Source organism: Toxorhynchites rutilus, chromosome 2 (genome assembly GCF_029784135.1).
Source record: "Toxorhynchites rutilus septentrionalis strain SRP chromosome 2, ASM2978413v1, whole genome shotgun sequence".
Lineage (NCBI taxonomy): Eukaryota > Metazoa > Arthropoda > Insecta > Diptera > Culicidae > Toxorhynchites > Toxorhynchites rutilus.
This window is the reverse complement of record NC_073745.1, coordinates 148,121,786-148,193,874: the sequence shown is the minus strand read 5'-3', so window position 1 is coordinate 148,193,874 and position 72,089 is coordinate 148,121,786. Positions and strand designations below refer to the sequence as shown.

Here is a 72,089-nt window from a genome sequence, read left to right as displayed (position 1 = left end):
TGCTTTCAAAACAGGCTATTGAAATCACCAATCGGTATATAAGCGAGCGCCGCTCGGAAATCCTCTCAGTTCTAATTGAACAGCGATTGGAGCATGTTGTCGCTGTTGTGGTGAAGCTCTTCGTTTATCATGAAAGCGCTGATGAATGGTGTCACCAAGAGCCTGTTTGTGCACCTTAGGCTAGACATGAATCCATCAGGAGGAGAGTGATGCCACAAACGGTTCCCCGGGAAGATCTCGAAGCAGCCGCTACACACACACACATACACGCGCGGAATTCTTTCCGTTTGGATGCCATTCAGCATCGAGAAAGATCCGGAAAATAATCTGCCAGTTCCTCTGGGAATTTAACATTACATTCATGTGAAAGAGTTTATTTTAATGTTTTCTATCCATGTAACACTGTGACCAAATACATTTGGTTTTGTGATTTTTCAATCAATCGCAATTAACAGGATAGCTTCTGAAGATTATTTTTCCCCATCAGTAGGATATTTCCGTATCCAATATTGTATGCGCCCGCAATCGATTCTTGCTCTGTCGCCGAAAGTTCCGAGCTCAGAGAGTTCATTCCCCTCTAGTTTGCCTTCCAAATTGCCATCGTAAACCACACCTTCTCTCGATTCAATCACACACAAAAAGCATACTTAAGCGATATTCTGGTGGTGAGACACATTCATTTTTCGTGAGGACATCGACAAGACAACATCGTTGCCTAACGTGCTGGAGGAGGTGGACGGCGAAGGATCGACACATACACGCGCAGAATTCTTTCCGTTTGGATGCCATTCAGCATCGAGAAAGTTCCGGAAAGATCTAATCATTGCTGGGAAATAATCAGCCAGTTCCTCTGGGAATTTAAAAATATATTCATGTGAAAGAGTTTATTTGAATGTTTTCTATCTATGTAACACTGTGACCAAATATGTTTCAAGCAAGTGCTATTAACAGATGGTTATCGAATTAGCATTAACCACTGGTGGGCTTCCAGTATCGAGGAAAATGTGGAAATATCTAATGGTTGCTGGAAAATAATCTGCCAGTTCTCCTTGGAATTGAAAATTACATTCAAGCGAAAGAGTTTATTTTAATGTTTTCTATCCATAAAATATCCATATAATACATTTGGGTTTGTGATTTGTCAATCAAGTACAGTAAGCAGGTTAGCTTCTGAAGATTATTCTTCAGAACAAGGTTTTTCGTATCCTATATTGGATGCATAAAACCTTGTGCCTCCAACGTAACGCTCTCGTTTTCGAAGTCTCCTAAATATTCATTCATTCATTCAGAATGGATTTGGATTCAACTTCAAACAAATGATCTCTAAATCAACGATAGTCCTACGTCACCCTTGCGGTTATACCATAGATATAACCCACTTCCTGTTTTTTCCTCACCGCTTCGAACCACCATTATTCTACAACGTAACGACGTAACGCTATCAACGAGGGATCATTTCTCGATATTCCCGATTCGCTCTTCTTAACGCCTTTGTTTTTATTTGGCTGTATTGTAGTCTCTCATACTTCTCTCCGCTACAACGGATGGTCTAAGCTTGCTTTGATATCTCAGAGTATGTCAGTAGAATAATCAAAGCTTCAGGACAGATGATGCGCTTGGCAATAATTATTATGAAGTAGTTTCCATTTTATAATATCTTCGTAATGGTATTGATGTTTGTGCTTACAGGAGATGATATAGTTGATTTATCCTCACTCTCGCGGGTTTACCGTTTTGTCTCATATTCCGAACAGTCAAAGTCAAATTCCGAACACTTCATTTTTAAATGTAAATTTGCTGAACTTTTGTGTTATGAATGGTTGAATAATGAAAGCACAGTATATTGGGTATGGGCTTCATTTTGACATCATTTGCAGGTATCGATGCAGCCTATAATTTGTAATGTTAGACATTTGGAACCAATCGGAACCAATGATGAAACAAAAAACAAGCATCGTTCATTTTTCAGTTTTTGTAGCTGTTTCAACTATTTTGTTTGTTGTTTTTATGTTAAGTGCTAGATAATGTATGAACCTACAATAAATGAGTGAAAAAAAATTCATGCAGAAATCTTCATTAAATTTAATATTGAAGTAGCGTTCGGAATCTGAATCAAGTTTCTACGCATGATTCAAATTTCGAACACTTCATTTTCAAATGTAAATTTACCTAACTTTAATGTTATAAATAATTGAATAATCAAAACCCTAAAATTCTTTGGGTTATGGCCTTCATTTTAATATCATTTACAGGTATCGATACATCCTATAATTTGTAACTTTAAGCATTTGCAGAGGGTGACAGTCAGGACCAGTGATGTAACGTTTGCGTTAGCAATTTTTTTTTTTTAAAAACAAGCATAGTTATTTACCAGTTTTTGTAGTTTTTTCAACTATTTTGTGTGTTATTTACAAGTCAGATGCTGGAAATTGTATGAAACTACAATAAACGGGTCAAATAAAAGGATATTTAGGATAAAGGATAAAGGATAATTAGTTTCGGAATTTAATCAAGGTTCTACGCATGATTCAAACTGCGAACACTTCATTTTTGGATGTGAATTTGCTGAAATTTAGTGTTATAAATGGTTTAATATTCAAGATCCTGACATTCTTTGGGTTATAGACTTCTTTTTGACATCATTTACAGGTTTCGATATCGATATAGCGCCCTTGGTCCCGAAACTATGTAAACTATAAGAAACAAATACAATCAATAATTACAAAAGCAAAATCAATTTTTTTTGCGTGCATGACATTTTTCCTAAAAGACTGGGTGATTGACTTTAATTTAATATATCGATCATATGTATCGGTCCGGCAGTTTAAAGGTTGTGAGTTTTTCAAGGATCCCATTTTTGCTGTTCGGAATTTGAGACAAAACTTTTCGGAATATGAGTCAGTGACAAAATGATGTTCGGAATTTGAGACAAAAGTGATTAAACATGTTTTTGGGTTTGTCTCCATGAATATGCATTTGTGAATCAGTTCTATTGTGGTCAAATGAAGGAGAAGGCTCTGTTGTATCAAAAAACCAGGTTAATTTCGCGAACTAGTGCCATTTTGAGTAATGGGACACTGTTTGGTGGCTATCAGGGCTTGGATGTTCGGAGTGTGAGACAAAACGGTATCATCTATCGAAAAAATCTAAATATGAATATTTAACTAAACACTTCTTTTCACACAGCCAGTGACATTCATCAGAAGTTCGTAGTGAATTTGTGTCATTTTACTATTGAGTGTCGCATTGTTTTATAAACCTATTAATTAAATTTTATTTTCAATCAAATATGTTTAATAATCCTCTTACATCTCTTATATATTAGTAATTTTGTTAAACCCTGCAGTAATTTTATATTTTATATTTTCTTTAACGATAGAGATTTAATAAAAATATGACAGACAAATTCTTTTTCAGCTACTAATGTGACAACGATTGGCTTGCTTCATTTATATCATGTCTTGTCGTCGTCGTCGTTCATGCCTATCATACTGGTTGAGGTGCGATAGTGTCAACATATGAACTGTCAGTAGGGCTCAAATACAATTTATGTACATTTTGTGAACCTGTCTCTAGCACATCAGACCGAGCATATAGTTGTTATGGCGAAGAGTTGTAGAGGAAACTAATAGTTGAAGTTGAAACTGATGCTCTCCTTAATCAATAATTCACATCAATCACAATCTCTCAAAATAATTCTTTCCATACAGCTACAAATGACGATCGGAAGGCCGGAATCCATTTATATCATTCTACAATTTAGTTTTATATAATTTTATTAACCAATTCTTCCAACAGATACCACTTGCATCAAGTAATAGTGATAGTAATAGTAATAGTAATAGTAATAGTAATAGTAATAGTAATAGTAATAGTAATAGTAATAGTAATAGTAATAGTAATAGTAATAGTAATAGTAATAGTAATAGTAATAGTAATAGTAATAGTAATAGTAATAGTAATAGTAATAGTAATAGTAATAGTAATAGTAATAGTAATAGTAATAGTAATAGTAATAGTAATAGTAATAGTAATAGTAATAGTAATAGTAATAGTAATAGTAATAGTAATAGTAATAGTAATAGTAATAGTGATAGTAATAGTAGTAGTAATAGTAATAGTAATAGTAATAGTAATAGTAATAGTAATAGTAATAGTAATAGTAATAGTAATAGTAATAGTAATAGTAATAGTAATAGTAATAGTAATAGTAATAGTAATAGTAATAGTAATAGTAATAGTAATAGTAATAGTAATAGTAATAGTAATAGTAATAGTAATAGTAATAGTAATAGTAATAGTAATAGTAATAGTAATAGTAATAGTAATAGTAATAGTAATAGTAATAGTAATAGTAATAGTAATAGTAATAGTAATAGTAATAGTAATAGTAATAGTAATAGTAATAGTAATAGTAATAGTAATAGTAATAGTAATAGTAATAGTAATAGTAATAGTAATAGTAATAGTAATAGTAATAGTAATATTAAAGTAAAATAATTATTAAATACCGCTAGATTATCAGTAATAACAAGCTTTGCCAGTAACACCGGCTGAGTGTATCCTATGGCTTACCTTCCCTACTAACACATCCCTGAATTCCCGTGACATTTATGAGAGGTCGTAGAGTTCTCTGCATCTCTCTTAAGTAAATGTTGAACTAACATTCCTTCCCTTTTCCTTAGCAGTTGCAAGGACGTGGCCAGGACAATTCTTAACTGTTGGAGAAAACATGTCTTCATCTAAGAGATATTACTAATCATCAGCAAAGGATGGAGGCTAGTTTTTAACATAACAGTTCTGAATTCGTACCACCTACGATATTGTGCAACTTGCTCAATGCTAATGCTAATGCTAATGCTAATGCTAAAGATTTTCCAACCACTTGCCAATAACATGTTTCTCCGTTATATGGAATAAATGTTTGATACAGAAAATATAATAGGATAAAGACAGCCCTAAATCGGACAATTCCTTTCTCGAGTTTTGCTCTTATCAACACATTCGGCGATCCATTTTTATTTATATAGATAGAAGACAATATCGGAGTGCGTTTTATCACATTAAAATACATTTCCATTCTCGAACGAAGATCAATTTCGTTAGCGCAAACATCAAATGGACTAACAACGCTTGTCAATATATAATTGTAGAACATACGCGAATTGAATTTTTCGACTTTTTCCATATTCCTTCAGAATTTTCCGAAAATTTTCAATTGTCATATTTGGATGGAATATGTTTGGTTGAATTATGTGTATTACAGTAGAACCTCGATTATCCGCGAGCGGTTGATTCGCGGTGCGGATTATGATGCATTTTATGATGGACGACTATCTAACTGAGCTATTTGGAAGTTCTTAGGACACCTCATAAACTATTATATCCACATTCTAACAACAGCTCCGCAATCTCAACTTCGAAAACAGTGCACTGGCACTAATTTTTTTCGGATTTGATGACAGGATTGTCAGAAGAAGCTCTTCAGGATACATTTTTGATCAAACTCAACGATGATATATTCGAGAACATCATCCCGATTATGTATGATTGAAAAACCGCAATAACTGATAGGCATGAAACTTAAGAAGAAAATTTAATTTGTTGTCAAACCACAAATAAACATATAAGACTACCATTTGTTCTGTGTTCTTTTATTATTTTCCTATTCGTTCATGATTCATAGCATTGCCATTTTGGAACAATTATTAATAGAATTGATAATAAAAGAAAAGTAACGTTCGAAACGCACTAGTGTGAAAAGTCAAAATATATTTGGTTCTTTGTTTACTCGTCTGACAAGTATCAGATAGAACACCATGGAAACCGCTCTGTTGAAACCTGCTTTGTAGGTTTGTGGGATATATAACACAGTGGAGAACCGTAATATTTGTTTGAATTCGTGCAACTGAATCGAAATTAGTATATTCTATACAAAAAGTCTTTTCTTACAGTAGTGCCTTTATCACAATATAAGTGTTTCTGAATGACCATCGTAGTTTTCTTGCAGTTCTCCAACAAATTCGCCCGTTTTCTGAAATAGCAAGCCTGGTAAATAGACTACAATCTAATTTATTGGATGATTCAATGAGTGGCCACAAGTAAATAAATTGAACCTACAGCAACTAGTACTTAAATACTCGTTTGAAAAGTCCGTGCTCTGTCAGAGAGTATATCAGAGAGATTGCATTACTGGTGCGTATCGGGTTATATTTAGAGATGCTACTCTCTTGGGAGTCGGAATGAACCGTGAACCGTTTAGTAGGAGACATATTTTCAATACTTCCAATATATAATACTTAACTGTACTACAAATAGTTATTATTCCAAAATTTGATGTGCCTTCAAATAACATCTCAGAAAAAACCCATACCTAGTATTATACAGAACTACTACAAGGTAAAATATTTCATAGAATGATTATTTTATGTCTTGTCTAGGAGAATCATTGTTGTTTTAGAACATCAAAAACGTCGGAATTCCAACATTTTCGAAATGATCTCTTATTTACGCTGAGTGGGGGTGAGAATGAGTCAAGCATAAAACTGAACACAATAACCAAGCAATGTTCATGCGAAAATGCATCAATACACTCACAATTAGTACCAACTCTCCAAATTCAACGCTCATTACACCACCCTAGAGGTGGCTTTTTTCGAACCTATGAAAAGTAATTGGAGGTAAACTCTTCGCACGTATAAGGAGCGTATTATTAGCGACAACTTTGCAAAAGCCACATTTTCCAGGATTGCTGAAGCCGCTAATTGAAAGCTTTGAAGACAATCAAGCAACTGGATTTCAGGATTCAAGAAATTTTGCATTTATCCGATTACTGTGAAACCGCCACTAAAGATCATCTCACACGTTCCAAGTTCACCAGCAAGAATTGAGAACTGAGGAATCGAGGAATTCCTCAATGCAAAACGAGAGATATTTAATGAGGGCTTCAAACGAAAACGACGAATGATTTTTGATATTTCCCTAGGAATCAGCATCAAGGCGTAAGACATCGTCGACGGCAGAATTAATAAAAATTTTCAAATATAATCATTTGCATCGCACTAGAGGCAGTGACACTATTTACGTAACTCAAATAATTATTCAACAGACTCACATGTTGTCAAATTATCTTGAACTTACTAAAAAAATTGACTTCTAAACATAATTCTTAAAAGAAAACAATATTTATTACTTTGACTCATTGTCACCCCTTCTAAGGATCAACTTTCATTCAATCGCAGTTTAGAGAAAAATTAATACTTTTCAACATTTTTCTAAACAACACTCGTATGTTCATTATTAGAGAATATATCTACGTAATCAGAATTGCGTTCCACTCTATTTTACGATAGTTATTCAATAACAAAAATCGAAAACATCCTTTTTTGACTCATCCTCACTCCCATTAACGGTACTTATTTTGTTATAAAATGTGCTTTCAGAAGATTCTTAAAAACATTACACTATCTTTTCAAATTTAGCCGTAAACAACAAGTTGAAAGTTATTCTTCTTTTTGAGTTTTCTCGACTGAAACTCCAAACAGACTACTCTTAACAATATATTTATGCAGATCATTTTAAAGCTCTAATCATACTCTTTCCAGTGAAATGATTGATTCTAAAAATGAACGAAAAAACAAACAATCATCAAATAAGCACGTAATTTACAAATAAAAAACATTTTCATTTTTTTTGAGGATTTATACACTATAATGCATAGATTATAGATATACAGGGTTTTCCAACTTTAAATTCCGAAAGTAAATTGAAATAAAACACACTTAGAATTCTAATTTCGACGAAACTTTTATTTCAAATTAAAGTTTGGTTTATACCATTATGTGTGAAATACAACATCATTCAAACACCTTGATCCGGAACAGGTAATTTTCGATAACTTTTCGGCACATATGGGGCAGTATCTCGGTCATAACTTCACGAATGTTGTCTTTCAAATGTTCAAGAGTTTGCGGAGATTTGGCATAGACACGGTCTTTCGCATAACCCCACAAAAAAAAAAGTCTAGCGGGTTCAAATCGCATGATCTGGACGGCCAATTGGCATCACCAAAACGCGAAATTATGCGTCCCTCAAATTTCGTTCGCCATATGGCCATGTTCGGTCGTGTTGTGTGGCACGTGGCGCCGTCCTGCTGAAACCACATGTCATCCGTATCCATATCTTCAATTTGTGGCAAAAAAATCGGTTAACATGCGGCCATAGCGCTCACCATTCACAATTACCGTCTCGCCGTCCTCATATTCAAATAAATACGGCCCGATGACTCCACCAGACCATAATGCGCACCAAACAGTGACTTTTGGCGGATGCAATGACCTCTCAACAATCACGTGTGAATTTTCTGAGCACCATACACGGAAATTTTGGGTGTTCACATAGCCACCGAGCTCGAAATGTGCGAAAATTCAGCATTTTGCTGCTGTTGTTCGTTCACCCAATCGACGTATGCCCGACGCATTCCATGGTCACCACGCTCTAATTGTTGTACCAGTTGGACTTTATATGGATGTAGGTATAAAAATTTCCATAACATTAATAATATTTCTAGGATTTTTTCATTAGAACTTGTTTCATCAGTACTTATTTTGATCGTTAATGAATGTACATTTAGCAGAGAATGTGCTCCTTGTATGATCCTTTCTTCTAAATTCAGCAGTAAAAGATTTTCAAGGTTGAGAAAATGAGAAAAAAGAAAAAAAAATATATGAGAAAAAAGGTTAGTTCGGCTGAAAAGTTCATGAGGTTGACGTCTAGATGGCCTCTCTTTCAAAAATCTACATGACTATCACAAAGCACCATCTTTCAATGGATACGTGTCAAAATTGACCAGCAATCGGTCGATTGGTTCGTGAGTTACAGCATTGAGAGTGAAGCAACTTTTGTTGTTATGAAAAAAATGGAAAAATCACAAATCAATGAAAACGCGATCCCAGTCGATCGTCGACTCACCGATCCGCCGTCGGAAGCGGCGGTCTCTCGCACACAAACTTGTGTTCCACTGATAACCCGGTTAGTTTGAAACATAGGATACGATCCTTGCGAGGTCCGACCAAGCTTTAGCGAGCGTCGGACAGCATACGTTTGTCTGGTTAATTTTGGCTCTGAAATATATCATTCATTGCAATTCAAAACTATTGCACCACGATCTGAAGAAATTTCCATAATTATAGTAATGCTTTCAAATCCGGTCACTTTGCATAATCATTTAATAGTTACTAATCAATCGCATTAACTTAACAAGCAAAAAAATTTAAGGTTGTGGTATGATATTGAATGTATTGCAAAGTGTCCGGATACAAAAGCATTACTATATAGGTGTTTTGGTACAATATAATTGACAGATCCATTCTTATATGTTGGACGAATGTCTCTCTCGTCAAACGCTATCATATTTATACATGAAAGCAATGCTTGTCCTAGATCGAACAATTATGAACACTGCATCACTGTTTGTAATATTATATGGAAAGAACGATATCATTTCGTTATCAAAATTATCAGTTGCTTGGACCAAATAATTTGCAGTGCTCACAATGAGAAGATTATAAATGGAGCAATTCCATGCCAAATCAGCCGAAAAACAACCAATTTTAACGCAACCATCCAATTTCTTTTAAACATCGTACATAAGGTGGAGACTACCTGAAATCAGATGACCAATTTTAATTACGACCGACTTTTTAAAAGGGCTTTTCCAGAATCATTGACCATTGATCATAAAATCATAGCTCGAAATTCTGATGTCTGATTAAAAACTGATGCATGGAAAAATTGTTGGAAAATCGACGCACTGTTTAGTAAGAATAATATTCTAAATAGATCGTTTAATTACTTTTATTCAAAAATTTAATTAATTATTTAAAATGTTTATAGCTCAAAACATGGCCCCTTTGATATTTTACAAAATATTTTTATTTAAGAACTTTTTCAATTTAACAAAGTTTAACTTATATTGGTGCCATGTCCGACTCACCAAAATGGAGAATTTTCAAAAGTTTTGTGAAATTTCAATACTTTGCAAAATCTTAACTATTTAGGAAAAGTAATGAAAAAGTCACAAGAGGGTTTTGTCCGAGACACGACCGCTTTGTTGACGTAGGATTCCGTTAGGCTATTTGTTGATTTTGGATATGTTTGAAGAATTACATCGTTTGATAATGATTTGATGGCCCTGAAAAGGGCCGTTTTGTTTGGTTTCTGGGTATCGTGTTATTGATTATTGGTTTTTGGGTATTGTGTTCACTTCACCAGTGTTTACCGAGTGGTGATGATAGAAAGATACTAAACAGTCGTTGGAATGAGATATGATGGAAACCGTCCTCTGTGACCCTAGACGAGATACCTCCTGCGTTATGTATGGATGAAATAAAGAAAAAAAACTCACCAATGTAATATAAGATAATTACCAATACCGAACACAATTATCAATTTTTCTCATCAGTAAAAACATGTTACTTTAAAATAGAGAAAACATATTTGAAATGGAAAAGGTGATTTTCTTTTATAATTTTTAGTTTCTGAGTGTTTATTCAACTCAATACGAATTTTAATTGGACCAACAACATCTAATACAATATGTAGAACGTATTGAAAATTACTTTTCCTCATATTTCTTCACTTTTCAATTCTTCTCGCCGTATAAACTTTCGTTTGGTGAAAATGAACACAACAACACAGACAGCTTAAACCTAACGACCCGTTCTAGAGCGGGAACACATCTTGGTTTTTATTTATGGAAATTGAAATAAATCGATTTATATATCGAGTCATTTTTAACACAACTGCCACCATATACAATTTTACATTTACACTTGTGCTAAATTTTTCACAACACATGATCGGTCCTTGATATGAAATATCACGAAGCAACCAACATTAAAGTTGATTGGTTTTTATGTCTCTGTTAGGGAACACATTTCGGTGGGAGCAAAAGCTCCCCCTACTTTTATGTATTTGCAATGCCGATTTCCCCATGGCAGCTTGATTTTGATGTCTTTGTTAGGGAACCGCCGCATTGCGTCAATTTTGGCCAATCAGAAGTGGGTGTTTCCGTTAGGATATGGGTTGAGATTTTTTAATTGTTCGATAGTTGTTTTCACGACATATATTATTTTCTTCAATATAAGAAATTGTTATGGATTGCCGAAATCGATTGACGCAAAAATTTCATCAATCCATCATGAAATGACTGAGTAATAAGCGTTTGAAATTGGACAATTTTCACGATGTGCTCGATTTTCGATTTTCAATTTGTACCCCAATATGTTCCCGAAAGACGTAATCCTACGTCAAAAAATGAAATCAACATGCGATTTTACATCAAAAACTATGTATAACATTTTATCCTAGGATAAACCGTTCTCGAGATATAACAGCTATGTTATACGACATGGAAAGAACGAAAAATTCGAATGTGTTTTCCTCGCCCATTTCATTTACCAAGCCTTTTCATAGAATTGTCGCGTCATCCCGGCCCATTTGCTCGAGGAAGACAATTTCTACTCAGACGGCTGCGATCCCGTCACGACTCTTCCAATGCGTGAGGAAGTTTTTTGTGCTGCGCGTTATAGAAGTTATGCTGGGCGAGGATGAAGAAATCGTTAACCCATTAACCCGTTCGGTACCCCATTCTGTTCCAAAATGCACACAATTATGTACACAATTAATGTACACATTAAAGCCATTACTACCCTTTTCTTCTGTTAATTCAATCATGCAGAAGAAGACAAAGAGTCATCATGATCACTTTCAAACACAAGTCTAAATGTTTAAGACCTACATAAATATAAGTCTGAGTCAAATCAATCTATGGCTACAAAAATATATTATAGATAAAAAAAGCATTATCTCCTTCGTTACCACGTTGTCCGGAACATTGTTTGTAATAACTTTGAAGCCCTGTAGGATCGCGACTACTCAAGCTTCGATTATATACAATTTTGGGCTCGATTATATACAGTTTGATTTTTTTATAATTTTTCAAATAGGACTTATTTCACGAAAAAATATTACCTTTCAACGTTAAGGTGAAAATTAAGTGATTTTCATATGTACAGTGAGAATTGTGATTTTTGAAGATTTTTGCTTAAATTTTCACCGGGAAATGTTTATATCCATATGGTAGTGAAATTGAGAAAGATAGAAGTTAAGTGTCGAAGAACAAATTGTAGAGTGGTTAGAAAGCTTTAATTTAATTGATAGAAACAATCAAGTTCAACATGAATTTTTAGAATGAAATTAATAATAACACATTAAAAACAACTAACTTTGAATTTTTTCACTTCTAAAATGTTATTGAAATTCATCAATTTAAATGTTTCACAACTATATCCTGTACTAAACTTTCTTATCTGTCATTGACATTGTTGAAATTCGCACATGCGCATTAGAGTGCCAATGAAAATGGCCATATCGAATTTTTCAAAGCGAACTTGGTTAAAAATGGTGATTCCCACGAAAAACTACCCTATGCAAAATATCAGCTCGATCGGACTTCATTTACTAGTGTCGCACAGCGGTCAAAGTTTATGTTTTTGAAAACCGTTATATACAGGATTCGATTATTTACAGTGAAAATAAATCCGAAACTGTATATAACCGAGTCCGCCCTGTACCTACAAGAATATAAACTTTATTATCATATGTAGTATTCAGTACTTAACGCATACAGTTCAGCATCACACAAATCAAAATGCAGACAATAACACTGTATAATAAAAACAATAACAATTGATAGAATAGAATAGCAACGAATGGAAACGGACCCACTATAAAACATAGCCCCATTGTTTATAGCGAATATTCCAGAATAGCCGAGTAGAGATACAACAATAGAATTTACTGTAGCGTGTACCATATAAATAGGGCACGAAATGTTCAATACATGTTAGAGGCGAATGAACTGCAAAGTTTAAAGCCTCTTAAAAACAAAGAATCGAATCGAATCAGTACATTGCTCAGTCGCAAATTAGCCATTGTAGTGAAATGTTCATTCGCAAATAAACTATCGAAGTGGAACAGCGAAATAGTGAAAATACCTTGTGTTATGAAATTAAAGTGAAGTGCGAAAGCAAGGAACGTTTTTCCTTTTGATTCGAAGTGGCCGTAAAATTATAGCAGTTTGGTCGGTCGAAGTACCAAACGTCGGGATGTAATCGATTCCAGTTTCGAGTCCGCCAGTTCGTCAATTTTATCCCGTAACAATCTTATTCTTAGACGGCATTCATGTTCCTATTTAAAATCGATTTCTATGTGATATATCAGAATACATACTTTTTGTTTGTTTGAATTTTAGTATGAGAGTGTAATTTGTTTACTAAATTAGTAATTTGAAGATTAATAAGAAGATTATTCATCATATGTTCTCAGATTTTCTCAGTGAACTAATGATTCTAAAAACAATCGCGTATTATCAAAAATGACATTTTTACTGTTTTTTGACGTAGGATTACGTCTTTCGGGAACATATTGGGGCACAAATTGAAAATCGAAAATCGAGCACATCGTGAAAATTGTCCAATTTCAAACGCTTATTGCTCAGTCATACCGTGACGGATTGATGAGTTTTTTGCGTCAATCAATTTCGGCACTCCATAACAATATTTTACATTGAATAAAATAATATATGTCATGAAATTAACTATCGAATAATTGGAAAATCTCAACCCGTATCCTAACGGAAATACCCACTTCTGATTGGTCAAAATTGACGAAACATGCGACGGCTCATGTACTTAAAATTATTGGTCACTTATTTCCTGATGGATTTACGAGATATTTGCTTCAATCGATCTGAGTACTCCATAACAATTCATCACAATTGATAAAATAAGATATCATATGAAACCAACTAGTAAACAATCAAAAAATCTCCAAACGGAAATACCTCGTTCTGATTGGTCGAAATTGAAGATACGGAGAAATCGGCACATCAAAGTAGAGGGAACTTTTGTTCCCACCAAAGCTGCCTGGGGGAAATCGGCATTGCAAATACATGAAAGTATTGTTCCCACCGACATGTATTCCCTAACAGAGATTACAAATCCAAGGTGTCTGGGAAAATCAGCATGTAAATACCCTCGTGCTCGATAGTTTAACTAACGACGCGCACAAATGGATAGTGCTCATTGTAACTATCGTGGGCATTGCTGATTGCATACGTGCTGGCGAATGATGCGATGAATGAGAGTTTTTTTTTCGTTCCAATAAGAATCTTTCGATGAATTAATTGAAGAATGATATTTCAACTTTTATGTTGGTTGCTTCGTGAAATTTCATGTCAATGACCGATATCAATGTCCGATTGAAATTGGCATTTAGGCATGTAGTACCGTGTTCTGTTGGGTTTAAATCGAAAATGGAAGTGGGTTGAGTAAACACTCAGAAAGTAAAAATTATAAATGAAATTATTTTTTCCATCTCAAATATATTTTCTCTATAATAAAATAACACTTTTTTTCTGGGGACAAAACTTGATTATTGTGGAGCTTCCGATATTCACTGCAAGGGTTCCTCAATGCCGGTAGTATAAGCCTACAGTGAAATCACCCGATACAGAGAGGAAATATTAAGTGTGGCTTACCTATTCGACCGTTGTCTGCTGAAGGAGGAAATGATGTGACATGTGTGCTACTACTGCTGCTATGATATAACACCAACATCACTGTTATACTGTCAGCTGCGAGGGGTAGGGCATTGTGCATTTAATCTCTCTTCTACGCACCTCACAATGATTGTGTTCGATAATTATAATTATCTCATATTACATTGATGAGTTTTTTTCTTTATTTAATCCATACATAACACAGGAGCCAACTCGTCCACAGAGGGCGGCTTTCATCATATCTCATTCCACTTAGGCATCTTCTAACGTGATACGCACCATCAAATGACTAATCACCATCTTTCTGTAATTATCACTCGGTTATGGACATTGGTGGAGTGAACAAACAATACCTAACAACCAGACAAAACGGCCCTTTTCAGGGCTACCAAATCACTATCGAAGAGTTTAACAATGTGATACTTCAAACATATCCAAAATCAGTATGTAACAGATAATCTAACGGAATCCTACATCAACTATGCGGTCATGTCTCGGACACAACCCTCCTGTAACTTTTTTAAATGTGAAAAGTATTCCCCAGTTAGTATATTCAAGTAATTTGAATCGCTTTTTTATTCCCAATGAATTCGTACATGTCAATGAATTCACATTTACATTTACATTCACATTCACATACACATGTTATCATGGTTGTTTTGCAAAGAAAGAAATGGAGAAACCCATAAACCAGAAATTCCCTCTGTGGCCTTCTCAGGTTGAAAAATATATCATCTATTCAAGGAATATTATAGGAGTTTCTCGGTAATCTTCTCAGGTTGTCAAAAAACATCGGTCGAGACGATTGAGAACAATTTGAAATGTAATATGGGTGATGAATGAAAATATATAGTTCGAGAGTTTTGACAGGAGTTTTCTCAGCAACCTTTTCAGGTCAGATTGGATATGGATATTGAACTAAACACACAACCTACAGTTGTTGTAAAATCATATAACGTATTGAATTACCCAAATACTCAAATGTTTTTTTTTTCACGTATAACACATTTAAATTACTAATTCGCTTTGTTCTTATTTATTCCGGTTCATATTCATTGTTAATATGCTGATTCCAGGAACACGCTCATTCTCGTTGTCTTGTAAAATCGTTATTTTGGTTTCTAGATGCCTATTGAAACTCAAAACCCAAATTCAAAGCTCGATTCCAGATTCCATATTTATATTTTAGTGATCAATGCTCAGGAATTCTAAAGTACAACGATTCTTCTGGTCACCATATTCCAGCATCATGTGTGGAAATTTACCTCAGCTATCGAATATTTCCAATTGTCGGATTATTGAGTCGATTCGAAAATTGGCACATTCCGGTCGAGTTCCCGCTGCCCGGTCTCATTACCGGGCGCAGGAATCGCAAAATCGTGGCTCTGCTCATCTGATCAAACAAATCTGCCGGAAATTAGCAATGGTTCCGAATGCGACATTGACATATTCATGCATCGCATGGTCGCGGTGCAGGTGGAAACCATTTCGGAATGGAAGCAGCACCGTTCGTGCGATTTGTCATTGGCCGAAACAATGACAATATTACTGACGAAAATTCGAATTTCGCCCAGCAAATAGATGAAAACTCATTTATTATGCAGCGAAAATAGGGAGGGCATATAACTATCGCGGGACAACACACGTTTCCCGTTAATAGATAGACAGAGAGGATTACAGGTGTGTTGGATTAGAGTGCAATCTGTGCTTTTGGAACGAGAGTCGCACTAATTAGAAGGGTTTGGAGGATTATGGTTTTAATTAACTTTTTTTTTCTTTCGCCGTCATTGTCGCGGGATGTGGAAATGTTGTGGCTGTTCGAATAAACGCATTATTGTGTAGTTCGATACGGCAATGCACCAAACTTCTTAAAACGAGAAACGAAATCAATTCAAAGTCCACAATTCATTACTGGACAGCGTGAGGTCAGGATGAGAGAAAAATCAGCGCCATAAGCGAAAACAATATTATCCGAGTCCGATCACGATTTCTCCCCGCTTTCTTCGAGCAAATAAACTTCAATCTTGAATTGGAAAAAAATAATCAATTTAAATTAATTTTGGCATTTAATGCCAAAAGGAAACTTATCCGCCTGGTGCAGTCTCCTCCTTGACCGACTCGGCGGTGGATAATCGAATCTGAAGCTGATCGTCGCTACTCCGCTAGAAGAAAGGAGCTGGAGGGTTTTTTCCTCTTTGGAAGAAGTAAGAGTATGAATCGAAGAAGTTGTAAAACGATTCTGCAATCGATCTTTCCGCGTCGGACTAGAGAAGAAGGGACGGAAAAAGTTTTGTCGTGCAAGAAAAAAAAGTACCAGTTGATATCAATCCTTTCACCGATGGCCAGCGGAAGGTATCCGCCGGGGGTCGAAGTTGGATCCGATGTAGCTAGCAGAAGGGTCCCGCACAAGGGAGCGGTAAGTGATATCGTTGCAGTCGCGCGGTGATTATACTTTAAAGGATACTCACGTTTTCTTTCCGGGAGGATTTCATCTTCCAGTTGTTCTTCCCAGCAGTGTTCTGCTTAGCTGTTGCTGCTGACGCCCGCGTGGAATGCGACGGGATGCAGTTTTAAATCACACAGTTCCGCTGGCTTTGATTTGCTGCTGTTTCGTCGTGCGGACTGCGGGTCATAAACTGTACGGAAAATAATGGTAGAGGTGGTGACTGGGCGAAAGGGTTGAAGTCAAGATACATGTCACGATTTGCACACGTGATAAAGCTCCATTGTTTGTTTACGGATTGGCCTCATGAGCGATTGCGCGAAACATGCGCGGAAAAATTGCCTTTCCTCAGTTGATTTAATCGTGATATTCAGCTGTAATTGGATGCATATGTGAATGAACTGTTCGAAAGTCACTCATCAAAAATATTCAAATGCTGTACTTTGAACAATTACGAACGATTTTTCGTCTATCGCGTGGGATAGAACATCAATATCTTGTTTTAATATTACATATGTTAAAATGCGTTTTCTAACCTATAGGAGGCAACTGGCAATACCAAAGAGGATCTACCACTTGGGCTCGCCAGTGACAGCTTCGAGTGTCACTTGGATCGACGTCACGAAAGAAACAATGAAACAATGAAACGAAGAGCTGTCGTTTCCGGGTAGATGAAGCACACTATGTGTTGGCACTTCATCATTGTCTTCCGACCCTACAATAGAGCAATTCCAAATGAATCGTCCTAAAAATTCAGATTTTAAAAACATGTATTTTTGATTCGAATGAAGGTTTCTATTATGTTTGCGATGGAGGAAATATGGGTTTTATTTATTCCACCATCTTCGACTACGTCGTACAGACTGTTTTCTTATAAACTAATTAGTCTATACATCTTATTCTATAACTAAACACATTTTTGGACAAAGTAAAATCAAACTCATCACAAACATTGTTGAACGATCGCAAACATAGATTAAAACAGTTATTAAAGCCATAGATTGTTCGGTGGAAAGAAATTATGAATAATTGAGAATTCTGGAAACGACGAGGAGGAATATTCCACGGAATCTGTTGTAGCAATTCGGGGCAATCCACGTTGTCAGTTATTAGGTCGAAGATGAAGGCTCGCAGTTGTTTCTTGCACCTAGCGATCAACATGCAGCGATCAGGATAGCTGAAAGATTGATTGGATCATTCCATGGGAGCTGACGCAAGGCAAACCGCATGAAATTTCTCTGGATTCGCTCGATCGCAAGGATTTGCGTAACTTGGAACGGAGACCAAATTGGAGAAGCATATTCCAAAATATTTCGAACTAGTGAGCTGTACAGCGTCTTGAGGCAATACACATCGGTGAAACCAAAGGCATGACGACGGATAAAACCGAGTACAGTGTATGCTTTGACGGCTACTATACTTATATGTTCGTTGAATTTCAGCTTAGAATCGATCGTTACTCCTAGATCACAAACAGAATTCACACGTTCCAGAGGATCCAGTCCCATGTGAAAATGACGACCAATAACAACTTCGCAGCGAGTAAAGGATATTGATTTGCACTTCTTGTTGTTTACGCGCATGCCGTTGTCGCCGCACCAGATTAGCAGGCGATTTATATTTTCTTGTACTGCCTCGCATTCGCTGATAGATGTAATCACTTGGAAGAATTTCGAATCATTGGCGAAACTCAGTTTTGATGAAGAAAGCAGCTCATACAGGTCATTGACGATGAATATCAGTGGGCCCAAAACACTTCCTTGAGGCGCACCAGATGGAATGTTAAATGTCCTGGAACGCACGAAATTCACCACCGCAAAGGCCTCGCGACCGGATAAGTACGAGTACAGCCGTTCTATGACCCATTCTGGGAAGCCTATGTGATTCAGTTTGCCAATGATGAGATTGTGCGGTACCGTACCAAAAGCATTGGCAAAATCCACATAGACCGAGTCCACTCGCCGTTTTGATTCCAATACCCGTGATATTTCCGATACATAACACATAAGATTTGATGTTGTGGAACGACGTTTCATAAAACCATGTTGGAAGTTTGAGATGATCGGTGAAGCAGCTCTATACAAAACCGTATGAATAAATTTTTCAAAAACTTTGCTGAGGCTGCAAAGTATGGATACACCACGGTAATTGGAGACACAGCTTTAATTTCCGGACTTATGGATCGGTACTATGGATGCTATTTTCCATGCAGATGGAAATACTCTGTCCCGGAGTGAGCGATTGAAAACAGTAGCGATGGGCTTCGCGAGTGATACGACACATTTTTTCAAAATTACAGGAGACAAGTCATCTGTTCCGGGTCCTTTCGACGAATCGATGTCTTCGAGGGATGTTTGGACTTCACTCTGAGTAAACTGAAAACATGGTAGATTGAAGTTGTACGGAGTTATATGCTCGAAGCAGTTTTGTCGTTGAACGGGTGATGCTTTACTAAACACGCTTTCAAAGAATGTAGTGAACAGATCGGCTGCTTCTAAACTAGAGCGAGAAGTAGTACCATTCAAGTTAACGGTGCTAGGGATCCTTTTGCCATCTTTCCGTTGTTTTATGAAATTCCAGAAACGAGAAGGACTTAGTTTGACGGAAGTCTGTATCCTGAGTAAATAATTGTCGTGAATTGCAGTAAGTAGGGCTTTATACTCCAACTCAATCTCGCGTAGTCTAATTCTGTCAGGTTCGTTTTTTGTAAGGAAATACTGGTTGCGCATCTTACGGATGCGGTTACGAAGTTTTCGTAGTTCGGGAGTCCGCCATGGCTTGTTGTAAATAGAGATAGGTGCTTGTCTCTTTTTAGGTATGTATCGAGATATAACGTCAAAGAGTGCTTCGTAGAAAGCTGATAACATCTGGTCCACTGTATTGTTGTTCAGAAGTCGTACCCATTCCATATTCACAAGGACAGAATTCAACAAGTTGAAATCACATGCCAAATAGTCAAATTTAAAACATTTATCTTGGTCGTCAACTAATTTTTGTGCGTCATTCTCGTCAAGTAGTAAAATGGAAGGTGTGTGATGGTCATCAACAGGTAACAACGGTGAAGATATGAGTATTTAGCGGCAATTTTGATTCAAGTGTAGCGTTTTGATTTTAGTAAAAGAAATCTTTTATAATTTACATCTCAAAAACTATGAGTCGTACTAAATTGTGTCTTAGAAAGATTTATAGGGTATTGATGTAGGAACGTGAAAAATATACACTGAAAAAATCGTGCTTTTTTTATTTACGAAGAAAAACTTTAATTTGCAACCTAAAATATGTATTTTCAATTTTATTTTAATTTTTTTTTTTCATATAAAATGGAAGTCATGTTGAAAATTCAAAAAATGAGTCCAAAATGATAAAACTATTTTTGACGAACTTTGTGGAACATTTTGAAATTTTCGAAACATTGAATTTTTATATTTTTAGGAGTGGCGATCGGACAGCCGTCGTTTTTGCATCGCTCCGCTATTCGTTTGTTTTTTTCGCCATCCGTTTTGACGTTGTAGAAAAAGTAACAGAGTCGTAAAAAGTGCCAGCGGTTTCAGTGGACGCATATAAATAATTTCAAAAAGTGAACTTATCCGGCGAAGCAATTTTTCTTCGCATATTTAGTGTAGTGTATTAATTCGAAATTCTTCAATTTGCTCGCGTTCGTCTCTCGCTCGTATTTTAAACTTTGTCGCGACAGGTTTAAAATAATTATTCGGTCACAGGAGGTTGTGTCCGAGACACGACCGCATAGTTGACCTAGGATTACGTTAGGCTATATGTCGCACGCTGATTTTGGATATGTTTGAAAAACTATATTGTTAAACTCTTTGATAATAATCTGGTGGCTCTGAACAGGGCCGTTTTGTTTGGTTGTTGAATTTTTTTTCACTCCACCAGTGTTACAATCGAGCTTTCGGCATAAGTGATAGAAAGTTGTTTCAGCTCCGATGCTCGTTTACGGAATGCTCTTTACCGAGTCCTTTGCCTCCTTTGCCTCCCTTACCGCATTCAATCGTATTGGTTGATATAAAGAGGAGTACCAGAATGCACACTAGAAAAAAAAAAAAATTTTTCCGATGCGCTTCGTTGCTCTCCTTTGTATCCTTTGCCGCATCCAGTCGTGTTGGCTGATGTGGAAAATACCAGCAATGTACACTAGAAATACAGATGTTTGCCAATCTGAGCGTTGCACAATCCAGGTTTCAGGTTCAGGTTTTGTATTATAGACACTCTAAACTTTTTCAGTTTATTCGTCTCTAGCCTTGACAAAGTCCCTTGGAAAACTTTACTTTTCCTGCATCACTCCTCCACCACTCGATCCTTCGCTGTACAGCTCGCCCAGCAACGATGTTGTCCAGTCGGTGAATGATGATGAAAAATGCACGAATGCTACGTCCTTTTATATCAATTGGTATGTGAGAAATAGGCGCCTCCCACTCGCTGGCGATGAAGATATTTGGCCTATCGATGAACGAACGAATCGAGACGAGCGCAAAAAAGAAATGACGTCAATTTCGACCAATCAGAACCGTTTGAATAGGGGTTGAGATTTTTCAAATGTTCGATAGATAGTTACATGATATATATAATTTTATTCAAGGTGAAAAATTGTTATAGAGTGCCGAAATCGATTGATGCAAAAATCTTATCAATATATCATGAAATGATTGAGCAATAAGCGTTTGAAATCAGACATTTTTCACGATGCGATCGATTTTCGTTTTTCAATTTGTACCCCAATATGTTCCCGAAAGACGTAATCCTACGTCAAAATAAATAATGGCTCGGCTTGTGTCTTTTCGTGTCGGTTTTCGGAATAGTTTTGCTCGTTTCTCACATAATTCTCTCGCGTAGCGTTGCTTTGTACGTGTGTGGTAGTTAGCCAAGTTATTTATAGTAGTGATACTAACATTAAGATAGAATCACCTTAATTGTGCTAGCAGGACGGTAATCGAGCATGCCGAAATACATCACAGCTAAATTATTTTTATTCTTCTCGCTGTCATTTACTTCTTTTTCTCAATATTTTTGTGACTCATAATTTCGATAACCGATCCGAAATTTAAGCGAAGTACCTTGCAGTGCGTCTTCCGGTGTTGTGAGAGGGAGAGGGCACATTGCGCTGCACATACAACGTCCCGTCACCGTTTCGTCAACTATTCTCCTGTGGAGGCAATCTGGCGTAGTGGTAACACCCATTCCTCTCACGCTAAAGGTCACGAGTTCAATTGCACTCCCGACATTCTTCCAAAAATGGAAGTAAAAGTGACGAACCAGCCAAATGTGTTGTAAGTCACTATAATACAGAAAAAAAACTATTCTCCTGGACTTATTTTGCCGACGGTGAACTTGTCGTTGCTGGTGTAGGGGTAGTGGGGGCAAATTGGTCACCTGCTTATTTGGTAGCATTACCATTGACTATTGACACCGTATTGATAGGCACCTTATGTTTGGAAATTTTAATGAACTTTGAGTCACCCTGTACTTCAGTAGAGCTGTCGCATGTCGAAATATAAATGAAAACATAAATTGCTCTCTCGATAGCCATTTGGCCGTAGTTCTGTGCGCACGGTATCTAAGCAATTTCTCGTGAAGTTTAGTTTATTCAATCTGATATGTTGGACAAATCATCAGTTTGGACGACTGTTCACATAGTCTAAGAGAGGTGAAAATAAATTTTGTTCAATCTCAGTGATTAATTTGCATAGAAATTACTTTGATGTTTGGGGGCAAAGTGGTCATAGGTACATAACGATTAACAATGTTATGTTTACTAAAACTAATATACCTCATCCCATTCTGCTCTTGAAGAGGTTGCTTTTGTGGCTTTGACCCTGGAAAATTATTTCGCTCCAACTAAATCAAGCCTTATTATGCGGAACGTTATATGTTTCTAACAACGTTTTTGTATGCATGAGAAAATTTTAATTGAGACTCTAGGTGAATAGACCAAGCTTATTTCATACATGTACCTACTATATCGAATTTGATTTTAACAAATTAGGACGGACGATAAAAACGCTTAAATCTATCCGATTTAGCTTGATATGTGCGAATGACAACTTTGCCTCCAAGCAAAAAAAAGTTCTATTTTTACCTTTTTTTCTAATGATAAAAAATGTATTATTTTGAATTTTTTTAGTAAAAGCCGTATGCTAATTTTAACAACAATGAGTTGAACTAGAATATTCTCAGAAAAACGGGAATTGTAGCGGTATGTGGACGCTGGAAATGGACATATTCCATAGGGTGACCACTATGCCCCCACTTCTCCTATGTGAAAGTGTAATTCTTCGGAAAAGAACTCAAATAAACTCAGAAAAATAATAGTTAATATAGTTTAACAATGTGTATTAAAATGTAAATTCTGTTACTTCGAGGAGTTCTCTCGGTTACGTTTTCAAATCTCGATAAAAGATGTAGACGGTTTTATGTGACTTTCGAGGAGTTCCCTCGGTTACCTTTTCAGGTTTCCAAATAGTAGGTCCTAGCGTTACGTTACGAGCCTTTCTCAGGCTGCTCAAAAGTAACTCTCCTTCATTGGGGTTGGAGTTCGATGAAAAGTACGCGCGATGAATGATTTAACATATAGGTGGCCCAAATAATTTTACCGATTCTTTTCTTTCTCAAGCTACCTAAAAATAGTCTGCCGCGTGTTGTGACACATAAAATTTTCAGGCTTTCGTTTCGTCGAGTGATCGATGATTCGTGTATATAATATAACATAATCACATAACTCACCACAGTGAATCTTGATTCTTTCTCTCTTTCTTTGATTTTAAGAGGCTTTGAACTTTGCAGTTCATTCGCCTGTAATCTTGATTCACTGGACAGGTTCATAATATACGAAGCGTAGAGGTTTATCGCTCGCGAGAGTAATAATTTCGCTCTCTCTCAGTGTTTGTGCGTCCAGTAACTGAAATAGAACAAAAAGAGAAAGCAATATAAAAATGAGTTGAATGTTATTCCCTTTATTTTCCATTATGCATTGGATGTGATTATGGATGTGACTGTCCATTTCAACCCCACCTGTGCACTTACTCAAATAATTTAAATTTCCCACATACGAATGAATTCACTTTTACGTACATACCTAATATCGCTTCCCTGTCAACTCACAAACCGAAATATAACCATCAGCGAATTCAATTCTGCAATTAAACCACTTAAAATGCTTAATATCGGAGCCGCAAAAATTACATCCACACGCGGAACCATGTATGATTTTCGGGTTTTGTTTCCCTATTTCACTTTTGATCAGTATGCATTGTCATAGGATGGTTCAAATATTCTAGAATAGCATGTAGAAGGGGCTCCCATCAACAGAAATTTGAAATTCATAATGCAACTATACAAATCAACCACCTGTCCATCAAACCTCCACCGTAAAGTATATAAAATATATAAAACAATAAAATACCACTACAATCAATAATCATGAAAACTAAATCCAATGCTTTCGCAAGTTTGATATTTTTTCACAAAAAGCTCATTGGATTTAATTCGATATGTTGATCATCTAAATCGGTTCAGTGGTTCAAAAGTTATGAATTTAAAAAAAAAGTTATTTTTGAGGAACAGTGAAAAAAAATGATTTTTCGGACCACCCTGGAAATGGGCACTCTAATAAAAAATAAAAAAAACTAATGTCCAATGTTTTGCGATAAAAAACAAAACTACCACTTTTTATGGAAATCTAAGAATCACTATATCGGTTTGGCATGGAATGGCTGTTTATATATACAGGTCGGACTCGATTATATATAATCGCAATTTCACTTTCAACGTTAATTTTCGAACCCAATACATAATCGAATCACAAAAAAAGCTATTTTTCTATTAATGTTTGACATTCATACATTAATGAAAAAATTGTTTCCTAAGATTCGATTATGTACAGGATTTGAAAATAATTGTTGAAAAGAAATGGTCGACTATATATAATCGAGTCCGACCTGTATATATTAGGGTGGCAGCGAAAATGGTCATGTCAAATTTCAAAAACCGACCATGTACATTTTGTATATTGGCCCAAAAATGACATGTGCAAAGTTTCAGCTCAATCGGACATGATTCAGGGGTGCGTCAAAGCGCTCAAAGTTTTTTTTTGAATGATATAGTTAGCTTCAATTAAGAACTGTGAAAGTGCCTGCCTTCTCCCTCTTCCTTCCCTCCTTCTATGCAGTTCTATGCAACCTCATTCTTACTTGGTAAGAAAATTATGAACATTAAAGGAACATAAAATTGAATTGAATCACTCAAACCGATAAATACAACACTGATTTCTCGTTTGTTTGAGAAACCCCCTTATATTTTGAGCTTAAACTGTCATATTGATGGAACAGTGGTATCAGATATTACGTTTTGAGTGTGATAGCCGAACCTGGTAGCAACAAATGGGGCGACCATGTCAAAATTTTGAGAAAAGCAGTTTTGTGTTTTTTTGTTTTCTCGCAAGCGCGTCAAATGCACAAATGATTCAATTACAATCAATAATTACGAAAACAACATCTTTTTTTCAAAGTGTAATATTTTTGTCAAAGAAGCTAGCTTTAATTTGATATGTCGATCATCTGAATTGGTCCAGTAGTTCAAAAGTTATGAATTTTAGTGGTAGAAAAAAGGAGTAAAAATTGAGAACAAATATCTTTGAAGGATGCATACTATCCTATTCTAAAGTTAATTAAAAAATAATTCATAACACAATTTCAATTGTTTACAAGATTCATGTTTACAATAACAAGCTCTGAGACTATGGTCGTGAAAACGTGGTGAAAACGATGATAATTAAGGAGAATGACCTGGCATATCGGTTGATTTACATAAGCAGGAAATGATAGCGGTTGGGGTATTTCCTGACAAATATGGGATGGGATTAATGTTTTCATTTGTTTTTAATTTTTTTCTATAAATTATTTGCCATATTTTTGAGTTGACCTTAAATGAATCTTCTCAATCAGTACTGACAGACACAGAACAGTTTATTTAATCTGATGTCGTTGAAACACAATTAATCATTTTTGCATTCAAAAAGTAATATTATTTTGTGCACAAAACGCCAGCGGTGTTGACTGCATGTGACTCTCTGGCGTTGGCGTTGCGTTTTTGACAGATGTTGCGGACCACTAGAGTCAACCGAAGAACAGAACCTTTGCCAAAAATGCAGAATGATCCATGTTTTCGGAGAAGGGAAACGACAAGCGGAATTGCGGTTCCTTCATTTCCATTCGCTAGTTCCTTCGGATTTTGGGTCGAAAACAAACCATTGAGAATAGCAGCGTCACCATCGTCATCATCATCATCATCATCATCGTCAGTGTTGTCGTCGTGGCCGTATGACAGATGATTGAAGTCAAGTTTCTAATTTGGAAGCATATTTTTATCCCTTCTGAGCATGCGATGGTGAGTGGCGTAATTTGATACTTTTTTTTCACCAAACACCCATCCCGAAACAAACATAAAATAAAAACGGTAGAAATATTGCTGATGCGTGGCGCGCTTTCCCTCCTCCCCCCAATGCACCACCACCAGCCACAGCAACATCAGCAACAGCAGCAGCAGTCAACGATGGTGACTTGAAGTTTTCCGCTCGCTCCCTCGTCGTCGGTCCTTTCGCGTGAACACAAGATGAACGATGAGATAATCGATCTCTTGACTTTCCTTTTTCAGAGTACATTAATAGCGCCTTAAGTAGGATCATAATTAAGCGTTTAATTATGCAATCGAAACAGGTGCAACGCGTTCCAAGATGCCGTGTGTCGTCCCACACCTCGTTAGTCACGTCTGATTAATGATGTGTGTGTGGGTTTACATGGGAATTTACTCTAATTAAAACAAATACTCCAGTCGATAATCTACTCTCATTGTTCATGATGGGTGGAAATAAATTTTGTCCAAATTAATTTTACTACAACCGTTGAGAAGAACTGTTTTAAATTTATTAGCTGGGTTTATTGAATACGATCTTCCCATCCTACCATCTAATAAGAGTGAATTGTGGAACAAACGTCGTCACACTCAGCCGAGATTAAAAAGGATAACTGAAAACATTGAGCATATTATTCGTCTCGTGCCAGAATGACTATTGTATTCTAGAAATCGTGAATGAGCGATGAGTAGACTAACGTCAAAATCAACACTCAGTCACTGTTTTGAAAATATTACACTCGAAAACATTCCCTTCAATGGGAGAACGGATTAATGCAATCCCTGAGGTTTAGTCCTTTTGTTTTTTAACAAAGTAAAGAAAGCACCGACAGCGACTGCAAATGTTCCCGAGTTGCTGGGGAAAACAGTCAGCCATTGTTTCCCCAGTCACGAGTCGAGAAGGGGGAGAATTTTAAACAGTCCCAGCGCGGGGAAACGCTGCACCATGATGGTGTGTCAGTTACCCAAAAACTTGCAGTGCAAAGCGCGTTAAAAATAGGATTAGCCAATAGCAACAACACTGCCGTTGCAACGGTTGGGAGCCATCAAAAGTGATGGATAATGCTGGAGTCGAAAGGAGGGGGTATGGAACAAAGTGGATGGGCGGCCTTAGGTATCAACTCGACTGTGAATTTTCATACTACAATGGATTAGCCAATGTAGAGCGGAAAGGATTACACAACATAATCCCGAAACTGGGTAACGCTAGCAATTGGCGAGTATAGAAAGGGAGGATGGTATGGATCCTGCTTTTAGGGAAAAAGGTACACAAACAAAATCAACGAGTGCTTAGAACAAAAGCATTCCGCTCGAGAAAGCGGATTTTTGTGAGGTGAGAATGGTGTTGACCTACTGAGAATCGGTAACTTTAATCGGTATATGGGTTCCATCGAACGATATCGGGGCTTTTGAACTTCGGTATTTCTAACTTTAACTGTATAACTTAAATTGTACTCACGCTTTGTAGCAAAATAGAAGGCCCTTTTATCTGAATCGAAGAAAAAATATGACTGGTCAGGTTATACGGTTTGTAATTTTCAAATGTGGCAATTTGTCAATATTGGACTCGTTCACAGGATTTGTAAATTATTTTAATGCGAAGCTTTATTTGGTGCAATTTCAAATGAAACCGAACTAAAAATGCAGATTTTAAAAACATGTATTTTTGTTTCGAACGAAAGTTTGCAATCCGTTTCGGTTGGAGGAAATATGAGTTTTCCACAGCATTTGGGAATTTTTTGACTCAAGTGTAACTTTTGAAAAGAGCGTATCGATTTTAGTAAGAGAAGTCTTCGATAATTTTCATCTCAAAAGCTATGAGTCGTTCCGAAATAGTGTCTTAGAAAGTGTTATAGAGTATTGATACGTGAAAAAAATATACAGTGAGAAAAAAAAATTATTTACAAAAAAAAACAAAAAATTGCAATATTTAAAATACATTTGTTTTCAAAATTTTCTCATACCGAACAGAAGTCATGTAGAAAATTTTAAAAATAAGTCCAAGATGGTAAAACTATTTTTGACAAACTTTGTGCAACATCCAACTTCTATAAATTTTCGAAACATAGAATTTTTGTATATTAAGAATCATTTTTAGCCACAAATTATGAATCTGGTTGTGATTTCAAACAAAAAAGCTCTTTATAAATCTCTTTATAAATCTGCATAATATCTCGGTTCTCGAGATATTGAAAAAAATATTTTATGAATTTGTTTATAATTTTCAACAACTTTTCCAAATTCATCATTATGGTAATGAAGCCATTCTCGAGATATTTAAAATGTTTTTCTAATTTATTGTCTTTTTCAATTTTAATTTTTGTTTAAATAATATATGTATTGTTTTTTCATAATCTTATCATACAAAATAGAAGTCATGTAGAAAATCTTAAAAATGAGTACAAGATGGTAAAACTATTTTTGACGAACTTTGTGGAACATCCAATTTCTATGAATTTTCGACACTTCGGATTTTTGTATGTTAACAATCATTTTTGGTCACAAATTATGAATCCGGTTGTGATTTCAAACAAAAAAGCTCTTTATAAATCTCTTTATAAATCTCCATAATGGGCCTTATTCCCGTATCCACGTACACTTACGTTCCCACTACGCTTACATCTCACTTCACTTTGTTGTACTCATTCCCGTTTCGTGAAGTGTATAAATGAACTTCGTGTAGAAAATGGAGTGGATACCAAAATGACCCTGTGTTCATTTCCAATATCGTTTCTAATGGCGCGTTTACATTTATTTATTCATTTCGTCAAACAAATGTAGACTACACACTTATACACTAATGTTACAATGTTTTCTTAGGTTAAATATTATTTTTGCGGTACATGTTTCTTTTTAGCTGTTTTTTATTCATTGTTGTGTCAATTATTTCACAGTGCTGATTGTATATACGCATCATGCGATTGATAGGGGCGTTATTTGCATAATTTGTTCTGGATGTTTTGGTTAGAAACAAATTTCGCGTTCTTAGTTGACGCCCAGGTACATAGAAATTTAGTTTTTCTAGTAATTCAGCTGACTGTACTCGTTGCGAAATTAGGTCATTAACAAAAGAAAGCATTGCAAATTCACGGCGTTCTTTTAGTGTTTGGATGTTTATGAGCATGCAACGTGCTTCATATGAAGGAAGTGGAAATGAGGTCCAGTTGAGTTTACGAAGTGCAAATAGAAGAAACTGTTTCTGGACTGACTCAATGCGTTCTTCATGTACGACCATATACGGGTTCCAAACGATGTTACAGTATTCCAGAATAGGCCTTACATATGTAATACATAAAAGCTTTATTGTGTATGGGTCCTGGAAGTTATGCGAGAAGCGTTTGACAAAACTTAACACACTATTCGCCTTATTTATTACAGAGTTGTAGTGTTCTATGAATGTGAGTTTACAGTCCAGGACGACGCCTAGATCTCTAACTATTTCACATTTTTCTACATTTTGATTTCCAAGACATATTACAATATTTGGTACATGTTTTTTTCTGCTAAATGTTATAGAGTTGCACTTTTTCACATTCAGTGTTAGTAGATTTTTATCACACCAAGTATGGAATACATGTATTTCGTTTCGAAATGCTTCGATGTCGTTTTCATTTCCAATTTCCGCGAAAAGCTTCATGTCGTCGGCATACACAAGTACATTGATACGCTTGAGAACGAAGGAGATGTCATTAACGTACAGAATGAAAAGAAGAGGACCAAGATGAGAGCCTTGTGGGACTCCCGATGTGACTTTTACTGGATTTGAAAGAGAATTTTGAACAATGAACAATTTGTTCACGGTTTGTTAGATAAGAATTGAGCCAGTTTAGGAGTCTTTGTTCCATTCCTATTTTCTGCAATTTGAAGAGTAGTAATGGAATGTCGAATGCTTTACTGAAGTCAGTGTAAAGAGTTTCTACGTGTTTGCCATTTTCCATTGCATTCAAAATGAAAGTCACAAAAGCCAACAGATTAGTTGCAGTTGAACGGCCTTTGAAGAAGCCATGTTGCATACACGTAATTCTATTCTTTACTTGTTGGAAGACTTTTTCGTTGACTATTGCTTCGAATAGTTTAGGAATGCAAGAGATAATGGCAATTCCACGATAATTACGTACGTCAGATTTAGCGCCTGATTTAAAGATAGGTACCAAAAAAGATTGTTTCCATTTTTCTGGGAATATTCCAGTTTGTAGTGACATATTGAAAATGCAATGTAAGGGAAGGGTGAGTTCCTCAGCCAGGTTCTTTAGGAATATAGGTGCTATTCCGTCAGGTCCTGGTCCTTTTGTTCCGTCTAATTTTTTTAGTGCATGGCATATTTCCTGTTGTGAAAGATAGTTCACCGATATGTCATTTGGATAATCCGGTAAAAATGAAAAGTAGTTCCGATCGCGATTTTCTTCGGAAAATGTGGTATATACTTCCTGAAAGAAATTTGCAAAGAGATTACAAATTTCGTTCGAAGAATTCCTCACATCCTCATCGAGATGCATCTGCGATGGGAAGTTATTGCTTTTGAGCTTAGACTTTACGTAATTAAAGAATTTCTTCGGGCATGATTTGACTTCAGTTTCGACCTTTCTATTGTACTCTTCGTGTGCACTTTTAATTGCAAAATTGAATTTTTGGGAAATATTTTGATATTCAAGCAAATTTTGATGACTTTTGTCTATTTTGTATTTTTTATGTGCTTTTTGTTTTTTATTCTTTAGATTTCTTATTTGAACGTTAAACCAAATAGGATATTTGCTGGTTGAATTTCTTCGTCTTCTTTTCTTCGGCACAAATTCTGATATTATGTTATTCAGAATTTCGTGAAGAATATGTACAGTTAAGTTGACATCTCGTTCGCTGTTTAATAAAGTTTGCCATTCTATGGCTTGTAGGCTACATTTGATTGCTTCAAAGTTCGTCTTGTTATATTCCGGTACTTCTTCATACTCCCAGTCGATGGGCAATTGTCTATTATGTATAAAGATTGAGTATTCAATTGCTGTGTGAAATTTTTCAGTTTTTCCAAAGAGGAGTCATGGACTCATTCACACAAAAGTCGTCGGTGATGTTAGTGAATAATAGGTCTAGATAATATTTTTGGAAATTTTTTACATGATTTATTTGGTTAAGACCGAGATGTGCAATTTCGTCAAATATATATTGTAGGGTTTCATTTTCCCCGACGACTGGGAGTAGAATGCATTCATTATCATTATCGGGAATGAAGTCTACTTTATTTTGATTGAAGTCGCCATAGATATGCAATTTCACTTCTGGTTCTAGTGTTTCTGCAATTCGATTTGCCGTCTGAAAAAATAATTCATACGACTTTTTATTTGCATGTTCGGGTGGGAAATACACAGAAGCAAATATGATAGGGAGATCTATAGCTATAGATGAATTTATTCACACGAAAATAGATATAAACGGGTGAGAACATATATGATACACTTGCTCAAGATATATATAATCACTATGAATAGAATAAATTCAGGCATATGTAAACGCTGGTGAATTTCTCACTGGTGAGAAATTTCTAAAGTTGGATGCAGTTCTACTTCAGGTGAATAAAATCACCGAAATATGTATATATTCAGTATACAAGTTCGCGCTAGTGTAAACGGTTGATGCGATTTCTATAAATCTCATCATATTTCTTCACATGAATATATCACTAGTCTATATCCACCGTAAGAGAAACGTCAGTTGTATTTTGTTTTGTTTATCCTCGAGTTGTGTTGATACACTCAGAAAATGGATTACTAAAAAAAGCTTCCAAATCCTTTGTAATGCAAACAGTAGAATGTACATATTTTCTGTAAATATTACCAATCGTTTGTAAAATGAATGTCAGATACAATACACATCCCTACCAACGATTGATTCATTTTACTTACTATACTTCGCGGTATTAGTAACTTTTACGATTTTCATTACAGGCAACCGCGAAGAAAATGTAAATATAACTTTATTAGCCTACCTACCGAGTTGTTAATTGAGTTGCACGGCACTACTTTCCGATATTGATTTCTTCACAGAAGAAGGACGTATTAACTCAGATTCGAGACAGGTAAGTAATTTTTTTTTTTTTTTTTTTATCTTCGCTTATTTTTCGTCGGCCTATTTCCGCCACTTTAGTGCCAATCACCGACATCAGGGAGGCGACTCCACCTGTTCCTACCTATCAGACTCAACAACTCATGAGCCGGGCCAACTTCTTTTACTTCCGCTCCGAAGGAAGACGTAACCAGAGATTTTTCGCCTCAGAAAATCCCAACGACGCCAGCTGGGATTGAACCCAGGCCGATCGGATTGTGAGGCTGTTACGCTAACCATACAACCACTGGCGCCGTCAGGTAAGTAATGTTCGTGAAAATTAATTCAATTTATGTTCTTTAATTAATATTGATACATATTGGATAGCAATGATTTGTGCTCGTCTGCTGCGGGAGAATGCGAAGACATTACTCCAATAATAAAGAATCTGGGTACTTCGATACACAAAACGAGCCCTGTCGAGTCCTAGTTCTACCTTTATCCTGTTGGATTTGGTCAAGGACAACTTCATAAACGTTTTGCAGACGATTGTGATCGGTGGTTCAATCAATTGGATGTTTTCCGGATTCGTCACGACGCAGGTTCCGTATCCACGGACTCTGCGCGTTAAGTCAATGTTGTAACGGGGCGTTGAGCTAGCCTCACTTAATGCCGCCTGGGTTTCGTCAGCTTCGTGATATCTCCCGAATGTGTTTGGCTGAGAAGTAATTACACGCTGGTCCTGGGAGAATTGAGTAGTCTGTCGTAGCTATTTGTAGTAAAAAGTGTGTATTTTTTCCTAATTTGTAGCCATGGATCAGACCCAATCGATGCAGGATCAGCTGTCGATAGTTCAGATAGTTCAATAAATAATTTAAATAGTTTAGATAGTTCAATAAATGAATAAAGATGCATACAAAAGCTCAATAAATTCATAACAATATATGCATAAAGGTTGGGTTAACATAACGGGCCTGATTCTCGAATACACTTCACGGTGGAAACGGAATGAAATATATCCGCGATGACAACGGTACGGTGTCGACATCTGGATATGAAATCAGTTTCCCACTAAAACTCATCATTATAATATCAAATTATCTTCAGATGAAATTTTTGTATGAGGTTATTATATCACATGAAGAAAACAAAGTTTTCCACTCACATTGAATACCAGTTTGATACGAAGAAGTTAATTTTCATCAATGATTTTTTATTTAAAATGTGCTCATTCTGCCTGAAAACTCATTATTATCTTCGACACTTCACTAACTCGTAAAACGTATTTCAATGGCGTACCGTTTTTTTTCGTTTCCACCGTGAAGTGTATTCGAGAATCAGGCCCAACATGTTTTGGGTATATGTTAAACCAATGTTGAATCGACTGCTTATACTGGGTTATATTGGCAGATTTTACATTTGTTTACCATTGTTATCGCGTAATATGTACGAAGAATTCGTATTGCAAAAATTTACTAAATATTGGTAATATTTACCAAAAAGCTCGTCATATATACCAACTTTTCGGGAGAGTGTATGATCGGCAATTATGATGAGCACGAGGAATCGCTGTTTACACAAAAGAGAGCGTGAAGTGTAAACCAGAATAACATCGGTGGATGAACTCGGTGTATTGATAATGCATTCTACCAAAAGTTTACAGTGGCGTGTAATCCGGAATAAGGTTGTGCTCACTACACATTGTTTTCACGTGTAGTGTATTCGGAAATAAGGCCCAACATCTCGGTTCTCGAGATATTGAAAAAAATATTTTATGAATTTGTTTATAATTTTCAACAACTTTTCCAAGTTCATCATTATGGTAAAACTATATGTTTAAGAGTTGCGTTGAAAAACATTATCGCTACGTTTTATATTAGCCCACATGCCTTCAAATGTTTTTCAACGTAACTCTTAAACATATATTTTTACCATAATGATGTATTTGTAAAAGTTGTTGAAAATTATAAGTAAATTCATAAAATTTCATGAACATGGCGGTAGCGTTCTTAAGTTTTAAAATAATCATTGGAATTCGTTCTACGACACCCCGTTGCTTCAGAACCGATACCACCAGCATGGTATCGGGTTTCAGACAGCATCTACACAACCAGCTGTCAACAGCGTAGTAATCATTATTCGTGCAAATATACTCTAAACTATAACCAAAATACCCGAACACTTCGCTTTATTCCTAACATCCGAAAAAAAATCACAAAAATTCATTATTTTTCGATCTTTCAGAAAGGGGTCTTCCCTAAAGGAAAAATAGCGATAAAATTATTTCGAATTGATTTTGATGAAACCTCGAACTATTCTTCGAATACTACTCTTCATATTTACTCCGTTGGCTAAGCTGAGCGATCATTTTGTCCCACCGTCACTTTATCTTTGTCACATTCCGAATCATCTTTCCCCTGTTCTTCAACTTCTGTTCGACAATTGCCCAATATTTTTCAGTTAGGTCGAATTGAGAGCAGTCGAGTGGATTGATGTCTTTTTATAATCGTCGATCTCTCAACACAACTATAGCAATCAGAAATGAAAAAAATGAAAATATCAGCGTAGAAAATCAGACATCTGCCCAAGTCGGAATCAAAGGTTCTTCGAATGAAGTTTTACAAGTTCATAGAATTCCTAACAAACAGAGAAAGAAAATTAATGCTCACATCTGTTGGGATTGGTGTTTTCAAACCATATAGTGTTTGGCTGAGAAAAACAGGAGCTGATATGAATTGATGTTGATTTTTACAATTGTTTTTCAGAGATTCGAGACTGAATCGACCATCGAAATTTGTCACCGTCTCAACAAAAGGGTCTCTTTCTTCGAAATTCCGAAAATACGCTCCCAAATTTTAAAATCATGATGCAATATTCGAGATGCATTAAGGGGGTAGTACACTATGGAAACTTGAAAAAATTTAAAAAAAAGAATTTCTGGTCTAAAGTGTTCTCTGGGATGTTTACTTTACTGTAGTTTTCGTCCCAGGTCCGTTCCAAAGTTACAAGATACAGAAGTTAGTGTTGCTTCCGAAACCAGGTAAGACCCCCCCCCCCACGTGAATGTTTGAAGGTCTTCTTCTTCAATGGTACTAACGTTCCTAGAGGAACTTCGCCGTCTCAACGTAGTATTACTTGCGTCATTTTTATTAGTACTTAGTTAAGATTTCTATGCCAAATAACACGCCTTGAATGCATTCTGAGTGGCAAGCTCTAGAATACGCGTGATCACAGTGCAAGTCGGAGGAAATTTCTTTGACGAAAAATTCCCCTGACCAGAACGGGAATCGAACCCGAACACCCGGCATGTTAGTTATGACGCTAACCACTCGGCCACGGGTGCACGTTTGAAGGTATTGATAACAAAAAACAAATTTTGGGCGGGACGAAGTTTGCCGGGTCAGCTAGTATACTATAAAAATACTGTAAATCATGAAAAAGACATTTTTATTTATATGTTTTGAAGCATTCGAATACCTGATTTGACAAAGGTGAACTGAATTAGAGCAATAAAAAAAGTGAACCCTGATCATATTTTCGACTGGACAAACCAAAATCATTTACCTTACAGTGGGGGCGATCTGGCGTAGTGGTAACATCCATGCCTCTCACGCTAAAGGTCACGAGTTCAATTCTCACTCCCGACATTCTTCCAAAAATGGAAGTAAAAGTGACGAACCAGCCAAATGAGTTGAAAGTCACTATAATACTAATACAGATAAAAATTTACCTTACATCTCACTCAATATTTTCGAACCATTTTTTCACCAAAAACTAAAATACTAAAAAAACTTAAATTAATTTTAATTTTAGTGTTTTTCACGGCACAAAAAAATTAAATACATTTTCAGGCATTTCAGAATTTTGAAAAAAAAATTACAAAATGGGTCTCAATTTTTTGCTCTAATTTTTATTTAAATGCATTCGTATGTGTTGTTTTTTCTACGCTTAGCGTAATTTTGTTTTTTTATTTTCAAGAGGATTAGCCTTTGGGTATTTTTTATTTAATATTTATTTATTTAAATTTTGTTTTTTATATGTCTAAATTATGTCGGTATATTTAGAGCATTGCGCTGTACAAAGATTTTTTTTCGTATCTTAAAATATATGAGATTATCTTTACATTGGATTTTGACGGTTTACCAAATTCATAGGAGTCAGCAGTAAGATAGAGCTTTGTGATAAAAAATAAAGAAAATCTTGTGGCAAGATCATTAGGAATAACGAGAAGAACACTTAAAAAAATATTTTTTTTAATTTTAATCTTACAATTGAAAACCACGACCTCAATAGATTAATCGATTTCAAGAAAATAAAAATAATAATGCGACGATGAAGAAAATTATTGTTGTGCCTTGCAATGCTCTTAAAATTCTAGGAAAAAATTGCGCCACATGTAGAATAAAAGACGCATACGAACGCATTTAAATAAAAATGATAGAAAAAGTGGGTTATATTTTTAAGTTTAAGTTTATTTTTATTTTTTTTTATTTATGTTGTTATTTTTTTTCAAAATATTGATATGCTGAAAATATATTTAACGGGTGTTAAATAAAAAATGAGAATTTTTTCAATCACATATAAAAAATTTTAATTTTTTTTCATCGATTTCAGTATTTTTTATTAATAACATAATGTATTTTCTTCAAAAAAAATGTCAGTGAATGTTTGAGTAAGGGCCGTGGTCTGCTGTTCGACGCAACTTTGTCGCGATGCTCTCACAAGAACGTTGTACGGCACTTACATCCATTTTTCGGATACAATTCCGGATTCATGTAGTCAGTTGCTTCGTGTCCTTGGCCCTCCAATTGTTTTTATACACTAGGGCACTGAGTGAGCCAAAGAAATCCTCTATTGGGCGGCACTGCGGCAAGTTTGTTGGGTTACGATCTTTCGGCACGAACGGTATCTTTTTCTCCTCAAGATACGCCAGCGTCTTCTTGGCGTAATGGGAAGACGCTTTGTCCGGCCAGAAGACGTTCTTCCCATCCGCGTGATGCTCGTTCAGGCAGCAGGATTTTATCGAGGCACTCTTCTCGATAGATTTGTTGGTTGTTTGCCAGACCGCTCGGCTTAAACCAAGGCTTTGAAATGCCCCGGTCGGAAAGGGCGATGTACAACATAACATTTTTTTTTCAAACTTGTGCTTGAACTTGTATTTCACTTCAGGCGGTGTGGATGACTTGTCGCTGGAGTAGTAATTATCATTTCCTGGAATATGCGTTTTGGACAGCGGAAAATAGCTTTCGTCGTCCAGAACGAAAGACGCCCCGCGGTATTTTTTGATCATCCACCGACACTGTGATTTAACCGTCTCAATCTGCTCCTCCGTGTACTCCGGCGACCTCGTCTTCTTCCTGCAGACGATTCCTTCCATCTTGAGGGTCCGATGGATCAATACGTGGGAGCAGCCATATTTCCGACCTCCGTCACGCAGGCAGGTTGCGTCCTTGTTGCCAAACGGCTTCTTTAACGATGTCTTCCTCAGCTTCGTCATTATCGTCACCGGACGACCACTTCCGACCTTCCGCTCTACGTTCAGTGAACCCAGGATACGATATACCGTACTGACAGGTACATTTTCTTCCTTAAAATGTGCCACCGTGAACTTTTTTCCTTGCTGGAAATGCGTTTCGTAGAACCGTACAATGCGTTCGCGGAGCACGTGCTGTTTCGACGCCATCTTTGCTTTAACTAAATTCAAACTAGCAAAACCAAACACGCCTACTGTTTCTAGGGAGCCCAAAGAGCAATTTTCTTGGAGAAAGAAAATTTTACGCTCTTTATTTGAGTTACTGAAAGGTATTGAAAAAATTCTCATTTTTTATTTAACACCCGTTAGTACCCTATGCAATTCGACCAATTTGGCCGTGGCGACGGCGGAATTTTCACTTTTTACATTTTTATTAAATCCGTGGACACGCCCGCTTCCACACACGGTCAAAACAAAACTACGAGTCGGATTCGGCTGAAATTTTGACAGTAGCCGTTTATGAGAATGCACTACACGATAAGTAATCTCTCCTGCGATACTGACACCATCGGGCGATGTGGCTAAGTACTTATCGAACCGCCCTCGTATGTACACTATTGCAATATTCGAGTTCTACAAAAATAATTGAACATATTTTTGGTCAGATTTTTACTCATTGTCTGTTTATCGTCACTACTCTTTCCGTATCCCAACATGTTTATGTGTTCGGTTTCCATCAAATTGCTGATTCGAATCCATCACTCCAAATTGAAGCACGTAGAAGAACAAACGTTTTTATTTGCTCAACAATTTCATTCATTCATTGAAGCACACAAACATACAGGCAAACAGAGAAGCAATCGAATGGCGGCGGCAACATATTCAAAGCCTGCGAATTTTTCAACCCAAATACACATATTTTCTCGGGGGTTGGAGAAAATAAAACTTTTTCCTTTCAAACGTCAGTCTGAAAATGTTATTGTTGTAATTTACAAATATTTACGCTCTCTGCGGGTGGTTTCATGGTGGTATCGGGACAGCCGAGAAGAACCCCATTTGGACTTACAGTACCTCGGAATGGCGGAGCGCAATCGTTCTGTTTAGTTCCGCAGCGGGTTTTGCTTTTTCTCTATAAATAGTTTTAAATGGATTTTTGTTTCCCCGGCAATTCACGGCTTTCAGTCTGGAGGGGTGGATCGATGAGTGGATATGCGGAACGGTTAGAGACAGCGGGAGGGTAGCTTTATAGCAGCCTTTTTTGCAACTATATAAACATAAGCAAAATATACTCACACATCCGCCCCCCACCCCCCCCCCCCTGGGTCAACGGGCGTAGGTCAGTGGGTGATACCGAAGGAATTCTGCCCTCCGGTGGAAGCAACCTGTCAGAACAGACAGATTCCTCCCTCCCCACTTCGTTGTAATCCCTACCAAACACCGGTCGGTTGAAGGGTAGGAAAATAGTTTGAAAACTGTATGGAAATAAAACCGAGAATTAAAGCAAACTTCAGCAGCAGATTGTTGCCAACAGTTCCGACACGCATTGTGATATCTGTGTTTTCAACATAAAGTTGAAAGTTTGTTGCTGGAAATTGTTTCCTTTATTCAGTGCCGTACAAAGCCGTTACAGACAACTATATCCATGTTTCAATTCTAATAACAGTTAGTATTTATTTTTTCTTACGAAATATGGTTTTCCGTTTCAAATTTTTACATATAAAATGTTGCTCTCATTTCGTTATTGCTACATCTAGATAACAAGAAGCTATATAAAACAAATTCATCGAACCAATGTTAAGAACCAATCCTGTGGCGATACCTTGAAAGCATATAAACACGGTTTCGGAATGTCCGACAGTCAATCAGAGCTTTCATATCAGCGAAGCACGTTAGGGATGGATAATAATGGAACCGAATACAAATATAACACTTCCACCCTCATCCCCCCAGAATGATTGCCATAGTTTAGCGTGTATGTTGTGATAATAAGAAGCAATCGAAAACAACGAAAGGCAATAATCGTAAAACTAAAGTGTAGCAATTTAAAAGCGCACGCTTCGCTGCCCGGCACTCGTGTGTATGTATGTATGGATGGAAGCCATCATCAGCAAGCTCCAATTGAACTTGGAGGCCACTTGCAATCTATGGAGGTACGGACTGGTCTTTTGCCTCCATAACGGACGCTTTCATAGAGTGTAGTAATTGAGTCGAGTCGAGCTACTTGTTTTCTTTAATTTTTGTTTTGGTTTCTCCAATGCTACCGGTGGAGGACGATGCATGTTGTCGTTTCAGTCTGGAGTCGTTTGGAAACGCGAGATACGTGTTAATTGGATTAGTATATCAGTCAGATAAACATGTAGGATCCAATTGATAATCCTCACACGTATACAATACGGTTACCGGGGAGGAAAAAATAATTTGGAGTTTAATTATTTTCCTTGAATTTGTCCATTGAAAAAAAAACGGGATAATAATAAGGGTTAGTATGACCATACTATATCTCTCTCTCCAAACCTCGACCCTTGGCCTAAGCCCCGATGATCGTTGACGTTGGGCTTTCAAGGCTTCTTTTCCCAGCCTTGAGTATTGAGACCGCGACTTTACTAATTTTTTTTTTCCAAAATATATATTTTATTAAGGCTCATATGGCGTCAGCCTAACGGGGCCAGGAGTTCAATATTTTGACAATATTTGCTTACAACTATGTTAGTAATATGTAACCGATTACTCGCGGTTGACTCGAGGTTAGTATTACAAGTGTTCTCATAATTGGTATGTCGCAGTCTTCGATGCTCTGTACGTGTGCCCGACACGGGATACTTCCTATTGGGATGCAGCTGACCATTAATCAGCAACGCCCCCCTAGTCTGTAACCCATATCTAGCGTGGTGCGTCTTTCTCGACTCGAGGAATCCAGGATAGAATGGTCACTAGCCGGCGCAATCATCAGTTCGTGTAGAGTTGTCATGAGCGGTACAACCTTTGGCTCTTGTTGAATGATCAGTGGACTGCACAACCTTCGGCCCGTGCATCTGTAAAGAGTGTGACTTTACTAATGTTTGAGGTGATTTCGCGTGTCAAGGGCTCACTATCGCCCATTGTAAAACAGGTAAGTATATTTTTTTTTACGTAGGACCACGTCTAAGAGGAAGGTAGGTGGTATGAAATTTAAAAACTTAACATGTAAGAAATCATGAATGATTTCGAAAGCTTATAACTCGATCATTTCTTGACAATTCGCAAAGAATTTTGCATCAATTGATTGGAAATATGTCTTCCACATTAGAGATTTTTCTTCTAAACAAACAGTTGTGTAATTGTAGAACGTCAAGCGTTATCTAAACTCACTAAATCCTCCGTCTCGATTGGTCCAATTTGTGCTCCCTAAATTTCGACCGGCAGCAGCGAAGAGGCTCCCAATAGATCTTTCTCAAGGCCGATAATCAAAGTTCAGTGTTAGTTTTCCAAATGGGTCATTTTCAAGGCTAGATGCGAATGAACAGCAAAAGTTGGTAGCCTCTATAAAAGACCACCCAGTATCTATTCTGCTACCGTGTTGAATGGAAGTGCAAATTATTTACTTCAGAATGTATTGTCAAAATGTGCACTAAGCAACTATTGTAGGGTAAGTTGGGGTGAGTTGGTCATACGGGGTTATTTGGAGCACCCCTTTATCTCGAAAAGTACGGCTCAACTTGGATTTTTTTTTATAATGTCATCTCCTTTTATTGTTGAACCGTATGTACCTAACCTTAAAAAACTTTGGTAAAATTTAACAGGTGGAGGGAAACAGTAACATGAATAAAGCAAGTACTTTGATTGTCAGAAATTGTAAGTTTTTCGATCGTTGTTTCAAGGTTTTTTCCGCTGATTAAACAAACTTTCCATGTATTGTGCAGTACAGTCCTACTTACCTACTGAAAACTAACATGCAGCGAAACTGTAATCTCGATATCAATAAATGAAATTGATTGTATTCATATTTTTGCACTTTGTGTGGGGTGACATTGACACGTTACTGTGGGGTCAATTGGTTGTACAGGTTAAAAGCTTCTATTTGGTCTAATTGATTCCAGATGCCGCGGGATTGCAAAAAAAAAGGTTTAACAGACAAAGTTGGAAGAGGGAGGAGCTTGAAAGAACAACGCAGATCATCAAGCACGGATTTTCTTTGAACAAGCATTTTGCTCGAACAACGATGATAATATCTATGCAGAATTCTAAATGATCTCAATGCAATTTTTCTGATCTGGAATCTGGCCAAGACACCTGGTATCGATCCCAGAGCACTGGTACTAATTGTAATATTATCCCAAATTACTTTACATAAACATAAGTATGTTTTTTTCGATGAAACACACACTGGACCAAATCACCCCACAGACGGTTCAAATCACCTTGCATCAAATTTTATTGTCCAAAAATCATCTATATTTTTTATGATATATTTGAAGCTTCATATAATGATTAACTTTCCTATACTCGTGTATAGGTCTAACAGACCGAGCATCAATGAGGTGGCTGAATTAAATTACCATTAAAACTGAATGAAGATAAAGAAAAAATATTTACTGGAGCTTTTTCACTCAATTATATTTTTTTTCTTTTAATAACTACCAATAACGCCTAAAAATACACAATAGCAATTCCACAGAGACGCGCACAGTTCAGAGTACACAAATTACGATTTTTCACGCGAGTATAGGAGTGTTAAGATTGTTGGATGTATAGATATATTCTCCAACGTTGAGATCTGTGATCTTCGGTGGAAAATTGAAAGTGAAAATTTGTTCCACATCGGTTGCTCACAACGCCCCCAAACATTCACACAACTGATTTGGCTAGTATTTTCTGTTGCCGTTCTTCGAAAGGTGCTAGCATAACTTGTAGATTATTTCTTTGGAGAATCGTGTTTTTGGGAGCGTTGGAAAATGTTTCTAAGATACTCAGAAACTGAAAAATTATTTGAATATTCAATGAGCCCTGCAAGCAATTAACAGTAGGGAAAGGGCGGTAAAGACGGACACCTTAAGTTGAGTTGCTGATTTTTTGATGTGATGAGTTTTGATTTGATGAAATTAATTTTTTTTTTCTTGAATTTCACAAAAAAATATACAGCTATCTAACCACGAATCGATAGTCTCTTTTCATAATAAAAATTGATTTTTGAGGTAGAAATTTTGTTTGAAATTGTGTGTTTATGAAAAAACTCATAAACATGAATATTTCTATCAACCAAATTAAAGCTCTCTATGCGCTCTACAATTCGTTATTTTACACCCAACTCTTATTTCTTTCAATTTCGCTGCAATATAATTTCAAACAATTCCTGGTTAATTCTCAGCTAGAATCTAACAAAACAACAATTTTTACTCCACTCTACTCATAATAGCCAATTTACTTTTCGACGAAATATTTCATTTTTGTTTGGAATCAGTCATACTTGAAATATAAAAAAAAGTCTCTGAGACTCGATTATACACAGAGTCTAAAAATAGGTATAATCGAGTCATATATAATCGAGTCTGCCTATAATCGAGCCCGGCCATATAAATAGAATTGGCTTTTTCATAATTTACAGTAGTTTTATAGGATATTTTCACGGATTCACATGTTTTAAAGGTACTTCTGTATCCACCTTTTATTGATGTCAATGCGTCCCTCATTTGAGCTAACTTACAATCAACCACCAGATGATTTTCTGGATTATAACACTTACACACATTGTAAAAATCATGCTTGCACACCATTTGTATCAGATTTATATATCTTACTAGCTGACCCGGCAAACTTCGTCCCGCCCGTGTTTTTTGTTATCAATACCTTCAAACATTCACGTTTTCTTACTAAGCGCAAGTTCATGAGTTCAATCACAGAACTGTTCATTGATTGATCTTCTAATCGATCCCGTTGAATTTATCTTTTACTAAAAAATTCCTCGTACTTCTACCAAAACTCATCATTATAATATCAGATTATTTTCAGACACAGACCCCTCCCTCTTCTCCCCTTTAGAGAGGAGGGAGGAGTGTCTATTAACCATAGAAACGTTTCGTGCCCCCTAAAATCCTAACATGCCAAATTTGGCTCCATTTGATTGATTATTTTTTGAGTTATGCAGAAGTTTGTTTTTCATTTGTATGACGTTCCTGAAACTATTTTCTAAAAACCAGTTAGTAAAAGTTCAGTTAGTTTATCATTTTTCCCAGCCAACCCCTATCATTCTTCCAAACAAAATTACTTTCACGAATGATCTATTCTTTTTTCCCACTTTTACGAAAAACTCCTCTACGTCATTCTTTAGACAGTAGGGGAAGGAGGTACTGACCCGACCCCCTAAATTGCAACGACTATTAAGCACTTAAAATATTCATTTTTATAATTATATTTTATATAATTGTAATCAAGCTTAACTATCCTCTATTGAGACGAACCAGCCCAGGAGGCAGAAAATCAAGAAAATATAGAACGAAAAAAAACTGCGCTTTGAATGTTTTACGTTTCTTTGTTTTTCATTAGCTGTAAGTAAACCTAGAACTTATTACAAACAAAGCTATATCTTGGACACACATTCATACAAAATGATTACTAAACAAAAAATATCAGAAACACAGTATTTTTCCTATACTCATATGCAGTGTTGCCACACGTACAGATTTATCTGGAAAGGTATAGATTTTTTCGTTATTTTTGGAACAGATTCTGTACGGTACAGAGTACAGATTTACAAACAAAAAAGTTATTTATAAGTCTAATTATTTTCTAGCTTTAAGTACATTATTTGTATTACTGTTATTTTTGGTTACAAAGAAATCGTTTAACTTAAAAAGTTTTTTTAAACTTTTTTTTTCAATATAATCAGAACAAAAAAAAAGCTTCGAAATCGGCTAAGCAACGATACGATGAACGCTATTTTGAGATGAAAAGATTTGATAAAACATGATAGCTTATGCACATGTTTTATCAAATGACTAGCAAATGTAAATGTAGTATTTATAATAAATGAATGAGTATTTCTTTCTTTCTAATAACATATATTTTTTCAACAACGATTATTTTCGATGGTACACATTTTTGGAAAAAAAGTACAGATGAGAAAGAGTTTTTACCTCTCTGGTATAGATTAAAATGTGGAAACACCGCTCGTGATTATTTTCTCGATTCTAATAAATAAGAACAAATGACTTTTCTTGAAAATAACATCAGTTTTCATTGTCATGCATTTAAATGAATTTTTTCCGTATTTAACGTATCATTCCACCCTTTCTCTAAACAAAAATTCATTCCATTGATTCAAACTGTACCCTGCTGCTTCAGAGCAGGCTCATTGGAATGTTCGGATAACTGAAGGATTCCTCCGCCCCACATAAACACAACCCACAACCACTTCCGTGCGTGTCTGCTGCATATTAAAAACAATGATTTTCGTTTATTCAAATTGAAAATTTATCTAAATGCTCAATCGATAGTCATTTTCAGCCCGGTCCTCGTCGATGCACTTCAATAATACGGAGGGTGTTTCCCCGACCTACCGGAAGAGCAAAGGGTTGGTGAAAATGGACAGGAAACAATATTGTCAACTCGAATCAGCACTTTCCCCCACCTCGTGCTGTCCCGCGTCAGGTGCTTGGTACCAGATGCCGGAGACTAAACGTTTCTTGTCCAGACGCAACGTCATTGTCAGTCCTTTCCGGGGTCAACCGTCCGGCGTCTGTGTGCTCTGTGTGGGTCATGTGGAACAGAACAGCAGGAGACGCATGAGTCCCGTGGTAAGTACTCCCTCAAACTCACAATCTGCAGCACTGTGGCGACAGTCCTTGGGTAGCAACTTTGTCGTACGGTTGCGTTTGTTCGTAACGAGCGGGAATATGGCTAAGGTACGGAACGGGTTAAATGCGTGAGTAAATGTTTTGACCGATAATTTTCACCCCTTTTCGGTGAATTCGCTTCGCCAGGACTGAATGAGCACAATTATGTAACATTTGTTGGGCTGAAACTCTTCAATGGCGGAAACCGTTGCCGCCGATGAAGGTGTATGGAAGTAGCAAACGGAAAAGGGCTATTGACCTTTCCGCTGCAATGTACCAATCGACAAAGGTCTGATTAAGCAAGAGAGAGAGAGAGAGTGGGTGCATCGAATGAGGAAAGTGTTTCAAATGAAGGGACAAGGATCAGAACTGGTTCAATTTAATTTTCGCCTTACAATGAAAACGGCGGTAAGGGAAAATTTCATCTCACATTTGTGCGTAGAATGAAAACTGATACATGGGTCTGGTTGAAGAGTTTACCCAAAAAACGGAGTGGAAATAGCACCATTTTAAAGAACAGCAATTGGAACGTCATTTCTAATCGTACCCCGCTCGTGTACAACTTGTCGTATCGGGACCAGCATTTAGTGGCGAAACACGAGTCCTTGGCAGCGTGAACCTGTTCCCCGTTGTTTTCGCGTCGGGTGTCGGGAAGAACACGTCTCTCAATTAAAACTTATTGTTCGGAGCAATGTTATTTGTAATTGGATATGCATGAAGCTCTGACTGAGTACGGAGATGGCACAGAGACAATGGTCCCCTGCTATGTGAGGAAAGGGAAGCTGTGACATCTGGAAGCACAATAAAACGGGATGATGGCTTGCTGGTTCAACCAACATCTCGAACCGACGATTCACGATGATCTGGAGGTGTATCGTCGTTACACAAAAAAATGGATGAAAAACATGTGCCACTTCCTTTCGCCCCCTGTCCACCGCCATTCACCGAATCAACGCGTGCACAGATCGAATCGGTGCAAAAATTGAACCACGTACCAATTGTAAACTATATCACACTGCTCTATTTGCTTTTTCTCATTATAATGTTGTGATAACGAAACGATCCAGTGTTTCACCCCTCGGAGCAAAAAACTGAGAGCCCGTCTTGTGTTGCACATCTTTTGCGGAATTCGTTAGTTTCAACTTGCATCACTCCGATGCCGAATGCACTGGGAAGAGAGAGATATGGAGCGAATGGACCTCGCCGGAGGGGATATATCCCAATGTGCAGCTTGATGTGCTGTTGGCACAAGGATTGAAGAAACATATCGCAAAATAAACATCGAGATCAAATTACTATTACCGCACACAATCATTGTCGGGGTGGATACGTGCATTTTGGTCGAGATTGCTGACTGCATTTCGACTGAATAGAGGTGGGTAGTGCATTAAAAGCCGCATGGAAGATATTGGTTGCAGCATACAATGTGGGTGCATTAAGTTTACTTTGTCGTTATAATTGGTTTTCATTTGCTGATTGTCAGTTCATTTCTACAATGACAGAGTCAGTATTGAAACAGTTCACACAGTTAGTCATAGTAAATCGAAATAATTTCCAACATTAAACAATACCACGTCATTCAATAAGTGTATCGAATTGCGTACAAATGCTGTTTTTACACATATGGTGCTCTTATTATTTATAATTTTTTTCTAAGTGATGATAAATTCTGAAATAAACAGATAATGATTTTCTGTCTTCAAACAAGGCTGCATGAATTCACTGCACTAGTTACCCTAAAGGTGGAAACAGAAAGCCGCGTTGTGCGTTGCTTCTCATCGGCTGTCATTGCTTGCGTTTTGTACTAAAACATTCGCCCGACGCAGTCTGTAGATTTGCAGTCACAATCTAGCATTCGCGTCTCCACTTTTCATGTAAACAAAAACAAAATAAAATTCGTATGAAAATCTTGTTCTTGTTGTGTTGGATCAATTGAATGTTTTTAAAAACAACACATTAACATATCTGCGCATTGAGGTTCGTTTACTAGTTTAGAGGAGCGTGAAAGAATAGCTGATTTTCAGTTGGAATGAACAATGAAAATTAGCGGAATGAATGAAAATTAGCTTTTCCATATCAAACTAGTATTCTATTTAAATGAAAAACATTTTTGTTTCCAGGTGGTAAAAAAGTCTCATACGAAAATTGTTTATGAAGACAACTCTATATTATGTTGGAAAAATTCAGCAACAATGATGGAATTATTTAGCCATATGATTGAATGAAAGTCAGAATTACGTGTTTCAAGTAATCGAATAACATGATGTGGAAATTTTAATTCAATTTTGTGAATTTAAAAACCGGCTTCGTGTCTTCTAATCTGATTGAAATTACACTAACGAGTTTGGGACCCAAATTATGACCCTAATTTGAAGTTGCCACCAGACGTCGATACCATGCCACTGTCATCGCGAATTTGGCGCAAGCAGTTTAGAACGAATGTTAGCGTTTAGTACAACGATGCTAATGACGCAACGCATTGTTGTGTTCGACTAAATGGAAACACACATATTTAAAATGAAGTGTCAAAGCACAATTGTCGCGACGCATAGCGCGGCATTCTGGTCCCACCTTAACTCGGTAGTAGTCTCAGAAGAAATGATTTTGGGTGATTATTTTGTGAAATAGCTGATATCTTAAGGTACCAGGGGATATCAGGCGAGCAGGAAAAAAAATAGAATTGTGTTATATCTGTGACGTATATAATCAAGAAGGCTTAATTGTGATTCAATCGTATTGGGTGTACCGGTAAGTTTCTTCGGTTTTACAACAGATGGTGTAACTTGATTATTATTCTAGTGAATCAAATTTCCAGACATTCGTTGGAAATCTACTGTCATTGCGCGTCTTTTTCAGTATATGTCAAAAAGTTGAAGCGTAAACAACATAGTTTTTTGCCACTTCGAATACGTCGATTTTCGTACCAACGAGAGTGTTTTTGCGGGGAGTGTTACTTCATTACTTCAATATGAAGAAAAAGCTGCGGGAAGTCATCGTCATTGGTGGAAGTTTATGGTGACCATGCACCAAACTGAGCGAACGTGTCAGACGTGGTTTGACGGTTTAAAAGTGGTAATTTTGACATGGAAAACGAAGAACGTTCCGGACCGCCAAAAAAGTTTTAAGATGAAGAATTGGAGGCTTTATTCGATAAAGATCCATCACAAACGCAACAAGAACTTGCAGATACACTTGGAGTAGTTCAGCAAACCATATCCGATCGTTTAAAAGCAATGGGAATGATCGGAATGATAGGACATTGGGTGCCGCATGAATTGAAGCCATGAGACGTCGAACGCCGTTTTTTCACGTGCGATCAACTGCTCCAACGGCATAAACGAAAGGGTTTTTTGCATCGAATCGTTACTGGCGATGAAAAGTAGGTCCATTACGACAATCCTAAATATCGGACAACGTATTGATACCCTGGTCATGCATCAACATTGACGGCCGTGCGGAATATTCACGGCCAGAAGGTTATGCTGTATTTTTGGTGGGACCAGATCGGTGTGGTGTACTATGAGCTGTTTAAACCGAATGAAACCATTACGGGGAACCTCTACGGACGACAATTGATGCATTTGAGCCGTGCACTGAAGGAAAAACGGCCACAATACGAACAAAGACACGATATAGTTATGTTGCAGCACTACAATGCTCGGCCGCATGTCACGAAACCGGTCAAAACATACTTGGAAACTCTGAAATGGGAGGTCCTATCCAACCCGCCGTATTCTCCAAACATTGTTCCGCCATCCTGCTTTGACTAAATTCAAACTAGCAAAACCAAACACGCCTACTGTTTCTAGGGAGCCCAAAGAGCAATTTTCTTGGAGAAAGAAACTTTTACGCTCTTTATTTGAGTTACTGAAAGGTATTGAAAAAATTCTCATTTTTTATTTAACACCCGTTTTTTTTTATTAAATCGTTTATTATTAAATGCTCAGTTACATAAGTTTAAAGGAGCCAAACTCCTATCTGTATTGTTACAAGTATATATAAACATTTTTCATTAATTCTAATGTTAATGAAGTAGATTACTCGCGGTTTGCTCGAGTTTAGAAGGGTGACATTTTTTTCAGGAAAAGGAAGGGGTATAAGGAAATGTTGACAATGTTCACACTCACATTCATCACACTCAATTCTAAGCTTATCTTATATCTAATATGTATTTACATTTCACCTTATTCTATTGTTAGAAATAAGGGATTTGATTTCTCGCGAAGGAAAAGGAAAAGGAGAATATAAGGACAATCACACACGAAGATCGATAACTTTTAGGAAAACATATATTTGGGACATGTAATCAAGGTCTAACCGAGCGAACACATCTCTCACCGGCACATTGGGCTGCCTTCCTCTGGCCCGAAGAGAGTTCTCTAAATTCGATCTGGCAACAAGATACCCCTCGCACGACCAAACAACGTGTTCGATGTCGTGGTAACCTTGGCCACAAGCACAGATATTGCTATCGGCAAGATTAAAACGAAAGAGTAACGCGTCTAACGAACAGTGATTGGACATGAGTCGGGAGAAGGTTCGAATAAAGTCCCGACTCAAGTCCAGACTTTTGAACCATGGTTTGAGGCTAACCTTAGGGATAATCGAGTGAAGCCACCGACCCAATTCATCTTCGTTCCACTTACGTTGCCAGTTAGCGATGGTATTTTTACGGACTAAAGAATAAAATTCATTGGAGGCGATTTGACGCTGATAAATATCGCCTTCAATTGCACCTACCTTTGCCAATGAGTCAGCCTTACCCGGAATTGAGCAATGTGAAGGGACCCAGACAAAGGTAATGACATAACAGCGTCTGGATAAAGCACTCAAAATTTCGCGTATTCTCTCAAGGAAGTACGGCGAGTGCTTTTCCGGCCTCACTGAACGGATAGCTTCGACAGAGCTAAGACTATCCGTTACAATGTAATAGTGTTCAACAGGTCGTGAGGCGACGCTGTCCAGCGCCCAGTGTATCGCTGCCAATTCAGCAATATACACTGAGCAAGGATTCTGAAGACTGTGGGAGGTGCTAAAAAATTCGTTGAACACTCCAAATCCTGTGGACTCATTCATTCATAGACCCATCAGTAAAGTACATATTATCACAATTGATACGCCCATACTTTGCATTGAATATCGTAAGAACGATCCCCGATCGATGATAATCTGGAATTCCAAGGATTTTCTCTTTCATGAACAGATCAAAATGTACAGAGGAATTGATGTAGTCAGGAAAACAAACACGGTTGGGAATATACGAAGAAGGATCAATCTGCATGGAGGTGAAGTCATGATATGAATTCATGAAGTCAGAATAAAAATTTAGCTCGATCAACTGCTCAAAATTTCCGATCACCACTGGATTCATAACCTTACACCGGATGAGGAACCGAAGAGATAATAAATTGAAGCGATCTTTTAGTGGGAGTACGCCTGCCAAAACCTCGAGACTCATGGTATGCGTTGAGGGCATTCTTCCCAACGCAATACGGAGACAAGAATACTGAATTCGCTCGAGTTTAATGAGGTGTGTTTTGGCAGCTGATTGAAAACAGGAACTGCCATACTCCATCACTGAGAGATTAGTTGTTCGATACAACATTATAAGAGCTTCGGGTGGGCTCCCCAACAGGTGCCGGTAATTGTACGGAGAAAGTTTATTCTTTGTGGGCATGATTTACTCAGATACCTAATATGAGCCCCCCAAGTACATTTGAAGTCGAACCAGACCCCAAGATACTTGAATGACATAGAATGAGTGATCGGTTTACCCAAAAGTTGAAGCTTTGGTTTTGCTGGTCTATGCTTCCTAGAAAAAACCACCATCTCTGTTTTTTTCCGTGGAGAATTCGTATATTAAATATGTAATTGCATTTTAATTTTGCATGTTGGGTGGGGTGACAGGGACACGTTTATGTGAGGTGAATTGGTCCTACAGGTTGGAAGCTTTTCTTTGGTCTGATTGATTCCAGATGTCGTGGAATTACAAAACAAAGATGCCATCAAGGAAGGATATTATTTGACCAAGTATCGAAAGTGTTTGAAAATGCTCGGACAACAGTGAAAAGATCCATGCAGAATTCGAAATGGTCTCAATGCATTTTTTCAGATGTTGCTTCTGGCCAAGACACCTGGTATCGATCCCAGAATACTGTTACTGATTGAAATATTTTCCTGAATTGCTTTACCTAAACAAAAGTATGTCTTTTTTCGATGAAACACACACTGGACCTAATCACCCCACAGACAGTCCAAATCACCCCGCATCAAATTTTAATGTCCAAAAATCATATCTTTTATGTTATGATATATTCAGTAGTTTGAAGCTTGATATAATGATTAAACACTTTTGATTGAGAGAAAACAACAAACATGTGTAGCTCAATGTCAAGTGTTTCGTTTTTTATTTCGACCGAACTGATTCTGAAGTATTGGACGATTTTCACACACACACACACACATACAATCCATCATCGATGTAACTTTCTGCAGTCCATCACTGGCGGCTAATACGAAGTGGAGAGTGTCGGAGGGATACACACACAGCGACCACCAGGCAATCCTGTATAGTGTCGGCCAACGGAATCCCGCAGCGGTACGGAATACAAAAACCTTTGAGCGGAAGTGGAGGACAAAGGTTTTTGACAAGGAGCTTTTCGTCGAAGCACTACGCATAGACAGCAGAACTCTTAATCTGAGCGCCGACGGGCTGACAGGAACATTGGTGAGGGCATGCGATACAGCGATGCCGAGAAGACTGAACCCGACGAATGAACGACGTCCAGCCTACTGGTGGAACGAGACACTCAGCATCCTCCGCGCTAACTGTCTACGAGCCAGAAGAAGAGTCCAGAGGGCACGAACCGATGTAGAGAGAGAGGAGCACCGCGCGTCTTTCCGAGCGACCAGAGCCGCCTTGAAACGAGAGATACGTAGGAGCAAATCGAACTGCTATAGGGAGCTGTGTCGAGACGTCGACGCAAATCCTTGGGGTGAAGCATATCGAATCGTGATGGCGAAATTCCGTAGTTCAACGACTCCCATGGAATTATGTCCGGAAAAACTCGAGGTCATTGTGAATGGACTCTTTCCGCAGCACGACCCACCGACGTGGCCACCCACACTGTACGGTGAGGACGAAGCAGAGAACGCACAAGTCACCAACGAAGAACTCATCGCGGTGGCAAAAGGTCTAAAGTTGAAAAAAGCACCCGGCCCCGACGGAATCCCCAATGTGGCCCTGAAATCGGCGATCCTTGCTTTCCCCGACATGTTCAGGGTGGTGCTGCAGAAATGCCTGGATGACGGTCTCTTCCCTGCGGAATGGAAGATACAAAAGTTGGTGCTGCTCCCGAAACCAGGAAAGCCACCTGGAGATCCAGCGTCGTATAGGCCTATTTGTTTGTTGGATACTTTGGGAAAGCTCTTGGAAAGGGTTATTCTCAACAGACTGGTGAAATGCACGGAGGATGACCACGGATTGTCGAAAATGCAGTTCGGGTTCCGGAAAGGAAAGTCGACAGTGGACGCTATTCGGACAGTTATCGAGAAAGCTCAGGTCTCGCTTAAACAAAAACGAAGAGGCGACCGTTACTGCGCGGTGATTTTGATTGACGTGAAGAACGCCTTCAATAGTGCCAGCTGGGAGGCCATCGCCGAGGCGCCACACAGATTGAAGGTCCCTAGCTACCTGTACAGGATACTGAGGAGTTATTTCCGGAATCGGATCCTGGTATACAACACAGACAGGGGACAGATAGTGAAGAATATCTCGGCGGGAGTTCCACAAGGTTCCATCCTAGGTCCTACGCTTTGGAACACGATGTACGACGGTGTTCTAAGGCTGAAGCTACCCAGAGGTGTGGAGATCGTGGGCTTCGCGGACGACATCGTAACAACGGTAATCGGCGAGACGCTTCAGGAGGTGGAAATGTTGGCGACTGAGGCTGTAGACATGATCGGTAGTTGGATGGACAGCGTAAAGCTCCAGATGGCACATCACAAAACCGAGGTGCTGTTAGTGAGCAATCGTAAGGCAGTGCTGCGGGCAGAGGTATCGGTCGGAGGACATACCATCGTTTCGAAGCGGGCGGTGAAGTACCTCGGAGTCATGATCGACGACCGGCTGAACTTCAACCAGCACGTCGACTATGCATGTGGGAAGGCGTCAAAGGCCATCAACGTGGTGGCGAGGATCATGCCAAATAGCTTTGGCCCAAGCAGCAGCAAGAGGCGTCTCTTGGCAAGTGTATCTTCGTCGATACTGAGGTATGGTGGCCCTGCCTGGTTGGCGGCTCTGGAAACCCACCGAAATCGGAGGAAGCTGAACAGCACATTCCGACTCATGGCCATGCGAGTCGTAAGTGCTTATAGGACCATTTCGACAGAAGCTGTGTGTGTAATCGCCGGAATGATTCCCATCTGCATCACTCTGGCGGAAGATAGCGAGTGCTACAAGCGACGGGAAAGCAGAGGTATCCGGAAATTGATGAGAGCGGAGTCGTTGGACAAATGGCAGTATGAATGGGATACGGCAGAAAATGGTAGATGGACGTACAGGCTGATACCGGTACTTTCGACCTGGTTGAACAGGAAACACGGTGAAGTTAACTTTTACTTGACGCAGTTTCTGTCTGGGCATGGCTGTTTCAGGCAATATCTACATCGGTTCGGGCACGCAGTTTCACCCCTCTGTCCGGAGTGTGGAGATATGGAGGAAACACCGGAGCACGTCGTTTTTGTCTGTCCCAGGTTCACCGAAAGGCGCGAGGGGCTGCCTGCACTTCATGTCGGGAATATTGTGGAGGAGATGTGTCGCGACGAGATGATCTGGAATGCCGTGAGCAGTGCAATCACACAAATCATGTCGGAGCTGCAGCGAAGGTGGAGGGCTGACCAAAGTGCTGACAACGTCCGACGGTGAAAGGTGAACAACGGCGACGGCTGTTGCAAGAGATGGTACCTCACGAGAGTAGCTGTGACGGGGTGCGCGTTGTGTTGGAGGGCACCACCTAATCGGCTCTCCGCTGGGAAGAGAAATCCTGCGAGGGTGACTGTGACGGGGCGCGCGTCAAGTTGGAGGGCGCTTCCTAATCGGTGCACGTCTTGACAGGTAAACGGATGCCGATTTAATAACTACGACGGAGTGAGTGTCAAGGAGGGCGTCTTCAAACTGGTGTATACCCCACGAGAGCTGCTGTGATGGAGTGCGCGTCATGTTGGAGGGCACTACCTAATCGGCGCTCCGATGGGAAGAGAAATCCTGCGAGGGTGACTGTGACGGGGCGCGCGTCAAGTTGGAGGGCGCTTCCTAATCGGTGCACGTCTCGACAGGTAAACGGATACTACCGCGGAGAACAGCAAAAGGCCTGCCTGACAACGCCTGATCGTGGCCTGGATGGAGGAACACCGCGAACATTTCGAAGGAACGAGCATCAAGGATGAAGCCACGATCAAAATGGTGAATACCCCACGAGAGTAGCTGTGACGGAGTGCGCGTCAGGATGGAGGGCACTGCCTAATCGGCGCTCCGTTGGGAAGAGAAATCCTGCGAGGGTGACTGTGACGGGGCGCGCGTCAAGTTGGAGGGCGCTTCCTAATCGGTTCACGTCTCGACAGGTGAGAAACCCCGCGAGGGTGGCTGTGACGGGTTGCGCGTCAAGTTGGAGGGCAATTCCTAATCGGTTCACGTCTCGACGGGTAAATTCAAAATACCTGCGAAGAGGACATCAGCGCAGTGGAATTAATAACGAATGGAAAGAAAAAAATATTGAGAAAAAGGGAAGGACAACGCTAGTTAGCGTTGAAAACTCGAGAAGTGCATGAGCACAGCCGCCCCCTGAAGTAGTCGCCTAGATGTGGTCCCAGGGGGAATAAGGCAACGAGTAGAGGGCTTGGTTTTTGTGGGTGCGATCCCCACTCGACGTCTGGGTTAACCCTTCCCAGGTAAGGCTGGTAGAGCGTTCCTCACCTCTTTAAAAAAAAAAAAAAAAAAAAAAAAAACACACACACACATACACATCAAATTCCAGCGCCCGCTTTGTCTTCGTTCGTTCTAAGCTAAGCATAAAAACAACAGCGCGCCCCCATTTGAACCGTATATGCTTGTGTGAAGAAAAATATCTCAACAGAGAGAGCAATCCAGTTTCAAGCGCACAGTATGGAAATACGGCGCAAGCACGGTGCGAATTTTAGCGTAAAACTCAGCTTAAAACTGGACGCAAATTTCTGCGCAAGAACAGCGCTGACAACCAAACATTTCATCTGTGTTCCGTAGCGTGCTCATTCGCCAGAGCGCATGTGTGCACAAGGAGGGGGAGCTCAACTGGGTACAAAAATCTTGTTGCGCATCAGCACCGAGTTGCATTCTGAAGACTACTCAAAAGTCGTGAAATTGTTCAAACATAAGCTATCTCATAAACATAAACTATCAATACGGTGTCAATAGTCAATAGTTATACTACATACTACATACATACTACAAGCAGGTGACCATTTTACCCCACGTGACCACATTACCCCCACTACCCCTAATCTGTATCATTTCATCGAGCTCCACCCTGAGTTTGGTGTTGCGAACCAAATTGCACCATGATTTAACAAGTTCGTCGCCCAAAGCGACTGTTTTGAGTTTCTTATAAAATGAAGATCAAACATAGTTTGTAGACAACATTCACATGATCTAGCAATATTTTATTTTATTTGAAAATAAATTGACAACAATAGCACATTCCAAAGTCATATTCAATGGGTTTCGCCAAAAGCTACAGTACAAATCATCCGCACTTTAAATTTATCAAAAGTATAGTATAAACATTATAATGATAGGGTTATAATTTTATTATTTTTTTACATATCCTATAGTTACATTTAGGTGACTATTCTATCGAATTTCTTTTAAAAATCATATTCACTTTGAACGAGGAAAGTGCCACCCATATATGGGTGACGGGGCGACGAAAGTGTTAATTCGCAACATGACACACAATCGAGTCTCCAAAGAGATATTGACCACTCGCTAGCAGGAGTAATAATGATTAATAGAAATAGAAAATTATGGTTTTAAGCTCAGAGCGTGTGAACAATTTTGCTATCAGGCGGAGCTTAAATTGCAATATTTCATCTCTTCACTTCGTAGAACAAACATTGCGTTTGGATTCCGAGCGTGTTATATTTCGATTGTGCTTGGCTGCTGTATTAGTTTCATTTATTCGATAATTGATATGCGAATCATCAAAATCTGTTCGCTGTAAGTTGTAAACGAAACAGGTAAATAGAAGTATGTACAAGATTATAATGATGGTGACTTTGTTGTGACATCGTTTCGAGGAGGCAGAGAGCCGTCTGTTCGCTCGTGTCTCTATCTCTCTTTCAACCATTTTTGTTATACACTTATCCCCCTATTAACGGTACTTGTTTTACACGATTTCGCTTTTGCACGGTTTATGAAATAAAAAATTTTGAAAAACTTGAAGAATGTTTATATGTAGTTCATATGGAAACAAGTAAAATAGGATCATAGTTTTGACTACGAGTGCGATTTTATGTTCCAGAATTGGCAGGTTATCAATTTACTAGCATTTTTGGAGTCTTGATGTGTGATTGTGTCAATTTTTCAAACTCTTAGAATCCCAGGAATATCTACAAAAATGAAAAATAAAGGAAAGTTATATCTTCGGCTTTCGGCTGAAAATCTTTTTAATAAATTTAATGATAAATAAACTTATTACAATTGAGTTTCTTGAAGAATTCTTTGTTTTATTTGTAGCTAGAATTTATAATAAATTCCATAAGTAGATTTTTATAATTGTTTTACTTGAATAAATGATTAAATTGAGCATATATCGTGTGTTTATTTCGTTTCTCACTGTTTTACATAGCAAAATCTGAGATTTCATTCTACACGGTTTTATCGGGAACCTATCTTCAGTGTAAACCGAGGGATAGGTGTAATTATAGATATTGAAGTTTTAAATGTTATTCGCTCTTATCCGTGTAAAAGCCATTCATAACATTACCAATGGAGGATTCTGATAGTAAGCCCATGATCAATTATTTAGCATATCCGTTTACATGCCCTTGTAATAGATACAAACGGAGGGAGCTTGAACAGTAATGTTTGCTTTTCCCGCAGTGTCCGTAGAGGAACCACTGCGTGTTCAGCGAGCTGATTGGCAGTGCTATAAGTTTGAAATCTATAGAATTTAGAATGAGGGAATGCTATTGATAAAAACCGTTGACTAAGTACTGGCTGGACCAAGTCAATTCGCTAGAAATTACGAATCTTTCCTTTTATACCAAATAAGTTACCAACTGGAGGAGCTCATTTAACAATATTTCCTCTCTACTGTGGCTACATTTGATTTGCAGTGGTATGTTAATATTGTAATTCACGGATGCAAAAATAGAACTTTATTGACAACACGGAGAGGTAAGCACATCTCTGTGCAGAACAAATATATGGTAAAACGGGAATTCTTTCTATTTCTTTATAATTTCCGATTCGATTAGTATGTAAATCATAAAAATCCGTTCGATCCGACATTAACTTTAATTGAGATTTTCATAAAAACGTGACCTATTTTCTGATTTAGTGCCCTTACTTGAAGATGTAGTCCTACGTCAAAAAAGCATATGATCAAACCTAAACTATGACAGAGTTATCGATTTTTTGTTGTTTTGGCTCTGTTAACATTTAACCCCTAAAGTGGCCTAAAGTGACTCGAATTAAAAAAAAGGGTGGGTTGTATCTATGATATAACCGCAAGGTTGACGTGGGACTACCTTAGCTTAGTAATCATTTGTTTGTATTGATTAAATTTTTGATTAAATGAAACAATTTCCGAATTCGATTGAATTCAATATATTTGCGTTGTAAGTAAAAAGTTTGAACAAATACCATGTCTCTAGTGTCTGCACGATTTTACCAGTTTTAGAAGTCCATGTTAGGGAAACGCACTGTGGTCTGAACAAAGGCAAGCGTGTACAAATGTACTAGTAGTTTGCATGTATTTGCAATGCCAATTTCCCCAGACGCCTTGGTTTAGAAGTCTATAGGTAAACAGATTCAATCGGAACAAAAATACTCCCGACATGCATGAATTTGCAATCCCAATTTCCCTAGACACCTTGGTTCTGAAGCCTGTATCGAGGAAACATATTTTAATCGGAACAAAAATGCCCCCGACTTGCATGTATTTGCAATGCTAACTCCCCCTCGCTCCATGGATTTGAAGTGTGTTAAGGAAACACATTTCAGCCGGAACAAAAATGCCCCCGACTTGCATGAATTTGCAAATCCAACTTCCCCACGCTCCATGGATTTGATGTTTGTGTTAGGGAAACACATTCCGGTGGGAACAAAAGCTCCCCCTACTTTCATGTATTTGCAATATCAATTTTTCCAACGCTACTTGGTTTTGGAGTCTGTGTTAGGGAACACATTTCGGAGAGAACGAAAGTCCCCCTACTTTCGTGTATTTGCAATTCCGATTCCCCCAAGGCTGCTTGGTTTTGAGGTTTTGAAGTGTTAGGGAAACCGTAAAGCGGGCCAATCGAAACGAGGCAGTTAAGGCGTTTAGATAATGCTTAACATTTTACAGTTATTCAGTTATTTATCTAATAAAACCATCTAATAATAACATTTTATTATTTGCGATAGATGCGTAGAAATATTCCCTATCAATTGATGTAAACATCTTTCCGATCCAGTAGAAAATGTTCGAGTTATAAGCATTCGAAATCTTGCATTATTCCTGCATGTTCAGTGTTTATGTTTCCATTTTACCTCCCATATATTCCGGTTAGACGTAGTGCCACGTCAAAAGTACACTACCTAAAATGATTATGTTTCTTCGATTTGAAAAATGAGAAAACTTTGTACTGAATGCAGTTTTGAAACATTTAACTCTGCTTTGCATAATGATGGGAATTTCATTGAAGGCCCAAAACTCATATAAAAGCACAAGTGTACTTTAAGTTGATCGTGACTGGACAACAATAAAGAAAAAAATATACAAAGAAGGTTAAACGATTTTATGTTAGCATCATCAATGTCCTTGATTAATGAAGGAGAGGCGTGATAACTGCTAACTGCTACATGCCTAATTATTTTCTAACTTTTAGTACATTATCTGTATTATTTTTACGTTTAATCACAAAGAAACCGTTTGATCGTCCAGTCCAAAATTTGGTTTTTGTTATCAATACCTTCAAACATTCACGTTTTCTCACTATGAGCAAGTTCATGGGTCCAATCGCAGAACTGTTCATTGATTCATCTTCTAATCTACCCCGTGGAATTTATCTTTTACGATAAAATTCCTAGTATTTCTAGCAAACTCATCATTATAATATCAGATGTTTTTCAGACACAATTCTCGTTCAAGATTTTTCAACCACTTGCAAATAACATGTTTCTCCGTTACATGGAATAAATGTTTGATACAGAAAATATGATAGAATAAAGACAATCATAAATCAGATAATTCCTTCCTCGAGGTCTGCTCTTATCAACACATCCGGCGATCCTTTTTTAAACGGTTTTATTTAGCTTGCCCTGTAATCTGTTTGACTAGTAGAACACGGTTATTTATGAAAAATTCAAATCCAAGATGGCTGCCACTACAAAATGGTGGACTACATATTTTCTCAAAACCCTATTATTATGGGTATCAAATGAAGGGCTTGACTAGTAGAATACGGTTATTTATGAAAAACCCCATTAATATGGGTATCAAATGAAAGGGCTTGACTAGTAGAACACAGTTATTCACGAAAATGCAAATACAAGATGGTTGCCTCTACCAAATGGCGGGCTACATATTTTCTCAAATCCCGATTAATATGGGTATCAAATGAAAGGGCTTGAATAGTAGATCACAGTAGATCATGAAAAATCCAAATCCAAGATGGCCGCAATCACAAAATAGCAAATTATTTTATTAAACGGTTTTATTTAGCTTGAACTGTTTGTATGTATGTTTGTATGTCTGTAAGGTTGTCCCGAATTAATAGAAATTTGACCAATAGGGACTGACCGAAGTTATAAAACACCTTTATCTCTGCTGTCATTTTAATACTGCTTATCTCGAAAAATGCTATTTGGCCGCCGCTACAAAATAGCTGATTCCATATCATCTCAAAAAAAAGGATGATTGAGATATATGTATCAAACGAACGAATTTGACTTGGAGAACACACTATATACTTCCTGCAACACACTCAATATCGGTATCAAATGAAATTATTTGACTGATAGAATACAGTACAGTGGTTTTATTGTACAGAAATATTCTAATGAAACAGATAATGTACTAAAAACTAGAAAATAAAATAAGTAAAAAAACTTTTTAAGTTAAACGGTTTAATTGTGATTAAACATAACAATGTACTGAAAGCTAGAAAATAATTATGCAATTAGTAGTTAGCAGTTATCACACCTCTTCTTCATTAGTCTAGGGCATTGATAAGACTAAAATAAAATCGTGGGACGCGTTGCATTTCCATTATCCACAATTAGCGACTTCATCGTATGTCCTACGATTTTATTTTAGTCTTATCAATGCCCTAGACTAATGAAGGAGAGGTGTGATAACTGCTAACTGCTACTTGCCTAATTATTTTCTAGCTTTTAGTACATTATCTGTATTATTATTACGTTTAATCACAAAGAAACCATTTGACTTAAAAAGTTTTTTTTACATATTTTATTCCATAATTTTGTCTTAAAATTGAACGATAAATTTGATTGTTCCAATCCACAAAATTGATTCGGTACTTCGGATTGCTGAAAACACAAATTGTGTAATTTAATTTGTTTATTTGGACTATAGGCTGTAAGCCCGTTAGCCTTCTTAAAATTAAACGTGAATACAGAAAACATAAAACATACAAACTTAGAACTTATACATTCAGTTGGTCTCTAAAATATAATCTTAATCTTCTTCGAATTTCTTCTGATGTCATATTTACAGAAACAACATTTTGCAGCACGTTGGACTCACGCATAAATCTGGCTGTCGGTTCATGCTGGGTGTAATTTCTGTTCCTCAGGTCAAACATCCTCCGTCGACGAAGAGAAACGGGGCTGGTGTTAAAACGAATCCTGTCGTAGAGACGCGGGCTTTTGATCCGTCCGTTCAGTACGTTGCAAAAAAAAGTTACGTCTGTAATTTTGTGCCTGCTGCTAATGGTATCCAGATCTACCAAACAGCAGAGATCTTTATATGGTGGCCGGGATTCTTCTCTCCATCCCAGATTTCTTAGCGCAAATTTCAAGAACTTCTTTTGAACATTTTCAAGTCTTTGAATATGTAGATCGTACTGCGGTCGCCACACCACACTCGCAAAATCGAGTTTGGATCGTACAAGGCAGGTGTAAATTTTTGTGGTTTTACATACTACGCAACAAACGGGTATAAGAAAAATTACGGGACAAGGGTGTTTCGTTAGAAAAAGTAACACTGAAAACATAACAAAAACGATTTCCAACACCTCAAAAATTGGATGTGTTTTTAAGTTGGGTGAAATAATCGCTTGACAAATTATTCCCATCGCAGTTGATTGTCAATCATTTTACCGTTAATTTGGCGAAAGCGCGTCTCCACTGTTTTTCCCCACGCAAATGCAACTCCAAATCAAACATTGTAAAATCTGGAGCAACACTTTAATTGCTTGATTCGGAACTCGCAATGTGGAACGCGAATCGAAACGGACTGTCACCAGGGCAGCAGCGGGAATCATCAAGGCACCGCTCCGTTTGTTCATCGCAAGATACCGAAAAGTCCGCTGAACCGCATCAATGCTCGGTGATTGTTCGTCATAGTTTAAAGTTAATTTCATGCTCGAATGATGCGGTAAATTTCGCCTGTTTTTTTGCTTCCTGCCAGCATATCTACTCCGGTCCCGTTTCGCCAACTACCGAACGGTGCCCGTTGACCCTTTCCACACACCGGTATCCAATATAAGGAAAAAAGGCGGCGGCGGCGGTGGCAGCGACCCAAAAAGCCTCCCTCAGCAAATCATTGAAGATCAAAAACAACCCGGAGTGGGTTGTTCGAAATGTGGGAAGGAAAAAAGAGTGGTTTCGAAGGAATACGTATCATTCGGGGCTATTCGAAGCGGAATACCCGTTGGCGATGCGTTGGCGGGTTCACGTCTTTCGGGAGCGCTTTTAGGCCAACTCGGTTAGGGGCACCAATTTAATTACAGCGATTGTAAAAACGACCTCCCGCAGCAGTCAGAGCTGAGTTCTGGCGGAGTAAAAGGGCTGTGGGTTACGGAAAGTTGTTAAAACAAAGCGAATACGAAACGTCCTCGGGCGCCTCACTTTTGGCTGAATTTTGTCCGTACGTCTCGACAACGGCGTTGGACGGATGGTTGCAAACAGAAACGCATACCGGAAAGAGTTTTTCCTGGGGGCTGTAAGGAGGGGTTCGGATATTCGGCAACAGTTACAATGCCACTGCATGAGCTTCGACAGTTAAAATCGAAATTTATTGATGAGGTAAGTTTTATCACTTACCATTAATATTGCTTTGTGGATGACTGTTTGATAGTATATTGGACTTTTAATTACTTATTACTATCTTTTGTTGGTTGTTCGTTTACAAGAGAAGAAGAACTGAGTTGATGAGGTACCGGATATAAATGGGAACATTATCATTATTATTTTATTATTTTTTATTTTGTTTTAAGTTATTTATTATTTTGTTTTAAGTTGCTGGAATAGTTGCTCCGTAATTGTGATGTAAGAACTCATTGGTGCAAGATGATTTCTATATAACGTAATATAAAAATTGTCAAAAAACTTCGTTAAAGTTTATAAACTGTTTTTAGGTATAATAAACCTTCTTCCGAATCAGTGGCGTAGCTTGACCGGATGACACCCGAGGCGGGTTAGTAGGGTGTCACTCCTCCATAATACTTAGTTTTTGTTTTTCATGATAAACTGTAACACATTCTATGCAATCTCATTAATGACATCATTAGTATTAATTTCAGCGGCCTTCAAATATCTACGGAGTCTTGGTATCTGTAGCAAAATGTACCTTTCCAAAACTTCGTAATTGCCAATCGACTTTTTCAGTTCGCTGTCAGGTACCCATAACAAATTTTCGGCTTCTTCTTTAGACAATTTTGACCGTTCTTGTAATTCCTGATGAAAATGGCCCATGCGCTCCAACATTTCCTTGTCCATCGTATGACCGGGTCCGCCCAAAACGAAAAAACTAGGTGTGGGTTGTATATGTAATATAACCACAAGGTTAACGTAGGACTACCATTGGCTTAGTATTCATTTGTTTGAATTTGTTTGCATTTGTAGCATCTTAATCAATTATCAATAAATGGATGAATTGCTATCTTGTTTTCGTTTTAGTCTGTTCAAATATATGCGAAATAATATTCTTTCGCTTGTGATCTCTTTTTGACGTTCGACACATCCCCAAGACAAACTTATTCAATCCTGGGCCGAGTGTTCGTGCTGCGTAATTGAGTAGTACATCTGAAATATCTTTTCCGTTATATAAAAAATCATCACGGGAACACCTAGTTAACTGCCCAAATGTGTGCGAAATCATTCCTTGGGTGCATTCACAAGCAAATGATGTTGCATGTCCGTTCATCACGGCAGCAACAGAGGAACGGAAAGAGGTTGGCTAGCTGACGTATCATGCATCAACCGCAGAACAATCGAGACTGAAATGAAATTTTTCGCTGTTTATAATTATTTAAATAATTTGCTTTCGAATCAGTTTTGAGCTATTGAAACAAGTTTTTATGGTCAATAAATAAAAAAAAGTATCTCGTAGATCTTTTGTCTTTCGAATAATGTTATTTTCATAAAACTTTGTTCATCCGGAAGAGATATATTAACGCTCAAAACCTTGTACTTCAAACGTACAGAAAAGAATGACAGAAAAGAAAGATATAGTATTACGAAATAATGTACATCAAAAAACCAAGGAAGAATCTATAACATGGACTTTTCCATAGTCACTTGTATTGTTAGATAATATCATGTCAAATATAACCGGGTACCTTCATTCAAAATCATTTTTTTTTTGTATATAATATACTTGTCATGGCATGGCTGTTACCCCTCTAATAGTACGCCGCGGTTCCGAATACATATCTTTAACAGTTTGAATAACAAAACGCGACTTCGTGTAATCATCATTTTTCAACTACTTTTTGCTAAAAGCCACTACTACTACAACTACCACAACTACTACTACTACTACTACTACTACTACTACTACTACTACTACTACTACTACTACTACTACTACTACTACTACTACTACTACTACTACTACTACTACTACTACTACTACTACTACTACTACTACTACTACTACTACTACTACTACTACTACTACTACTACTACTACTACTACTACTACTACTACTACTACTACTACTACTACTACTACTACTACTACTACTACTACTACTACTACTACTACTACTACTACTACTACTACTACTACTACTACTACTACTACTACTACTACTACTACTACTACTACTACTACTACTACTACTACTACTACTACTACTACTACTACTACTACTACTACTACTACTACTACTACTACTACTACTACTACTACTACTACTACTACTACTACTACTACTACTACTACTACTACTACTACTACTACTACTACTACTACTACTACTACTACTACTACTACTACTACTACTACTACTACTACTACTACTACTACTACTACTACTACTACTACTACTACTACTACTACTACTACTACTACTACTACTACTACTACTACTACTACTACTACTACTACTACTACTACTACTACTACTACTACTACTACTACTACTACTACTACTACTACTACTACTACTACTACTACTACTACTACTACTACTACTACTACTACTACTACTACTACTACTACTACTACTACTACTACTACTACTACTACTACTACTACTACTACTACTACTACTACTACTACTACTACTACTACTACTACTACTACTACTACTACTACTACTACTACTACTACTACTACTACTACTACTACTACTGAGCCGTGGAGCTGCCGGCCTAGAATAGCACTTCGGGTCTACGTCCCTATCCCTGTCGTAGAAGGCGACTAATCGGGTGACAACGCGAGTAAGGGCGCGGTAAAGCCTATGGAGAATGCACGGGGGAAATACCGTGTACAGGAGCAACGAGAGGAGTGCCGAGCACATCAGGATCGACGCCAGTAAGATCCTGTTTACGACATACTGGTATGACATGGAAAACGGACAAGACACGAAAACGGATAACATGCGATGCTAAAAGCCGACAGTCGTGCTAATCTGCTCCCTGAGTAAGGAAGGGTGACACCTACCTGAAATGGCGTGTGGGTTAATAGTACGGTTGCCCCCGTCCCGGTAACAACTTGGCAAGTCTTCGGGTACGTTCGATGCTCGTCTAGGCCTTGGCACTAGGTACTAGGCATCAGATGTCACATTCCTGACTTGCGCTGATCCGGCTCTGAACACGGTCCCCATGAAGGACCGTGTCAACCCCTGCATGGCCTCACTGCTTGCATAGATAACCATGGGATCACAAAAAGGCGACTATGTACAACGAGCGGAGATAGCGGCCCGAAGTTGGGACCCAACCAAAATGTAGACAACCTACAAAACCAACGAAGAACGAAGAGAGAGTATGATGGATTCAGGTGACCAAGCCAATGCGTTCATTCGTAGTAAAAAGCTTCTGCGATCGCCAATACTCAAACAAGTGGAAACACCAGGCCCTAGCGGCAGTAATGGAGGAATACCTGAGACCCAGCAAAGTCGGGGGATCAATCCCCTGTTCCTGCCAAAGTCCAGCGGTAGTTTAACCCAGGAAGGAGGGCTGACTGGAGATAGCATCCTGAGCACGATCATGTTGAGGGTCAAAGAACTCGACACCTTCGTGCAGGACAAACCCAACGTGCATAAGGAGATCAAGACCAGGATGTCGGGTATAAGATCTCTCTTGGGACGAGCTTTGAAGGAGCACGATGGACTCGTCGAAAGGACGAAAACCGCCGAGAAGACACTCGCAGAAGCGTTGCAAAGAGCTGCAGCTGGACAGGTGACGCCAAAGATTCGTCGAAACCGTTCGGAAAAAAGAAAAAAGGATTCACCAGCAGAAGAAGAAATGCTCAAAAAACGCAAGGACGATCACGACAACGATGATCAAGACGATAGTGCCGCCCAGGGCGACAGCGAAGAGCTGGGTGACAGCGATGACCAGATCAGCACCGATAGCAAGAGAAACGACTGGAGCACGGTTACGAAAAGAAACAAGAAAAAACAAAGGAACGAAGAAAAAGAAAGGGAGAGAAAAGTGAAAATAGTGGAAAAAAATAAGAAAGAGAATGAAAAGTGGCAGGGGCCAAAAGACAAGAAGCCTAATCCTCGGCGGGTGAGAGACAAAGGCGATGCACTCATCGTCGAAGCGAAGAGCAACGTATCATACGCTGATCTCTTTAAAAAAATGCGAGAGGACCCTGGCCTCAAGAAACTGGAGGAGAGCGTGGTGAAGTCCAGGCGCACCCAGAACGGCGAAACGCTGTTCGAGCTGAAGAGAGACCCAGAAATCAGGAGCTCAGCATTCAAGGATCTTGTAGAAAGGGTTCTCGGCGATGGAGCGAACGTAAGGGCCTTATCCTCCGAGGCATCGATAGAATGCAGGAACCTCAGTCTGTTCACCACCGAGATAGACCTACGTCAGAAGTTGGAGGAGGAAAACATCCTGGGCAAAGTTCCGATGAAAATCCGACTACGAAAGGCGTATCGCGGGACGCAGACCGCAACGATTCGTCTCTCAACGGACGCAGCGAACAAGTTACTGAAGTTAGAGAGTATAAACGTCTGCTGGGCTGTGGGTCGTTTTAGAATCATTCCGCCTGTTCCCAAACAACTGGAGCGATGTTTCAAGTGTTTAAACTTCGGCCACCTGGCGAAAGGCTGCTTGGGGCCAGATAGATCCAAACTGTGCAGGAAATGCGGAATAGAGGGACACTTTGCCAGCGACTGCAAGGGAAAACCAAGGTGTATGCTCTGCGAAAAAGAGGACAGTAATGACCATATGACGGGAGGCTTTAATTGCCCTGTGTACAAACAGGCGAGGGCAAGCCAACAGTGATGGAGATAACCCAAATTAATCTCAACCATTGTGACATCGCACAGCAACTGTTGTGGCAGTCAACGACAGAAACAAAATGTGATGTCGCAATTATCGCGGAGCCGTATCGCGTTCCCCCCGGTAACGGTAATTGGGTGACGGATAAAGTAGGAATGGCCGCCATCCAGGTCATGGGCCGATATCCCATTCAGGAGGTAGTTTCGAGGTCTCGCGAGGGTTTCGTGATCACAAAGATCAACGGAATTTTTATCTGCAGTTGCTACGCACCTCCCAGATGGACGATGGACCAGTTCCACTATATGCTGGATGTCCTCACCGAGGAGCTCGCCGAACGAAAACCAGTCGTTATAGGAGGGGATTTCAATGCTTGGGCAGTAGAGTGGGGAAGCAGATGCACCAACGCGAGAGGGACTAGTTTACTAGAAGCTCTAGCCAAGTTGGATGTTACCCTGTGCAACGAGGGCACCACTAGTACCTTCCGCCGAGAGGGTCGAGAGTCCATCATCGACTTGACTTTCTGCAGTCCTTCGTTAATGACGAAAATGAGGTGGAGGGTATGTGAAGGATACACCCACAGTGATCATCAAGCCATCCGTTATACCATTGGCCAACGAAACTCCGTGGCAGTACGGATAAATAGGACATGCCCGCGCAGGTGGAAGACAAAAACCTTTGACAAGGACCTTTTCATCGAAGCACTACGCGTGGAAAGCGACGTCTTGAACATGAACGCGGATGAACTGACGGAAACGCTAGCAACAGCATGTGATATAACAATGCCAAGAAAAAGGGAACCCAGGTATAAGCGACCTCCAGCCTATTGGTGGAGCGAGGCACTTGGTGTGCTTCGGGCCAACTGCCTTAGCGCCAGAAGACGTTTCCAACGGTCAAGCATAGATACCAGAGAAGAGCGGAGAGTGGAATTCAGAGAGGCTAGATCCACTCTTAAACGGGCGATTAAGCGGAGCAAATCTAATTGCTTCAGGGAGTTATGTCGGGACGTGGACGTCAATCCATGGGGCAATGCTTACCGAATGGTGATGGCGAAGCTCAGGGGCCCAACGACACCTTCCGAAATGTGTCCCGAAAAATTAAAAATTATCGTGGAAGGGTTATTTCCGCAGCACGACCCAACGACCTGGCCACCCACGCCATATGGAGAGGATGAGGATAGCATCGAGCGCAGAGATGTGACGAACGATGAGCTAGTTGCAGCTATCAAACGCCTAAAAACGAAGAAAGCGCCTGGCCCAGATGGAATCCCCAACGTAGCTTTGAAAGCGGCAGTCCTAGCATTCCCTGATATGTTCAGGACAGCCATGCAGAAGTGTCTAGACGAATGTTACTTTCCGGATCGATGGAAGGTACAACAGCTAGTACTACTGCCCAAGCCAGGAAAGACGCCGGGTGGTCCAGCATCGTATAGACCCATATGCCTGTTGGACACTCTTGGGAAACTTTTGGAGAGAATCATCCTTAATAGGCTGACGGAATGCACGGAGGGAGTTCGTGGACTGTCCGATAATCAATTCGGATTTCGGAAAGGGAGATCCACGGTAGATGCCATTCGCATAGTGGTCGAAAGAGCCAACAGAGCATCCAAACAGAAGCTCAGAGGAAATCGATACTGCGCAGTGATAACGATCGACGTTAAGAACGCGTTCAATAGTGCCAGCTGGGAGGCCATTGCGACTGCGCTCCACACGATGAAAGTCCCAGACTACCTGTGTAGAATACTGAGAAGCTACTTCGAGAACCGTGTGCTGGTGTACGAGACAAACACGGGCCAGGCGCAGATTAAAACTACGGCGGGAGTTCCGCAGGGCTCTATCCTGGGCCCATCGCTCTGGAACAGTATGTACGATGGTGTACTAAAACTGAATCTGCCCAGAGGTGTGGAGATCATTGGCTTCGCGGATGACATCGTTATTCTCGCGACAGGGGAATCTTTGGAACGGGTCGAAATGCTCGCGACCGAGTCGATAGACATGATCGGAAGGTGGATGCAAAGTGCGAAACTGCAGATAGCCCACCACAAGACGGAAATGCTGATTGTCAGCAACCGCAGGGCGGTGCAGAAATCACAATTGGAGAGCACTCGATAACCTCGAAGCGAGACCTAAAATACCTGGGGGTGCAGATCGACGATCGACTGAACTTCAACAGTCACGTCGACTACGCTTGTAAAAAAGCAACGAAGGCAATCAATGCACTGCCACGAATCATGCCCAACAACTTTGGCCCAAGCAGCAGCAAGAGGCACCTCTTGGCTAGTGTCTCCTCATCGACACTACGTTACGATGGTCCAGCCTGGATCGCGGCGTTAGAAACTCAGCGGAACACGAAGAGGCTGAATAGTACGTACCGGCTCATGGCGATGCGAGTCGCGAGTGCGTACAGAACCGTGTCAACAGAAGCGGTCTACGTCATAGCCAGGTTGGTCCCCATAGACATCATCTTGGCGGAGGCGGCGAATGCTATAGGAGGAGGGGAACCAGAGGAATCCGGAAGCTAATGAGGGTGGAGTCGATGGCTAGGTGGCAGCAAGAGTGGAGTGCCGCGCAAAACGGCAGGTGGACGCACAGGCTCATACCGACACTAATGGGCTGGGTGAACAGGAAACACGGAGAGGTAAATTTCCATCTAACGCAGTTTTTGTCTGGTCATGGCTGCTTCAGGCAGTATCTGCACCGGTTCGGACACGCAAGATCGCCTCTTTGTCCGGAGTGTGGAAATGTGGAGGAAACACCGGAACACATCGTATTCGAATGTCCCAGATTCACCACAGTGCGTGAGGGGCTGCCTACCCTTCATGCTGGGAACATCGTGGAGGAAATGTGTCGTGACGAGGGCACCTGGAACGCAGTAAACAGTGTAATCGTACATATCATGTCCGAGCTACAGCGGAAGTGGAGGACCGACCAGCATGCGGATAACGCCTGACCATAAGAGATGAATAATCGAGACGGCTGTAGTACCGGATAGTCCCCCCCGAGAGCCGCCGTGACGGAGTGCGCGTCATGTTGGAGGGCACTACCTAATCGGCGCTCCGCTGGGAAGAGAAATCCTGCGAGGGTGACTGTGACGGGGCGCGCGTCAAGTTGGAGGGCGCTTCCTAATCGGTGCACGTCTCGACAGGTAACCGGATACTGCCACGGAGAAGAGCAAAAATGCCTGCCTGGCAACGCCTGATCGTGGCCTGGATGGAGAAACACTGCGAACGTTTCGAAGGAGCGAGCATCAAGGATGAAAAAAAGTTCAATAACTCTGTCATTGTTAAAATTCGAACATATGCGTAGAAGGATTTTTTCCATCAAATTTGATCGTCTATCAATTCTTGAAAGAATTTGGATAATTTGTTTTTCATGTGAGAAAGGTGTTTTCTGACTTTAAGGGGATGAATAAAAAATCAAATTCCTCTTTTATATTCAAAAAACAAAAAATACATGCAAAAACAAAATAAAAACAAAAGAACAAAATTCTTTTTTTGACTCGATTATATACAGAATTCGACTATATACAGTGAAAATAAATCAGAAACTGTATATAATCGAGTCCGCGCTGTATATAGTTTTTCATGAAGAATGGCATGTACATCAAATTTTACTTTTCTTAAATGGTTACGAATTCACAAAGTATTGTAATTTAAAAAAATTTCAAAAATTATTTGTATCAATTTTGTTTCAGCAGTGTCCATACAAGATCAAATTTTAATAAGATCTGAAACTTTGTCGATTACACTATATCACTGTCTTGACTTTAAACTAAATTCGGATTAGTTGTAATTTTTCCAAAGAAACCATGAAAAGACAGTTATTAGAAAAATTTTCTCCCTGTATAAGTTCCCATCTATCTTCCGATGTATGAGTGCCTTGTTGAGAATTGTAAAGGCTATTCATATAATTTTTTTGATAATTTAAAAAAATACGTTTTTGAGAAAAAATAATTTAAATTTAAAAAATCTTTTTTTTCATTGTTATGTTTTGAAAATTTGAACAATTTTCTACGTTTAACCCTTTGATTAGAGTTACAGTTTTTTCAATTATAGTTTTAAGAAATTATAGTTAAAGAAAAAAAATCCTGAAAAAAATATGTCACCCTTCTAAACTCGAGTAGAC

General features: G+C 38.5%; 1 long non-coding RNA gene across 1 annotated transcript; it reads left to right on the top strand.

The window, feature by feature from the left end:
* The first annotated feature begins 32,258 nt into the window (after positions 1-32,258).
* LOC129771745 (uncharacterized) lies at positions 32,259-33,280 on the top strand. The gene is made up of 3 exons (XR_008742470.1): positions 32,259-32,304; positions 32,426-32,556; positions 32,910-33,280. It is a non-coding gene; the product is annotated as an uncharacterized LOC129771745 (long non-coding RNA).
* The last annotated feature ends 38,809 nt before the right edge of the window (positions 33,281-72,089 follow it).